The sequence below is a fragment of the Curcuma longa genome, chromosome 14, assembly GCF_044706935.1.
Source record: "Curcuma longa cultivar G26 ecotype Majalengka, Jawa Barat chromosome 14, ITB_CL_G26_1.1, whole genome shotgun sequence".
Classification (NCBI taxonomy): Eukaryota; Viridiplantae; Streptophyta; class Magnoliopsida; order Zingiberales; family Zingiberaceae; genus Curcuma; species Curcuma longa.
Genome location: NC_133874.1, coordinates 2,127,674 through 2,199,762, shown reverse-complemented (window position 1 = coordinate 2,199,762; position 72,089 = coordinate 2,127,674). Strand labels below are relative to the sequence as shown.

Below are 72,089 nucleotides of genomic sequence, written 5' to 3'. Positions count from 1 at the left end.
TTCGCCCGACTCCTCCAACCCGTGCCTCGAGCCTCCATCAAATATTTAATAACACTCCTTAAGGTTCTCATTTGATGAGTAATACCCATCCAATCCCGAACATGATCCCATGCATTCTAGATGATCTCACATCCGAAAAATTAGATGGTCTAAGGTCTTTACCTTATTGTTGTGGAATTCTCTCACCCTTAGCCATAAAATGAATGATTGTTTTAGGAGGATATAGGAATCTAAATCAGCTTCACAAGTTGTTGTTGTTGGCCCATCTATCTATAAAAGTCATAAACTTTAACCATGTTTAATCTGCCTTCCAAACACCAAGTTGACATGAGATGTATTGCTGCATCTACCAGACTTGTTCTTTCCAAAATGGTGTTGCAAAGCTAGATTCTAGCTCCTAGAGTCTCGAAAATTTAGTCCCCCTTCCTCTTTGGGATAGCACATCTCCTTCCATGCCACTAGTGACCTCCTTACCCCCCACAAGAACAATCTACATAGACGAGTAACTCTAGATATGATCACTGCAGGGATCGGGAATATGGAGAACTATATACATTCCACCCCCTGCAACGCTATTCTAATTAACTTTGGTTTGGCTATAGAAGATCAGGTCATATTAGTCCATGCATTGATAAGACTTGTTATCCAAACCTGCAGTGGAGCATAATGCATCACTTTTAATTTTGTTGAATCCAGTGGCATACTCAGATACCTGAATGGTAGAGTGAGCCTCAAAATCTATGTGAGCTCCTGAATTTGCTTTAGGTCTGGTCTAACTATGTATGCTGTATAGATGGCGATTTCATCATATCACATTCATCCGAAAAGTTGCTCCATAATTTGAAAGTCCTTGGAGGAGAATTCTAATTATGGTTTAAAATTTCGTGTTGTACTGGGTGGTATAGATGAAATTTATCATTCTGCTTATTGATCGGCATGATACAACACCCCCGTGTGAGACCTTGCCGTTGCATGAGACCTCGTGGAGGTCTCGCGCGAGGCTTCGTAGTCGTGAGAAGGGTCTCACATGCGAGCCCCGCAATCGCGAGGAGGTCGTGCATGAGCCCTGCTATCGTGTGTGAGGTCCACGGCTGCGTGGAGGCTGTGCGTGAGCCTCATAGCTGCTCGCGAGCATCACGACTGCGAGTGAGCCTCATGATCGTGCGTGAGCCTCGAGGCCACCTGCAAGCCTCGCAGTTGGTGAGGCTCGCACAAGCCTCGTGGCTATGTGGAGGCCTCGCGTGAGACTGCAGGTGAGTTTTTTTTTCGATTTTAAAAAATTTCCTTTATTTTTTTAATTATTAATATTTTTTAATAGTTAATTCTTTCTCCTTCCTCCCAATATTTTATTTTTTAAAATTCTTTTTATCCTTAAACACACTTAAACACATAAGATTTTTTTCTTATTTCTTTCCTCCTTAAATACATAGAATTTTTCTCTCTTTAAACTGATTAAAATAATTAAATTCAATTTAATTTAAACCTACTTGATCCTAATTATTATGTCTAAATTTTAATTAATTCTAAATTGACTTTTACTTAATTTTAATTTTAATTATTAATTTAATCTAATAATAAATATTTGTAGAATCAAATATTATAATAATAGTTTTTAATTAACATATTTTACATAAAAAGTAGCGAAATTGTATTGGCGCGATACAATACGATACTGAAACTATATCGTTCTGGTCATAAACCAAAATTCTGATATGGTGAAATTTTAAATCATGATTCTAATTGAGGTAATATCTCTATGTGCCATGAGAATTAAATCACCTATGAATGCTGGATGCATGATCTTCAAACTATCACATCTTGGGTGGTAGTTAAAATCAAGGTTTAAAATCTTGACTCCTGAGCTAGCTGTGTATTATCAACTAACTTTCTCCCTTTGATGAAAGCTGTTTGTGTTGGAACCCAGAACCTCTGATAACCTCCTAGCCAGCAGTTTAATTATGACTTTTGTTATTTGAGGTAAAAAAGAATATATCACTTTTATTAAAAGATGAGGTATATATATATACAAGACTAAAAACTATATATATATATATATAATATAATATAATATCATATATATAACTAATACTCCCCCTCTCTAAGTCAGTTAGAGCGTAGATATTAATCAAGCTCAACTTGTTACAAAGATAATCAATCCAAATTTCATTTAAAGCTTTTGTAAAGATGCCCCTTACTTGTTCACCAATCCTTACATATCCTGTATAAATCAAGTTTTGTTGAATCTTCTTACGAACAAAATGATAATTAATTTCAATGTGCTTAGTTTGTTCATGAAACACAGGATTCAATGCAATATGAAGAGCAGGTTCTCCACTAATATCGCACCATAATTTTGTTGGTACTGAAGCCTTAAGTCCTACTTCAGTCAAGAGTTGATATATCCTCATTATCTTACACATAAACTATGCCATAGTCCTATATTCTGACTCTGTACTGGATTGTGACATAACATTTTATTTTTTACTTTTCCATGGAGACTAAACTTTCTCCAAGAAATAGGAGATTATGTAGGAGCAGCAGATCTGGAAGATCATTTGGGCCGATTCGAAAATGCAGCCTTATTGCATCAATATACGGGTGATATAAAATGTCGTGTTTTCTATGACGCTGTTTGGGTATTCTCCATGTGTACATGAGGTGTCGCCAAAGTTCTACCACTCCTCAAAGCGATAGCAGTGTAATGTTCAACGGGAGTTGTCTCGGGTTGTTTCATAAATTGGCTCAGAGTTCTCGAGGATGAACTAGCGATCTACACAATATGAGTTTCAATCAATCATTTTAGGATGGTTCCAGGTTTGCAAAATTACTATCCTAGATGGTAGGACACAAATCCTATGATCCAAAACATTAAATTGATCATAGATCATGCAAGATCATTTTTTGTAGTAGAATCGAAGTAGGATCTATGGGATTGATAGGATTGGAGCAGGATTGGTAGAGGCTTTGAGAGAGCATTACTTTTGACTCGGGTTAAACTATGAAACCTATAATACATCAAATCAAAGCATGTTTAGAGATCTACAATTAGTTACTGGATGAAACCCATAACCACCAAATTTCAGACCCAAAAAATATCATTTAAAACTTTTTCAGAGGCTTCAAAGATTTTTAATCTTTTTTATCTTTTGGACTATTTTATAGTTTAGGTTATTTTCATCTTATATAGAGTTAGGGTTAGGATTCTAAGACTATTTAAACATCTGTTAGTTATTTTTGAGTTAGTTTTTTTATCAATAATATTCTACTATTTCTTTTTCCTAAAATGATGAATTTTTGCATGCCTATTGCCTAGTATTATATGGAATCAACAGATCTTTAGAAAATTATTTTTGGCATTCGTGTTTGAATCAAAGGTTTCAATAGCTTGCGCTACATCAACTACTTTGTTGGCCTTTAAACTGAGTCATCTTGTGAACGAAGATAACATTCTTTAGGTTGAATGCAATTATTATTATTATGTTAGTAAATATTTTATATTGTGATATGAAAATATAAATATTATTGACTATTAATATGCTAGAATGGTAGTTAAATTACTAATTAATTTAAATTTATACATATAATAATGTCATCTGTGGTATTGAGTGTCAACGATTACATGTATATGAAATATTATTAATCTATTTATATGTACATTACCCTTTTAGATAATTTTTTTAATCATTAATCATGTACCATAAAATTTTAAGGGGTTTTTGTAGGATCGTACGATTCTATAATCCAATCCCTACTGATCCGATCCTAATCCCAAATCGATCCTGGGTAGGATCATGATTTTACAAACTATGGTATGGTTAACAAGATTATCAACCTTATCGGTTAGTTTCTTGATCACTTCCTTGGTGGCAAGATTTTGTTGTCAAAATTTCTCATTTTGTTGAGTTTACGTCGTGATGAAGCCTTATCAAACTCTCCAATTAGACTTTTGTGGTGCTTGTTGAAACTCCAATGATTGCCCATAATTGTTCTAACCTCCTTGATCTTGGTTATTCCTATATGAGAAGTTTGGTGGTTCCTCCAATCGGTAGTGTATGTGTTTGAGTAGGGATTATTCTTCCTCTAGTTGAAATTATTGACGGCATCTACTTGCTCAACTTGGACTCCTTGTGAGGGAGTAACTCCAATTTGACAATTAGCCACTTCATGTCCTATCACACCATAAATCTCACAAGAAACATTGGTTATGCTCACCATGTTAACATTCAAAGAATCAAAGCTCTTGATTACCACATCCATCTTTGTCGAAAGTAGGTCAAGAGTGTTAACATCATACTTACTTGCGGCTTTTACCAGATTACCTTTTTTGGATGCCCATTGGTGGTGATTCAGAGCCACGCTTTCTATAATCTCATAAGCCTCGTTCAATCTCTTATTCATTAGTACTCCACTAGCTGCGGAGTCTTACGAGACCTTTTGATAAGCCCATAAGAGATATTGTTATAGAAAGTGTGGATAATTAACCACTTTTAGAGTCCGTGATGGGAGCATTGTTGCAAGTGTCCTTTGAAACAATCCCACGTGTTGGTACAATCAATTTCTAGGGTTTCAATATTTGACACTATATCTGTGTTTAGTTAAGTTTGATTAAGGGTTGGTCCAAAGAAGATTAGATGTTTGGAAGTGAGTAAAGTTTAATCAAGTCAAGGTTGACTGGATGACAAGAGAAGTCTAGTTAGGTCAAGATTAATCGGATGACTAGCAAGGGTAAAATCTAATCAGACTGAGGTTGACTAGATGACTAGCACAAGTCCAAGCAGGTCAAAAGTTACTGGATGTTTGGCAAGAGAAAGTCCAAGTAGGTTAAGGATGAATAGATATCTATTAAGTGGCAAGTCTAAGCAAGTCAAAGTGACTAGATGTTTGGCAAGGTAAAGTCTAAGCAGGTCAAGGATGACTAAATGTCTACCAAGTGACAAGTCCAAGTAGGTCAAGATGACTGGATGCTTGGCAAAGAGAAAATCCTAAGGGAATGAACCATAGGTGGTGAGAAGTAAGACTAGTAGGTCAAGTAGACTTACAGGATTAGACTTGTATGCTTGTGGTTTGTATGTGTCTCTTATAGGAACCTAGAGTTGGAAGCAAGACGAAGAGCAGACGAATGCAATCAGGCATAGTCGGACCAAGTCCGGAGTAAACCTGACTTGACCTAGGTCGAACCAGACCTAAATCAATTTGATCGATCGATCCATCGGTCTAATCGATTGGTTGGGTTCGGATTTGAACCTAGGTCAGTGACATGGCCTGGTTTAGTCGATCGAAAAGTTTTGATCGACCAATAAACCTAATAATAATGACATCACATGGCTCGATGCAGATCACGATGAACTCGAGCGTGGAGATCAGGTTTGACCAGATTCGATCAATCGATCATGGTTTATAGGTTAACCAAACGAAGCCTATAAAAGAACCTCAAGATCAGAGATCAAGGAATCAATCCTACTATTCTATTCTCCTGCTCTATGCTCGAAGGAAAGCGACAACACGTTGCTCATGCAACTGAGGAAGCGCTGAGAGGAGTTCATGACACTCAAGGGCTTCCAGACCAATCGTTGACAAATCTATTTGTATTTAATTACAAGCTTTGCTTCATTGCTTTATTCTTTTACTTGTACTATTAAATGTATAAGGAGTTTCTCCACCTCCGAAAAAGTTTCGGAAAGGAGATAAGCTAGTGAGTAGGCACATTCTGTACATAGGCCTTTGAGTATTGACCCTATAGGGTTGGGAATCAAGTAAACTTTGATATCTTGTTTAATTGTTATTTATTTAATTTCATTGCAAGTTCTTATTTGATAGAAATGAACACATGATGAAATAAGATAAAAGCGATGATCGATATTCACCCTCCTCTATCAATCCCCACAATCCTACACCACACCTCGAATAGAGATTCTCCATCTTTTTGCACAAAGCTTGTGATGAGGTGTCTCAAATGTGCTATCTTATTTGGAGGAAAATACTTATCAAGGAATTGTTACTCAAGTTGCTACCATGTCGTGATGCTCCCCATCGGAAGTGAATTGTGTCAAACTCTCACCTTATCCCTCAAAGAGAAAGGAAATAGGTGCAACCTAATTTCATTTGCAGAGGCACTGTTATACTTTTGGATTTCATAAATTTTCCAAAATACCTCTATGTGCATATTATGATCATCCATAATTGCGCCTCCAAACTAGTGCTGATGGATCATGTGAGGCAATGCAAGCTTCAACTCAAAGTTGTTGGCATCTACTGAAGGTCTCATGCTAGATTTCAATCCTCTTGCTAGGGCTGGCGTAGTCCTTCAATGGCTTGTTCTCATCGTCGTTCATGATAGAGGATGCTTATTCTTAATCTACCTCTAGTTGCTTTTGTAGGTTCCTTCATTTATGGAAAGTCCTATCAATTTCAAGGTCTACAGGAAGAAGAACTCTTGATTTGTCAAACCTTCGTATAAAAGGAAATCCTGATCACCAAAAAGGGAAAGGTCAGAAAAGGCAGTACAAGAGATAAAAGGAAAAAAAAGAAAAAAAAATAGCAATAAAAGAAAAGAAATCTAGATTAATCAAATCACGATGGTACTAATATTGATTTAACACAGTCCTCAGCAGCAACGTCAAAACTTTAATGTGTGCAAACCACAAGTGCACAGTTGTCATCAAATAATAAAATATCATCTACTAGGATTGTTAAATTGAGTACTAATTTGAATCACAAAGAAGACTATCTAAATGGTTTGAAATTGAACAAATTGTGTATTAAAAAAACAAACTAAGAAAGCAAAGAGTGTTTGTTGGAAAATTAATTTTAGGAAGCAATTCTAGGACATTAGTTTCGCCACGATAATCATTGACATCTTAAATATAATTTACTCATTTACCTTAGTGTTTATGTGCATGAAGGTGATCTATCCTAAGGTACATGATATCTTCTCTTGAATTATACAGATGTATCTACTCAAACGTTGTGCCTACTTTCAAGGTGATCTTACTAAAGCAAACACTTTCTCAGAGAGGCTCCTGTCACGATGCCCCATGATACTCTAGGTGTTATCCCCTACTTCATGACGTTGAATTGGGATAAACTCATTAAGCTCTGTGATATCTAATGGTGCCCTCAAAAGGTTTTAGAATACTTTCATGAACAACCCCTCAAGTCTTGATTTTTATGAGTCAGAGAATTGGGTTCACCTCTCGGTCATTCACCACATCCCTGTAGTATGAAGACGTACGCTAATATCATAATCATGTATGCATACTAAAGTCAGATCATGAATCAACACATCATGCGATAAAAAGAAATAAATTAATACAAAACAAATGTCAATAATGCATCAGACTACTCTCTCATTCTAGAATTAGGAGAACTACTCCATGAAGATGGAGTTACAACCAAGAGATATAATAGAAAGCATTCTACAACTCAAATCAAGGAGAAAAGTGAGAGAAAGCTTAGTTGTTGTGTGTGTCGATGTCTTCAAAAGAACTCTAAACTCTTAGGAGGACAGAATCCTGACAGTTGATTAGAAATAACTCTCTCCTAGGGTTCCTTATCACGAGGAAACCCTTGATGCCTCAAACATGAGCCCCTTGATGCTTTTTAAAGCTTCCAAAGTCATTCAAATCTATTACAACTTTCCAAAAATATCAAGGCATTGCTACCAGACCACGACCACGTTGGAAAGAACAACCTAGCCTACAAGGTGTTTCTTCAGAAAGCTCTCAGTGTGTACCTTATGATGTCTTGATTCTCCATGGATTATCCGATTGCATGTAGCCCATCGAGAATGTTCTAGAGTAAGGTGTGAAGTTGACTAGCGGACTCTCCTTCCTGCATAGTTATGTTATATAGATTGTTTAAAAGCAAAGTCCTTTTGCTTACCTTGGTGTCAGACATTCCTTCGTGGAGCTTGATTAGCTTGTTTCACAAATCTTGCATGTTGATGAAGGGGCTAACCCTACTGAGTTCCTCTTTGCTCAAGCCACATTAAAGAATCTAAGTAGCTTTAGCTTCAGCTTTGACTTATTTTTTAATGATGGGGTTCCATTCCTCACAGCCCATTGGACTTCCATCTAGTTTGGTAGGTAGCATGAATCCAGTCTGGATGGAGATCTACATTTTCACTTGATTTTTCAAGTGAAAATCCATGCGACTCTTTCAGTAACTGAAGTTATCTCCGATAAAAAGCGGGGGATAAGCTGTTAGATTTGAGAGGTGTCCTAAGGCAATCGCCTTACGGTTATACTATTTGTTATATAAATAGCAATTCACTATTTGAATACATATTTTTTATGTGTTTGATTGGATCTTAAACTTAATTACTGAATATCCGCAATACGATTCATAGCATGAGAAAAATTTATGATTGGATCACAACTAGTGAGCATTTCTACATGTGCAATTATGAATGTATTAAAAGTATCCCTAGTCAAGGAATTGATGAGCACGAACATCATCGATTCTGTCGAGACTAGCATGTTTAGATTCCTTGGTTAACCAAGCAGCCGATCTCACTGTTGGAGACATTGGATGTTGAGAGTTAAACGTAGATGTTGGTTAAAGGTAACTAGTTCATTGGAGTGACCTGCCTTGAGACTTCATATAGTTCTATGCATATGTCAATAAAGATCTTAATGTAACTTAAGTGCGAGTTTCTTTTGACTTGCAATATTCAAGTCACCTTGGTCATAAAGACTTATACTTTAACATCTTAAACAAGCATCTCTGAGGAGGTGTCGACCCGAGATGATTGGGTATAAGTCAAAGTGTTCGAAGGTATTTGAATAGCCCACAGAAGATTCACCATTCCTTGGAAAAGAAGACGTATACCCTGCGGCCGCTTGTCAGGATTGTTACTAAAAATCTTTGGCCAAAGCATTATATGTCAAGAGTATGACACTCTTGGACACATATATAAGTAACTTGAATCTATAGGACAAGAAAGTAGCTTAGGCTAGGTGTAACATAATCAGCCTAGTGGGGACCAACACATAGACCATGTCCTGAACCAAACGGGTATAAGACGGTAAAAGGAACGAGGCGCATTTAATTGGAGTTGTTGATAGGTTTAGAAGATGTTCTGGAATCAATCATTGATTTTTTGATCAATTGAGGATCATGATGTACTACTAGGTGCCACTCATGATCATTCCATAATTAATGGTTAATTACGGATGGCCAACATAACCGGGAACCTATTGGATCACACGCACTACAAGTTCTCCGAAATACTTAAAATGAGTTTGAGAATTGGATTCTCAGAATGAGAGAAATAAAGTCTGGTTAGACTAGACAAAGGACAAAATGATGGAATTCATATTACAAAGATGAAATGAATGAAATCGATTTCGTTCAAATCAGAGGTCGTTTGGTTATTGAATCAAACGATTTGATTTTAAACCAATTTAGTTTAGTTCATGATGGAAGAGGTTTTGACAATAAGGAAGAAATGGTGAGATTCGTCTTGTGAAGACAAAACAAATAAAACTGGTTTGGATCAAATCCGAGTTCGTTTGGTTAATGAACCAAGCAATTTAGTTTTGAACCCAATTTGTTACAGTAAACCCTAAATGAACCCGATCTAGTTCGATTCGCTACAGTGTTGAACCTGGTTTAGGGTTTCTTGGTTTTCCAATTTTCTTCAGCCCGACGCGCCACACTGTAGCGGCTTATTCCCTCCGATAAAAATAGAGCTCTCGCGGTTGGGAAGGGGTGCTCGCGCGAGAGAAACCCTACCGGCGCCGCTTCTCCGCCCAGCACCGTTGCTCCACCCGGCGCTGCTTCTCCGCTCGACGCCACACTGTTGCTCCTCTTCAGTCGCGAAAAACAAAGGAACCAAGTTCCATCTTCTTTTGGTGGATGAGTCGTCGTCACTAGTCATAAGCGAGGAGAGTTGAAACCCTAATCATGAAGTTCGTCGGATTCCCTCCACTCGTGGCAAACTCCACTGGAGAAGAGCAAAAGTCAGAGCCTTAGCTGCTGTCATCTTCTATTTTGCCGCCCGCGTGGAAGAGGATTTGGGAAACCCCTAGAAGTGTGACAGCCTCCTCCCATCGCGCCTTCATCTCCCCGAGCCGCTTTCATTTTCTCCTCCCCTAATTGTGATTTAATCCGGTGTTGCCGATTGCTGGTTTTTCGAGAGAAAGAGTTTTGTGTATTTGGGTTGTTTTCCATTTTGCTATCGGTGTCGGGCACCAGCAAGCTATGTTGTCTTATGGACAACAACCAAAGGAGAAGAAACCTTGAGCAGATCTCTTGTGAAGAACCATCTCGCTATCTAATCGTCGGAGTTCTCATAAAGGGTTGCCGCTAACCACCAATGAAGTGTTCATTGAGGATAGTTGTTGCCGAAGAAGAACGTCATTGATAACTCTTGTGAAGAGTTGTCTAGTCGTGGCTGATCAAACCCCGATCGTCCGACGACCGTTTGTCAATTTCGCAGAAGCTTACCAAGCTTTCCGGAGATTTTTCCATCAACGTAGGAAAGGTTCCGATTATTTGTCCCAAATCGGCGGTCAAAGGTTGACCACCAAAAACTAATACACCGAGAATACGATTCTCGGTGATGGTTTCGAAATAAGGCTTCTCTCGATTCGATCGTCATCGATCATCGACTAGTACTGATGACGATGACGCGACTCGTGGCTTTCGAAGCTGTCCGGACAAGAGCTTGACGTAGATCACTAGTAGAGGCAGGACTTCGACAAGGACCACTCGATTGATACAAACACCGCTCAATGTCATCAATGAGGTACACATTGAATAATTTATTATTATACAAAAATTTTAATTTTCTGTCATGCCTTGTATGTTGTTATTTCTTGTCTATGTATGTGTGTATGATGATAATTAACTTTAATTATTTATTTATTTTCGTTGCACACGTTTGTGAAACGTGTAAACACACGCATTGCACCTGGACGATCCCAACTTAAGCTATGTTGTAACCCTCTTGGTGTTCTATTTAGAAACTTGCCCTCATAAAAAAATATTGTTCCAAGACTTAGTCATTAGTACTGCGGGAAGAATAATTACTCGAAAGAAAAAGTCACTCGAGTGGTGCTGCACCAACTTTGAGCAATTTCAAAAAACCAACAAATTTGTTAAAAGAGGTGATTGCACCAATTCTAGTTAAGAACCAAAAAATTGAAAATGAAAAAAAAATCACAAGTTCGATTGGTGGTTTTATCAATTTGAGTACTCCGCTCTGATACCAATTATTGGATCGAGAAATCAGTGAATAGTGTGATTCATACTCATTTAGAAATTGTTTAAAAAATAAAGTAGTGTAGCTGAAGTAAAACAGAATAAAGATAAGCACCCAAATCCACCTTTATTTTTATTTGGTTCATAGTCTCTGACTACTACTCCAAGACCCGTAGTCACTTTGATCGCTTTCGTTGGGTAATTGCTATTAGCCTTCTTCTCGGAAGAGAAGAAGGTTTCTTTTATAAAGATAAGATTCAGTAGCAATCTCACCGACCCTTAGAATAAATCAGTACAGAAAAAAATGAATATGAATACAACAAACTACATGTTACCAAAAGCTAGGCTTGTTTGAGATCATGGCGATGTCACGTCGTTGTTGTCACGTCATTGTTGTGTCATTCAGGCTTGAGCATAGTAGATTTTTGACGTTAGAGCATTGGCACAAAATGGAAGAAGAGAAGCGTTAAAAGTGTTTCCTAAGGTAGTGGTTCGAAGGTACTTTTATTGACCATTTTGGGTATCTAAATCCCTTCTGAACACCTCCAGTACAACTTATTTGATCTGATTTATTAGTGAGTTATCCACCTTTAGGCATCTAAACTCCTTCCGAGCACCTAGATCGCTGATATGGATGCATCTAGCCAAAGCTCTATCTGCATTGAATTTATCCCTTCCCAAGCACCTGGATACCTTCCGAGCACCTGGAATCTGGAATCTGATGTGTCCGGCCCAATAAGGGTTTGTCAATTCAGTTGGACGCAAGGCTATCAAGGTGCCTGGAACCACTCGGGCTATCCGGATCTCGTTGTTTCTGGCTAACTCCCATTTGTTGCTTCCTACATCACAGTGTTAGCACAAATATACAAATAGTATGAATGACAGTTTTTCAGCTGTCAATCTCAACTTCCGATCTCCTGTGAAACCTCAAGTTGGACCAACGCCTACTACTCTCTTTCCGAAAGTGCATCCTCACTACTCCATTGGACCTGTTTGGACTTTTGCTCAGCTCGATCTTGACCGTCAAGACTTTCTGCTAGACTTTCGCCCCTTAATCCCATCTAGACTTCTGCCTGGTGTCCTCAACCCCTCAGACTTCCTATTCGATGTTCTTGATCAGCCAAGACTTTCATCTAGTCCCTCCGACCAAGACTTTCTTGCCTAGCTTCAACTAGGACTTCCTTGTTGTACTACCTACATGCTTAGATTAGTTCATCAATCACAAACAAGACTTAATTTTAAATCTTTGCTAACATCAAAACATAGATTTAATTATGGGGCTCCTTGCACCAACACGTGTTTAGCCTTGGATGTCTTTATCGATCAGTAGCAGGTAACACGGTCATGTCAGAAGACACGACCTACCCGTGTAAGATACTAGAAGTACATATGCTGCTCCAAATTAAATCTCGTCTTACTCAAATTGTGCATGACCGTGTTGCAGGACACGACTAGACCGTCGTGCACCATGCTAGAAATGCATGCTCCAAGGGTATTTTGACGTCGTTTTAGTTCTAAATTCACGTCCTATCAATAAAAATGTATAGAAAATAGATCTCTGAACTGATGCATATAAAACAATACTGAAAATATATGCATAAAATACACATCAATATACAATAACAATTTTTCGTTGAGTAGCCTAATTCTCTAATAATTTCGATCTTACACAACTATTAAGTTAATGCTCCAATATTTTACAATGAGAGAAATTTTTTTGGCACATACTCGTAATCAACCCTTTGTATACTGTTCATTTGTCATCCTAATCTTGACTCTTCTAACCAGCTCTTCCGAGGCATCCACTTCCATCAAAACACGAGCATAGGCTATTGTTACATTAGTTCGAGTCATCATGTTTGTATATAGAGGCTTGCTCACACCATAATATGTTTGATCATGATCATCGAACTTGAAGTACCAAGGATGATTTTCAATAGTAATGATCATCCAAAAGCAAAATAAGATCCATTGTTTAACACAATATTTTGATCCACCTCTTTTTGAAATTTGATGATTATCCTACCACTACCATGATTCGTGGATGAACATGGCGCCTTCCACGATTCACATAACTGAAGGACAACAACATTTTCTTTTGGAAAAGTACCCAATTATACAAAATCCCAAAACTTGTCCTATATCATCTATCTCATGAGTGCCCTTCTCCACCGCCTCCTCCTAATTTGGTATTGTTTTCAAACCAAACCCAACCGTCTGCTTATGATTAACAAATTTCCCAAGAACCCATTGTTGGTTTCTCCATTTGTTGCTTAAGCATTTCAACCGTAACCTTCGATGTAAGTCCCTATTCTGAATCTTCATCTCCATCATTTAAAACCAAAACAAGGAAATAGAACTTGGATCCTCTTGATTAGACGACGATAAATTGCTAGAAGAGTTTAGTCCATTATCCTCAATAACCTCCTTGTTGGAACCAACCTTGGTTTTGATTTGTTTTAGCTTTAGATGACCTTTGTTCGATTCGAACAATCAGCAAAACAGGGGCCTCCATAGCCACAAGCACTTTGATATTAACCTTAACAACCCAAATAGGAGGTAAAGGAAACCCAACAACTAGCATGTTCGAGAATTACTTCTCTTCCACCTCCAAACACAATAAGGTTCGATATTGCAATATTTTTTCCCCTAACCAATCTGACATTGAGATCTTTTACATCCGAATTCCGATCAACCTTCGATTTTGTGATCTTAAAACTCCACCACACTCCCAAATCCATTGATTAGTAGTGGAATGAGATCAAAGTAGATGTCAGACGGTTAATGGTGAGGAACGAGCCAGAGGTGCCTGGGTATTTTGCCCTAGATGAGAACTTCTCTCTAATGTCTTTCTCCTGTTCTCTTTCTTTCACTTAAATATCTTTAAAAAAACAAAATTAGTGATCTCGTAGTCCAATTAAAGTTGTCATTCAACCAAGCGACTGTGAAATCGTGGTCAGGCGTTTGCTCAGCCAACCAACTACGATTTTGTGGCCAACTTGACCTAAATTTGCCGTAATTTCGTAGCTAGGTTGAGCATTTGATCGTGATGTGCGGCTAGGTGATTGCTCGACTAGGCAATCATGATTTTGTGACCAACTCAAATTAATCGCCTCGCTAAGTTAAGTGACTACTTGGTCGAACGACCACTCGATCGAGTGACTGTCTGATAGAGTTGTTGTCTGACCCTGCAATTGTGACCAGGTTGTTAGAGCTCGCCACAAAATCTATGGTGTTTTTTTTATTCATCCTCAGTTTGATTTAAATAAGTGGATAAATAAAAAAAGAGTACTTTGATAAATTGAAAAATAAAATGTATAATTTAGATATTTTAAAAAGATAGTACGTGGTTGGATAAATAACCGTTTATTATTTCCATGTGCGGTGGCAGGTTAAAGTAGACAAGATGAGGATGTGGATTTGCCCGCCCGCCCCCGATTCGGCACCAGCAACTCGTATTGCTGAAAAACCGTTTGCTGGTGACCGCGGGACGGGATCTATATCAGCTTAATTAATATAAATATGCAAAAGAAAAGAAACACCGGGACTGCGACACACTTTCATCCTCCATCCTCAACAACTCAGAGATCAAATAGAGGCGCTTAATTAAGCCAATGCTGTCTTGTCTGTGAATGCAGAGCTCGTAGTTAGTTATTCATTCCGCCTGAAGAAAATAGCGAGAGAGAGAGAGAGTTGGTGCTGTGTCAAAGGCTAATTACTTGAGGCCATTTGTGGAGCTTAAATCCAAGATGGTGAGTTTTACAGCAGCTGCAGCACAGGAGCAACGACGGACGCCTGATGTTCAGCCCTTGCCGGCCGAGGTGGATTGGGAGATGCTCGACAAGCGGCGGTTCTTCGTGGTCGGCGCAGCCCTGTTCTCCGGCGTGTCCGCAGTGCTCTACCCGGCCGTGGTGCTGAAGACGCGGCTGCAGATCGCTCAGCCACCGCCCCCGTGCCTCCGCGCCGCGGCGACCATCCTCCGCCACGAGGGCCCCCGGGGCTTCTACCGCGGCTTCGCCACCTCCCTGGCCGGCACCGTTCCTGCGCGGGCTGTCTACATGGGCGCGCTCGAGGCCACCAAGAGCGCCGTCGGAAAACTCGTTATCCGCCTCGGCGTCTCCGAGCCCACCGCAACGGCTGCCGCCTCCGCCGCCGCCGGAGTCAGCGCTGCCATCGCCGCGCAGCTCGTCTGGACGCCCATCGACGTGGTCAGCCAGCGCCTCATGGTTCAGGGCACCTCCGCCTCCAAGTACCGCGGAGGAATCGACGCCGTCAAAAAGATCCTCTGCTCCGACGGGCTCCGCGGCCTCTACCGAGGCTTCGGATTGTCGATCCTCACCTACGCCCCATCCAATGCCGTGTGGTGGACGTCCTACATCATCTCCCAGAGACTGATCTGGGCCGGCATCGGCCCCCAATTCTGTGGAGTCGGCAGCCGCGAGATGAGGCCGAGACACGGAGCTGTAGTAGCGGTGCAGGGTGCGAGCGCGGCTGTGGCCGGAGCAGCTACGACAGTGGTAACCATGCCGCTCGACACCATCAAGACGAGGTTGCAGGTCTTGGAAGGTGGCGCCGAGAAGATGACGGTGGGCCGAACAATCAGGAGCCTCCTACACGAAGGGGGGTGGAGGGCGTGCTACAGAGGGCTGGGGCCACGATGGGCTTCTGCATCGCTCTCCGCCACCACCATGATCACTACCTATGAGTTCTTGAAGCAGCTGTCAACCAAAGACGGCGGCTCCCAATCTTGTAAACAGACCTCAAATCAAAACAAATAAGATTTCGTGCCCATTTGAATTTCTCCATGAATCCATGTCAACGTCAACTCAATTTCACTGGGTGTTCTCCGTAGAACGTAGAACGAGGGCGGTAGCTTAGCTGAATACACCGTCACTAGTTAGCTTCTATAGCTCAAGTTTGGATTCAACACAGAAATTGTTTGTATGACTGTATGAGTACACAAGCAGCCATGATAATGCAAAGACCGCTCAATGAATCACAACTGCAGGAAGATTTTAGATGCATTGCGGAGACTTAACGTAGACACACTAATTATATTTGACCGAAAGTATCTCTACTTGTGGTTTGTTCATTGGAGTGTTCTGTTTGTTTGGTTAGTGACTGTTAAGTTTCTCCATGGAAGCAGAGGGCTTAGCCCTTGCCAAACAATCCGACACCTTCTCCCTGAATTATGATTTCAATAGTCCAAAGTAAAGGCTAGTACTTTTCTACAAAGTTTAGTAATTTTCTTGCCAATGCTGACATAATAATGGTTGTAACTGGACCCTTTATCATTTCTTGTTGAAATCTAAAGTTCTGACTTCTTGTAAATTCAAGTTTTCTCCTTTGCTTCTAATTCCATGTATGTAGTCTACTCCCAAAAATCTAATTTCATAAAAGGGTGATAGTTTTCTGGAAACTATTGTTTGAACTTTATTCTTTCTCATGAAAGACTACAAATTATGATAGAGATGTAAATGCAACTTTCCCAATAGAAAGCTGTATTGTTTCTCCAATATTTAGTAACGGAGCCTTCACACTGATTTCTCTTAGAGAAACTAGTCTAAGGCTGTGTTTAGGTTTCAAAAGATGGTTTCTAGGAATGGCATTAGGATGACCGAAAGTTGGATAGAAAGAGTTTTGAGCTTTGAAAGATCAAAATAGGGGTACTATTTGGATTCCATGAACTCCGATGGTGTCCTTTTTGTTTTCTCGGACTCTTCCTGTCCCAAAACCTTTGGTGACGCTGCGATTGTCTCCCAAAAGCCAAGATTTGGTAGTCTGTGAAGTAAGGAACGTCAGGGTTAGCCGGCCCTACTAGCACGGCTACTCTGACGCTCAAGTTAGTTCTAGATTCAAGAATAAAACTCACAGAGACACGAGAGAAAGAAGAAGAAAGAATGAAAGTGTTAGAGAATTAGGGTTTAATGGAGAAGAGTTGCCTCCTCACATGAGAATAAAACTATCATACCCCCTCACTTACTTCCGTCAATCCTTATATAACTAATGGAAGGAAATCTTCATGTAGTACTTAACATTGTCAGGCTGTTGGAAGCCAAGAGCTACAACCGTTAGATCATACACTGACATTGTCTGATTGTTAGCAGATAGATTGTTGGAGGTTATCGCGACCGTTGGGTGTTGTCGAAGGTTGAGATCGAGTTTCTGGATTTCCCAAGTCTGAATGGGAAATCGTTGGATGCATGCTGAGTACTCAAAAGAATAGACTACTTTCTCGAGTACTGTAGCTCCACAGTTACTGTAGCAATCATGGTACTATAACATCCTAAGTATTGTAGCTACGCGAGTACTATAGCACTCCAAGTAATATAGTTGTGCAAGTATTGTAGTATCACGAGTACTATAGTTGCGCAGGTATTGTAACATCCCGAGTACTATAGCAACACGACACTATAGAAGCATGATTACTATAGCATCCTGAGTACTGTAGCATTGCTATTACTGTAGCTTCCAAGTCTGAGTAGGACTTTGCTAGATGAAGGCTAAGTGCTCAGGAAAGGATCGAGCGAGTAGTGAATGTTCGGGAAAGGAATACACCGCTCAGGAAATACATCCTGATACTATCGCATGCCCCCCTGTAGGATCGAAAGAGACGAGAGGGGGGGTGAATTTCATGCTTTAAAAATTTTTCTTATCTTTTACAAAAGACGAATTAAAAAAATGCAGTGGAATGAAAACACATAAATACAAAAGAAAAACTTGAGCATTTTACTTGGTTCATAGTCCTCTGGGGTTTTACTCCAAGGTCCATGATCCCTTAGACTGTTTTCGATTAAGCAATTAAGCAATCCACTAAAATTCTTCTCTTCGAAAACTTTTGTAGAAGAAGGGAGAATCGTATAAGAAGATGATGAAGATAGTAATAGACTATTATATCCTTTAATGTAAATGTAGTTATAAAAGATTATACTGACAACGATTGAGATATGAATTACGATGTTGGTCGTTGGAGTTTTGGCGTGTAGTCACTTGCACGAACAGAATAACAAGCAGAGAATTGAAGATAGAATTCGATGTCGAGTCACGAATCCCGAGACTTCTTTTATAGGTGATGTTTTGTCAAGTGATCAGTTGACATATCTCTTTTATCATAACCCATCCAGGCGACTCAATCTCAAGTTGCCTTGTATGCTTCGATCCGATCCTATCACTCCTGCCATATCTACTTATTTAGTCGACTGATCCTCCTGATTGGTCGACTGATCCACGATATTTCCTTTGCTGCATGATTCGATCTCAACTGATTTGCTCTTTGCAAATGGGTTCAGTCGACTAAATGATATTTTTCTTTTTTTGTTGATCTCAACCGAATCTATATCTATCTGCCTAGATCAATTGACTGAACGTTTGATTGCCTATTGTTCAATCGACTAAACTGATCGGTTGATTGAACCTATCACTTCAATCGACTGATACCTTCAATCAATCTCAGTTTTGTTGACTTACAAAACCAACTTAGTAACAAAAATAATAGTAGTCCTGCAAAATAGAATTAAAACAATTATACATGCATGATTTATTCTGACAATTAGATTGTCAGATCTCGACTTAGAACTCCGAGATGGTTTCTTATTCGAACCATCACCTAAGTATTTTGTCCCAACTGGACACGTCAATCAAGTAGTAATACAATATACTATACTTCGATTGACCAAATATGTTACTCCGGTCGATCGTGAATGGTTGATTGAAAATCTTGTTTCAGTTACATTTGCTTGGAGTTCACTCCTCCAAGACTTCTCATTAGGTTCACTCCCTTAGGATTTTACCTTTACTTGGAGTTCACTCCTCCAAGGCTTCTTATTACCTAAGGTTCATTCTCTTAAGATTTTTTCTCTTGTTTGGAGTTCACTCCTCTAAGATTTCTCAATACCTAAGATTCACTCCCTTAAGGTTTTTACTCTTGCCAAGTATTTAGTCACTCTTGACCTACTTGGATTTTGCTCTTTGTCGGTTATCTGATCAATCTTGACCTGACTGAACTTGTTTTCGGTCACACTTACTTGAAGTTCACTCTACTAATATTTTTCATTATTTAAGGTTCACTTCCTTAGGATTTTATCCTTGCTTGGAGTTCACTCCTCCAAGGTTTTTCATTTCCTAAGATTCACTCCCTTAAACTTTTTATTCTTGTTTGAAGTTTACTCTTTCAAGACTTCTCATACCTAAGGTTCACTCCCTTAGAATCTTTACTCTTGCCAAGCATTCGGTCATCCTTGACCTACTTGGACTTTACCCTTTGTCAGCTATCCCGTCAACCTTGACCTGACTAGACATATTTTCGGTCATACTTGCGTGGAGTTCACTCCTTCAAGACTTCTTATTATCTAAGGTTTACTCTCTTAGGATTTTACCCTTGCTTAGAGTTCACTCCTATAAGACTTCTCATTATCTAAGTTTCACTCCTTTAGGATTTTTTCTCTTGCTTGGAGTTTACTCCTCCAATACTTTTTACTACCTAAGGTTCACTTTTTTAGGATTTTTACTCTTGCCAAGTGATACCAATCTTGTGTTGTACCACAAGTGATATTTATTTTACCAAACTCTTGCTACACTAGTGTAATGTAGTGTACGACTTGGATTGTCTCTAAAAAAATATTATGAGTAATTTGTAATGGCTAGATAATGCGGAATTAATTGGGGGTTTTGTTTTAGAGGAGTAGACAATTGAAATTAACCTAATACCATGTGAACAAAGAGATACAAACCATAGATCTACTAGAAAACCACTAAACTGTACTTACAAAAGAAACACAATACCTAAACCTTAGCTAACATATGGAACTGACAATCAAACTAACCATTAATCTTTTGGATGAATAGTAACTAATCGAAATTGGTCTAAACACAATAATCTTACAAAATTTAATCACAAATTGAATGAGAAGTAAGATTGATAATCAAAAATTCTTACAATACGAGCTAGGGCAACCCCAAGCTCAATTGAATTCGGATCGAAGGAAGAATAGTCGACGGTGTTGTGAGCAGCACAGTATTGAGGCGGGATGAAATTGAAATCAGATTGATAAATGGAGATGTGAACAGATCAGTTGGAAGTGTAGATAATCCCCTTGCAACTACTACAGCTCCGATGAAGTGGATGTGGTTCAGCGCCGATGACACTGGTGGATGAGTGACGAAGATGGGAACAGCTGGAATCGATTTGTGGTGACTTGGGACCGGGTTCTAGAGAAGGAGGGAACCTCCGTCCTTCATTGGTGAACCAATCCCAATGATCGGCAACGAATCTTGGTGAAATGCGATGGCCGACGATCTCCTCTGCGCTCCTTGCTTCCCTTCCTTGCACCCTCCTCCTTTAAAAGAGAACAGAATCGTGATTTTCCTATCACTATAACAATCTCAAATGAACTAGATCTGAATGGACGACTAATATTTCTTCAGATTTGATCTAATGGTGGACATCGCTCTGAATCTGACCCAAAAGCTTAGATCTAGATCAAGGGTCATGATCTATCCCCTCTTAACCCACCCTTGATTTTTGATGAATAGTCCAAACTACTCGATTCGTTCTCTTCCAGTAGCCCTAGATTTGACTCCAAATTCTATTCGATCTATCTTGAGTTCTTGATCCTTGATTACCTATGAAGATCAGATTCAAATAGTTAGGTAGAATACCACAAATATGAGATAATTTACATTAAAGTTTCAAAACAAGTCTACTCATGAAATGTAGCATGAATATGAAATTAGACACAAAAACAGATCAAAAACACGAGTATAAGAGTCAAAATATCATTACAAAATCATAATCATTAAATCCCCCACTTATTCTTGTACGTCTCAAGCATACAAATAAAACTCAAAACCATACGCATCTCCAAAATTATTCCCTAACAATACCTCGAAGACAATAAAACCATCTAAAGATTGAGACAATCACAAATTAAATCCCTACAATAATCAATAAGAATGGTGATTTTAATCCATTTGAAAAATTAAGATGCAATCTCACAAGGTAAGTAATCACTCAAACTCTCAAAAACATGTATGGAGGTGGAGCTCACTCCATGACACTCATAACATATCACTACCATAGGTTTTCTTCTTTTCTAATTCTTCATCACCATAAAACACATAGCATGCATGAGTCAAAAGAATTTATTTGGAATTGCAATGGAGTCAAAAATAATTAAGTAAAGTGAGCAACAATGATTGAAAGAAAAGAAGACAATGAAAGAGTGAGAGTGTTGGAAGAGTAAACCTGATGAGTTGCTCAATTTAAGGTGAAAGGAGATGAACACCATTTGTAAATGGAAAAACAAGAGATTAAACCAGTCTCTCCTTTAATTTAATAGTCAACCAAAATTCTTGTCACGTTATTTCCTCTCTTGTTACTGTCCTTTGTGCCACTATCCCCTTTTTATTTTTTTTCCTTTACTTTCTTCTTTCAACAAAACACAACTTGTAACAATGACTACTGTGGTATTCAAGTTCTGGTTTTCGAGGAAGTCTATAAGCTGGCCTCATTGTTCACTATTTATTAATCCAGAACTTAATTTAGAATTAGATCTATTCTCTAAAATTCTTGGTCTGTAGAATCCAGGTGCAGCATTTCAAAAATCTGGATAAGTCAGTTAGATTTAACTCAAACAATTTGTTCTTGAATCTCATATACAAAGAGGTCGAGGGAATTCCAATTGTTATGTATCAGAACCACAAAAATGCAGCTCCAAAATGTATAGTACAGACTAGCTCCCCTCTTCTTACAGTCATTTCCAGAATTTGATTCATTTCTGGATTTCCAACTTTTCCAGACTAAAGTGTCAGACACTTGATTCAATGATCTCAACTCGTTTCATGCAAAATTCAGCTTAGCAAGAACTTGCATCAAAACTGGCACATTTGAGACTCCACTGATCAGAGAATAGCATTACCGATACACATTTTCAGATTCTGCAGCTAACAGATTCAATCCCTAACAGAAACTCTTTGAGTCTCCATATAATTCCAGAGGACCGTCTGAACTTTTCTACCTTTTAAATGTGAAGCTCTGGCCAAGAACTCAGGTTTAGGGATCTAATTTCAAAATACCAAACTTGCTGCAACATCAGCTATCAGAAATCAATTCTGATTTAAGCTTACTGAATTCTGATTCATCCTCCCTGGAAGCCAGATTTTAACTATCCCACACTTCCATCCCCTTTGTTAATTAAGTTCACTTCATCGATATGTCAATTCAAGAAACTAACAAAGTTTAACAACTCAACTTTTAGAATCACATCTCACCCCAATTACTGATTACCGGATTCTGTGCACAACTGGACAGTCTAATATTTCTGAACTTATTGATTTCAGCTTCCTCTTATACTATTTATTCCATATTCTTCTTCCAACTTCCCTTGTATATCTCTATTATTTCTCAAATTCCTGCCTTCATAGCTCATCAATACGTTTTCATTCAAGCATTTCCTGGATAGAAAATTTCAGGAGTAGATTGACTCATTCAACATTCAAGGCAGTTCTAGACTCTTGCATTGCAGAGTCAGCTTCCTGAATTTTATAGATATTGCATTCCAGAAGTAGAAAAAGAGAAAAAGAGTTTCACTTGAAGTCTCATTGCTCACACAATAGATTCATCAAATTGTTTTCTATTTTCTGGAGTACATACAGTTCCCTGCATTCCTCACTTAGGTTTCAGCAGTTTACACTTGAAAGAGTTCTGGTTTGAATCACGCATGGTTAGGTTTAGAGAAGGGTTTCATTTAACCCAGAATCGTTTGGACTTTGAGTTTGAAATCATTCTGATCAGAAGCAGATGAAGTGCAAGAAAGAGATCAATTTCAAGTTGTTTCTGGTATTTTCAGAAACCTTCTTGCTGAATTCTTCCTTTAATTTTTTTTCAATTGGCTTCCTTAATTCAACATTTCATAACAATCACCCTCCACTAGGTTGTAAACAATCCTCCAAATTTGCACACATGGAAAAAAAAACATTCATTTCTGAAACTAGGAAATATGGAATTCCAGGAATCTGTGCAATTCTGAAACTGGACTTCAGTTTTAGCAATTCAAATCCTATACACTACTGGATCAAATCTTGCACAACTAGCCTCATTAATAGGTGTCATAAATGTTGAATTTATATAAGCTTGAATTCAGGATGTTGTTATTCAGTAACAGCATGGGAAATTGGCACACAAACACAATTCTCATTCTGTTGCAAAAAAGTTTTTTTTTCAGAAATCAGTTCCAAAGTTCCTTTGCTGCTGATATTTTCTGATATGCAATTCAACTCAAGACATTGCTGTGGTTAGCATAGTTTGGCTGAACAATTATCCAAAATGAGATCCCTGCATTTCAATTATTAGAATCCAACTTCTGTTTTTTTTCAGAAGTTCAGCCAGTTTCTGGAATCCAGAATGCAAGTTTCAGAAATTTGTAAACACCAATTGACAGTGAAAAATGAAGAGCTTCACTAACTTCCCAAAATCTTTCTAGCAAGGCTGCATTTGAGCTCAAACAACTCTCCATCTTCCACTCAATCTTTGCAGTTTTTTTTCACAATCCGTTTATTCTTTTTTTTTAAAAAAAAAAATCCTCTCTTTTTCTTGAGATGCTTAGAGACTACATTGAAATCCAGCTGGTAGAGAAATTTCCTGCTTAGGCTAGCTACTGAATCCCAGTTTCTGAGACACCACAGTGCAAGTTCAGAAATTGGAACATGACAGATTTGAGTTTCAAAATTTCCGATTCAAGAGAGTCCTTCATTTAACCATGAAGAGTTAAGCTTAGGGAGATCGTTCATTCAACACTGAAGTGTTTTGGCCACTCAAATCCAAACCAAAGCTCACCATAGCCGCACCAATACTTGGCACAGAAGTTAATTCTTGCCAAATTCTGAAAATCCCTTCCCTTTTACTTCTATAACTTCGAATATCACAATGGTTTCAAATATGATATCTACACCTTAAGATTTCCTAACCCTGATTTGTCTCACAAGCAATTCAACAATTTGATTCTTGCAATCCTACTGATTTTTTCTTCATTTCAGTTCAGCCATAAATTCCAGAATCTTAACCAATTCCAGAACTTATGGTTGTCCCTTCACTTCAGTTTCAGACTATCCTTGTGTCATTGTTTTTTTCCCTTCCTTCTTCGATCACAAAACAGGTTGTTATATTGGTTACCACGAGAAAGATTTGCTTGTCTTTATCAGCCCTTTAGGTGTAGACTGTTGTGAAAAATCCCAGCAGCATTTCTAAGATCAGTAGTACATACAACCAGCCTTTTTTTCTGCCCTGCATCCTCGATCAAGTAAAAACCTTCATGAACCTCAAGCTTATGCACTCCTCCCCCACACTTAAAACTTGTCTGTTTGAGGCAACTCACTCATCAAGAATTCATCACTACTCCCAATGAAAATATGGCAAAGCAAATATGGTGGAAGGTAAAAATGTAGAATGAGTCATTCAATTAGAATTCTAGAGGACAAGAAATCAAAGGATGGGTAAAAGAAATATCCTTCATCATGTTCATGCATGCATATGTTATTGTGATTTAAAAAAGAAACGAAGCAAGTTCTAGAGTTCAACTGTCATGAGTGCATATCACACAAAAAGTGAATAAAGTGTAGGCATGTGGTTATCCTCTCTAGGTAATTTAGAAATCAAACTTAATTGATCAAATTGGAATCCATCATCACACTAATCAATATCATGCAAGTATAGAATTCAATCACGTCCAATGATCTAAAATGTGATGGTCAAATTTAAGAAACTTTTACGTCTTAAGGTATTACTAAGAAAAAAAACACATGGAGATATTTATTTAAAAAAGCACACAAAAGCTAATGAACTAAACACACAAAAGCACACAAAGATATGTACAAGGCAACAGAGAAAAGGAACAAACTCCCCTTAAGTCGGGTAAGTCTGATCATGAAGCTTTGCTCTTTCCCCCTCTATATCTTCAACATCTTCATAAAATTTCTTGAGACGGTGTCCATTCACCTTGAATGTCCTCCCCTCAGGAATCTCCTGTATCTCTACTACACAATAGGAAAAAACATGAGTAACACAACAAGGCCCTTCCCACCTGGACCTCAACTTACCACGAATTAGCTAGAGACAAGAATTATATACCAACAACACCTTGTCACCTACTTGAAACTCCTTTTGCAAGATATGCTTGTCATGAAAAACCCTTGTCTTCTCTTTGTAAATTTTGGAATTCTCATAGGCCTCGAGCCACAGCTCCTTCAATTCTTGCAACTGTAATTTCCTTAGCTTGATCTATGTCCAGGTTACAAGTCTTAACTGCCCAATATGATATATGCTCGATCTCTACTGGTAAGTGACATGCTTTACCAAAAATAATCATGTAGGGTGACATTCTAATAGGTGTTTTGAAAGCAGTTCGGTAAGCCCACAGAGTATCCTCTAACCTCTGACTCCAATCTTTCTTGTCTGGCTTCACTGTTTTCTTCAAGATTTGCTTGATCTCCCTATTCGAAACCTCTGCTTGTCCATTCGTCTGAGGATGGTAGGGAGTAGATATTCTGTGCATAACACCAAACTTGTTAAATAGAATCTTCATATGTCTATTGCAGAAGTGGGACCCTTGATCATTGATGATCGCCCTGAATATGCCAAACCTACAAAAGATGTGACACTTGACAAAATCTACAACAACTGAAGAGTCATCAGTCCTAGTGGAGATGACCTCCAACCATTTTAAACATAATCAACTGCTAAAAAAATATATGTGAAACTAAAAGAAATAGAAAACAGGCCCATAAAGATCTATAGAGATAGATCAACTCATATCCTCCAAATAAAGATCCATAAAGATAGATCGAAGAAGTTGCTTGGTCTTTTGCAGTCTACATAAATAGACAAGGTGCTAAAAGCGGTTTAACATACTTGAATCCAAGAAAGGTTACTTACCCATCAGGCATGGGGTTTACCTTTCGATGTCTGCGTGTCCACGGATAAAAGATGAGAGGATTTACATGAGTAAGATTCCTTATGCTTCAGTAATAGGATCAATTATGTATGCTATGATGTGTATGAGGCCCGATATATCATGTGCTCTGAGTATCATGAGCGGATACCGGTCAGATCCAAGAATGGATCATAGGGCGGTTGCCAAGACGATTCTTAAGTATTTGCGAGAAACTAAAGATTTATTCTTGGTATATGGAGAAGGTAATATAGTTACATGCAGGTATATTGATGTCAACTACCAGACAGACAAGGATGACTTCAAGTCATAGTCTAGGTACATATCCACTTTAAATTATGGTGCAATAAATTAAAAGTATTTCAAATAAGACATCATTGCAGCTTGTAAAGCAGCAAATGAAGCAGTTTGGATCAAGAAGTTCATCACTGAACTTAGAGTGGTTCCAATCATTGTTGAAGCATTACTTGCTTACTATGACAACAATGGAGCAATCGCGCAGACGATGGAACCTAGGTCTCACCATCGATCCAAACACGTGCTTCAGCGATATCAATTGATCAGAAAGATCATCAGTAGAAGAGAAATATAATTCGAGAAGATTCCCACTAAAAAGAACCTTGCAGATCCTTTAACCTCTACCTCAAAGTAATTTTGAGGAACAAATAGAGGCGTGTGGTACCATAGCGATTGGTCTTAGGCCAAATAGGAGTCCATTATATTTGAGAGGTATCCTAAGACAATCATCTTACGGTTATACTATTTATTAGATAAATAGCAATTTACTGTTTGAGTACACATTTTCTATGTATTTGATTAGATTTTAAACTCATTTATTGAATGTCCGCAATACGATTTATAGTATAAGAGAATTTGTGATTAGATCACAACTAGTGAGCACTCTACATATACAATTATGATGTATTAAAATTATCCTTAATCGAAGAATTGATGAGCACGGACATCATCGATTCTATTAAGACTAGCAAGTTTAAACTCTTTGGTTTGCCAAGCAGCTGTTCTCACTGGCCGGAGACATTGGATGTTGAGAGTTAAATGTGGATGTTAATTAAAGATAACTAGTTCATTGGAGTGAGTTGTCTTGAGACTTCATATGGTTCGATACATATGTCAATGAAGATCTCAGTGCAGCTTAAGTGTAAGTTTTCTTGGACTTGTAGTATTCAAGTCACCTTGGTCATGGAGGTTTATACTTTGACATCTTAAGCAAACATCTCCGAGGAGGTGTGGACTTGGGATGATTGGGTATAAGTCAAAGTGCCCGAAGGTGTTTGAATAGCCCATAGAGGATTCACTGCTCCTTAAAAAGGAGATGTATACCCTGCGGCCGCTTGTTAGAATTGTTACTGAAAGTATTTGGCTAAAGCATCACATGTCAAGAGTATGGTACTCTTGGACACATGTACAAGTAACTTGAATTCACAGGACAAGAAAGTTAGCTTGGGCTAGGTGTGACGTAGTCAGCCTAGTGAGGACTGACACATATAGATCATGTCTTGAACCAAACGAGTATAAAATGATGAAAGGAACGAGACACGTCTCATTATAATTGCTGAAGGGTTTAGAAATATTCTGTAATCAATCGTTGATTTTTTGATCAATTGGGGATCATGATGTACTACTAGGTGTCACTCATGATCGTTCCGTAATTAATGGTTAATTACGGATGACCAACATAACCGAGAACCTATTAGTCACACGCACTACAAGTTCTCCGAAGGATTTAAAATAAGTTTGAGAATTGGATTCTCAGATCAAGAGAAATAAAGTCTGGTTGGAACGGACAAAGATAAAATGATGAAATTCGTCTTATGAAAACAAAATGAACAAAACTGATTTCGTTCAAATCAGAGGTCATTTGGTTATTGAACCAAATGATTAAATTTTGAACTAAATTGAACCAACTTGATTTGATTTATGATGGAAGATATTTTAGCAAAATGGAAGCAATGATGGGCTTTGTCTTGTGAAAATGAAATGAATAAAATTAGTTTGGGTTAAATCGGAGGTCGTTTGGTTAGTGAACCAAGTAATTTAATTTTGAACCTGGTTTTCTACAGTAACTAAACTAGTTCCCTACAATAAACCCGGTCTGGTTCAGCTTGTCATCCGGTTCTTCTCCACTCGCAAGCCCAAAACCCTACTTCCGCCGCTCGCGATCCCACAAGAATAGGGAACAGGGGACGGTGATAAAATGATACGATCCCTAGATAGACTTATTCAAATAACCCCTTCAAAATAGTATCTTTTAGAATATGATATTAGATTTGTTATTAATTTAGATAAGGTCATTAGATTTATTAATAATTATCCTTTAAATAGGTTATTAGATTTATTAACATTTTTTATATTGACTTGGTATTGTTATAGAGTTATATATATATAGTCATTATGTAATCTTTTGAAAATAAGCAATGAAGCAAATTCTTTTAATTAATCAATTCTATTTGATTATTGGATATCGATCCCCTCGAAGTGATCATCCTATCTCCTCTTCTTTTTTTTTTTCTAATTTTCTGGGAGATAGGACACGGGTTCCTATCAACTTGGTATCAAAGTAAGGTTAATTTCATATCATGACAAATTGGTGATCCTAGGAAGATGAATTTCCTTATTGGCGAAGTAGAGATCCTACTCGATTTATTTTTAAAACAGAAAGATATTTTATTTTACATGGCACATCAAATGATTCGAAGGTCGAAATAGCTTATTTGCATCTGGATGGAGAGGCTCTCTGATGGTCTTCTAACTCGTTTTACATCTCAAGAGTATAATAATGCAGATGATAAATTATCCAAAAATTCATAATCGCTTTCTTCCACTCTTTAACTAAACTTGTGATTGGTCAGAACGAAAATTATTGAATACTTTTATTAAAGGACTTCATCTTAACATCAAAAAAGAGGTGAAGACGCGTTATCCTCGCACTGTAAAAGCTGCATTATCTTTTGCACGAATTCAAGAAAAGAAAGTCAATGAGAAAGTGTTAAGAAATTATAAGTGATACCGAAATCATCGATGTACACAAAGGAGAGTATTGATGGATGAACCAATAGAGGATTCAAAGGAAAAAGATGATATTAATGAAGAAAAAATACAAGAGAGTGTCAATAAAAAAATAAGATGTCATTATGATAAAATCAATTCGTGTATCAGAAGAATTACAACCTCCATAAATAATAAATGAAAGAGGATTCATTGAACAACAATGAGATAGTTACAGAGACAATATATATGAGGAGCTAAATTTTATGACACCCGTAATTGAAGTCATTGGATCTACACCAATCTATACTTCCATTGTTCTAGTGAATGAAGCGATAATATCTTGTCATCTCCAACAACATCCGATAAATCATGGAGTATTTTTTCATCGTAATTTGATGAGGATCCGACATAAGGCTAAACGAAGAAAAAGAAAGTATTGGCATGCTCATAATTTTTCAACGAAGACCCAAAGAAAATTTTCAAATTTAAGAAAGAATTATAAAAGGTCATTTGTATTCATCAAAAGGATATTTCAATTGGTGCACAACAAGAAGCTATTTTATACAAATCATCGAAAGAAAAAGAAAAAAAAGATCAACCTTGAGGACAAGATTGTCTGTAGGATCGTAAATACGCTAGAGGGGGGGTGAATAGCGTATTTAAACGCTTTTTGAAATTTCGTAAAACTCGAGTACGGAAGCGAAATTAATTGTGCTAATCAGTTAAAGTAAAAGTGCAGTAAGTAAATGACACAATTTGTTTTTACTTGGTTCACAGCGTAACGCTGCTACTCCAAGGCCCACGATCCTTGACCGTTTACTTTGGGCAATCCACTAGGATACTTGCTCCTTGCGGCAGCAAGTATATCGAGAAAATCGTTACAAAACTTCGATTACAATTAAAAGATATTGAAATTTAAGTACAGTTCTTTTGTTACCAAGTTTTGTGCTTCCCGGACTTTGAATTCGACGTCCCGGCGTTTGTTGAAGTGGCTTGAAGTAGTCTCAGTACCGGCGTCGAAGATCGGAGGCTTAACGGTCACGAGGAAGGCGTTTTGGAGCGAGTTGGAGTGAATTCTCGAAGGCTGCTCGCGTCTGCCTTATATAGACGCCCTGAGTCGACTCAGATAGGCATCTGGGTCGACTCCAGCTGACGTGGCGGATAAAAGTCTATCGGCTTCGCTGCTTATCCTTCCTGAGTCGACTCCGATCTGGCTCTGAGTCGACTCCAGTCGCGGTGGCGGCGGAGACGATAAAACCTTGACCTGAGTCGACTCAGATTGCCGTCTGAGTCGACTCCAGCTTCGCTGGCGGTGACTTTTGTCTCGCTGACTTCCGGTTCTGTGCTGATTGAGCTGGAGTCGACTCCAGAACCTATCTGAGTCGACTCCAGACCCGAAAACTTGATTTTTCGGCCGGAATTAGCTTTTTCGCTCCCTTCTTTCCTGCAAAATAAGTTAGCTCGAAAACCATAGTATTTAAAGAACCGGCCAGCTCACCGAACCGGCTTCGAGTCTTAACTTCGGATCTCCGGTGAGATCCTGGGTTAGACCGGCGCCTACTGTTCCTTGTAGGAACGCGTTCTCACCCACTCCCCTCGGGAGAATTTACCTGATGCCAACCAAGTCCTCCTGACCTGTTGGACTTTTGCTCGGCTCTGTCGTTGCCCCCCAGGACTTGAACGCAACTGATCCTCCTGATCAGTCCATTCTTCTCTGCAACTTGGTCCTCCTGACCCAAGTCCATTTCATCCGCAACTACCCAAGTCCGGATCTTGCCTGGTGCACGTTGACTCAGCCAAGTCTTCTTGCCTAGACTTACTAGGACTTAACATGTTTCTCTGCAATCTCATTTCAACTCAGTTAGCCAAACCTCATACTTAACTTGATCCTAGTTCCATAATCAAAACACAGGTTTGACCTGCTAATGCTTCCTGCACTAACATTGTCTTGAAGGACGGTGGAATGATACGAACCCTAGATAGACTTATTCAAATAACCCCTTCAAAATAGTATCTTTTAGAATATGTTATTAGATTTGTTATTAATTTAGATAAGGTAATTAGATTTATTAATAATTATCCTTTGAATATGTTATTAGATTTATTAATATTTTTTATATTGACTTGGTATTGTTATAGGGTTATATATAGAGTCATTATGTAATCTTTTGAGAATAAGCAATGAAGCAAATTCTTTTAATTAATCAATTATATTTGATTATTGAAGGTCGATCCCCTCGAAGTGATCATCATATCACCCATTCTTTCTTTCTTTTTTTGATTTTTCGTGAGTTAGGACGCGGGTTCATATCATAAAAGGAATCGTCGACATCCTTCTCGTGTGTGCAGTGCTAAAGGGGAGCAGTGGAGAAACCCTAGATCGCGTGCGAGAAAACAGGGGAACAAGGCTTCTTCCTTTTCCCACGGGTGAATCGCACCGCTTCCTCAGCCACAGTGAGATAAATCCCCAACGAAGAAACCCTAGTTGTGATCGATCTTGCGATTTTCCTTCTTCCTGCCCGCCGCATCTCCTTCCTTGAGCATCGATCACGATTTCGCAAGAGAGCCGCTCGTCGCCGACGTCTCGACTTTAGGTGCTGAAGCTTCCCGACGTCAGTTTCCCCCAATCAGCCTTCCTTTAAAGCAATCGATCCACATGAGAAGAAGAGGCATTTTCTCGATCGTGATTTCTCCCTGCCCGATGATTTCTCCCTAGCCAATCGCGATTTCTCCCTGTCAGATCGTGTGGGGATCGCATTCCTTCCTTTTATCCTCCTTGGTTCTCTTTGTCGGGCATGATGGAGAAACTCTAGCAAGCCACCGTTTTGCTTCTTGTAAGGGAGAAGAAATTGGGATTTCTTTCTCCCTACTCATTCATGATTTCTTACTCCTGGATGATGGTGATCAACTGAGCATCGACTAGTGTCGATCGCGCGCGAGAAAATAAACATCACGATTTTCATGTTTTTCTGAGAGTTGTTGCTAGAGATGCTACCAGATTGCAATTGGGTTTGCCACTGGGAGCTTGTGAAGCTTTCGAAGATTGTTTTATCAACGTCGAAAAGGTTCCAATCCTAAATCGACGGTGAAAGGTTGACCATAAAAAAATTACATTGAAAATATGATTATCGGTGATAGTTAGAAAATCTTGAAAAATGATCGTGATAAATATTATTGCATATTTTCAGAATTAGGATTTTACTCTCAAATCGATCGTTATCGATCATCAACTAGTACTAAAGACGATGATGCGACTCATGACTTTGTAAATCGTCCAAACGAGAGCTTGGAATGGATCACCAGTAGAGACGAAACTTCGATAAAGACCACTCGATTGATGTCAACTTCGCTCAACGTTATCAATAAGGTACGTGCAGAATATTTACTATTCTATAAAATTTTAATTTTCAGTCTTGCCTTGTACTTATTATTTTTCTTGTATTTACATGTGTGTGTTGTAATAATTCTTGTTAATTATTATTCTATTTCCGCTATGCACGTTTGTGAAATATGTAAACACGCACAATGCAATGGAACGATCCTAACATTAGCATCCAGGCACCCAAAAGGGATACAGGTGCCCAAAAGATGTTGAGTCAGCGTCTAAAGCAGATCGATGGGATGATATGAAGATGCCCAGAAGGACTTCTAGGTGCCTGGATCGACCTTTATATGTAGCTGCGAGGGGAAACCCTAGAAGATAATTCATATGCTACTACGATAACTTCCTGCGTGTAAACAACACATCGGATATGCCATCGTAACGATGAGGTGTTGCATCGACTTCTGTGCTACACTTCTAATTTACTAGTCGGTAATCTTTTCATTTCACTTTTGTACTTAAACTATTAGGATGATAAAATTTACCATTCCTAAGCATTCTTTTATAAAAATGAAAACTCATCGTAAGAGGGGAGTTTAATAATAGATTGCTTGTCGGAAATGATCAAGGATCGTGGGCCTTAGAGTAGCAGCCTGTGGTTGTGAATCAAGTAAATAAAAGTGTTATATTTTCTTATTTTCGTTACACTTCTTATTTTGATTTATCGTAAGATTTCCGAACAAGTAAAAATGTGACGAACACGCTATTCACTCCCTATAACGCTTAAACTTGATCCTACAGAATGGATATCGGGCAAAGGAAGTCTTGGTAGGTTAAAATCAATCGGACACCAAGTAAGACGAGAATTCAACTTTAGTAAAGCTAAAATAAAAGTACGGTCGATTGACAGGGTGTATCAATTAACCAATGGACTCTAAACCTTAAAATTGAAATTTGAGGGGCGTTTAAGGGTTGCTATAGTATCTTTGGGATTTTTATAGTAATAAAGTATAGGGTTTCTGCTACAGTTATCGGGTTTAGATTTTTTGCTACAGTAATAGGATTTAAGGTTTTTGCTACATTAATAAGATTTAGGGTTTCTGCTATGGTAATAAAGTTTAGGGTTTCTGCTATAGTAATGGGGTTTAGGTTGTCTACTATAGTAATGAGGTTTAGGGTTTCTGCTATAGTAGCAATCGACTAATGAGTTTGATCAATCGACTATTCAACACTGTTGCAACGGGCAGAAAGTTAGAACTCAATTATGAACAATGTTTTACTAGAAAATAGTTAATTGATAGGTTTGATAATCGACTGATGGTGTTATTATAGGAAACAGAAAGTTAGGAAATTGATTGTTCAAATCGATTGGTCATAAACAATCGACTATTAGAGATTAGTAGTAGACTGATATCACCATTAAAGTGAATAGAAAATTTAGAACTCGACTATGAGACTTGACTGATTAGCACCAATCGACTGATGGTAATAAGATATTAATTGATGTTGAGGTAGATGGAGCAGTTGAACTGACATATTAGAGCAACGGTCGAAAATATAAAGGATAAATCGACTTATGGGAGAAGGCAATGGACTAATAAGCAAAAATCAACCCGATAACAATCGTATAAAAAAGGATTTCAAAGGAGATTGAAGATGTCGATTCTTGGGGATTTGGGAATAAAATATTATTGCATTTCTAGATCATTAAGAGGTAATCCAAAATAACAAGAAAGCGTCCAAAATAAGATTCTTATAAAGTAGTCTATTTTTATTATATTTTCTCTTGTATATTTGTATTCTTGTCATCTTGTTTATAAAACAAGGATTGTAAGAGGTTTCTCCATCTTCGAAAGATATTCGAGAAGGAGAAGAGATTAGTGATGATAGAACGCTAGGACTACACCTTGGATGTAGTAGTCTTGGGAGGTTGTGAACCAAGTAAATATTAATAGTGTTTGTGATGTCGATTGTCTTGCAAGTGTTCTTTGTTCCTCTACACAATCTAATCGATGCGAAAGGAGCTATTCACTCCCCTAGCTTGCATCGATCCCAATAATAACCAATTCTAAGGTTGAGTCCTTATGTGAGTTAAGATCTACTCAAAACAAAAAATATAGGTCACTTGTAAAATCTTATCTCACATAGACTTTCTTGCTAAGATGGCATGCCTTGGACCTCCCTTGACAAGAGGCTTTACCTCATGAACTTCCTTATCTATTTGATATTTAGTTACCTTAATTTATCAAGACTTTCACTTGTCAAAAAACTTTATTTTTGAAAGTTTCTGTCTTGCCAAGATGTTTTGCTTTCTGGAGTTCCTTTGCTAAATAAGAAGCCTTACCTTTTAAGAGACTTTACTTTTAAGATTTCTTTTATTAAGCATCTAGTCAGTCATGACTTCCGTTTATTAAATATCTAGTCAACTTTGATTTATTAGAATTTCATCCTAAACATTTAATCAACTTTGATTTGCAAAAATTTCATCCACTATCAAAAACTATTGGAGTTATTTCATTGTCAACTCATTTTGAACTTCTCAAATATCAATATTTATTAGACTTCTCCAATTATAAATATCCAATCAATCTTCATCTATTTAACACACATAATAACTGCTGATGCCCACATCATATTGACCTAACTTAAATACTTAAATACTTAAGCACAATATAACTCTTTGACTAAATATAAATACTAACAAGACTAAGTCTAAGCAGAATTGCAATAACATCAACCTCAACCAGTAGTGGTCAAAAGTATTTGATAGCCATTATTTTAGATTGTGAGTGCTTTAGAGTTATCAAATATTTTTATTATTTGCTTGTTATAAAGAACTAAAAATCTAAAACAAAAGTATGAACAAACTCAAAGTAACATTAAGAGTTACTTGTTTGGGTGAACCATCAAATAATTTTAGCCAAACCATCAAAGAATAAGCAGACTAATTTCTTTTACCTGATTGAGTTGTTACCGGTGTTTTTGAGTGGCTCTTCCTTCAAAAATAAATAAATAAATAAAATGAAGTTTTGGTCAGCGATTTAATCTCATCAAATTTATAGCGGTTTGAAATTTAAAAATTATTTTTAAGATATAATTGAGTTGATTAATATGAAATAAATTTATTGAAATGAATAAAGATTAAATTTTGATAAAATTAAAATAATATATTTTTTTATGGTAATGAACTATATGATCGTGAAATTGATAGTAAAAATCGATTCTACTCGCAAAAAGATAAAGATTCGTTATTCGACGAGTAAATCGGGAGGGTAACGAGTTCGGGCGGGTTATTTTTGGAAACGTATACATTTTCTTTTATGATAAATCCATGCGCCGGTAGTTTTGCCGTGAAAATTCCAGATTTCCCCCAATTTGTTGTACCCATTTGAGCAGGAGTGGGAACTAAAAGCGATGGCCACCTCCGCCGCCGCCCGGCGCCGCTCCTTGAACTCTCTCGGGCCGACTGAAACCCTGGAAATCGGCGGCGGCCTAGCCCTCTCTCCGCGCGTCAAGCTTCTGCTTACCTTCTTCCGTTCCGATCCTGCCGTCAAGCCCATTGACGAGTGGAAGCTCAAGGTCGCTCTTCTCGACTTCCTACGCTCTAGCCCCCTCTCTCTCTCCATTCCCGATGAAGACCTCCTCCTCCACCGTCGCCCTGATCTTCATAAACGCAAGCGTGACGAACCTGTGGCCACAGGTACCCTCTATGTCCGTGATTTAGGGTTCCTCAAAGTAAAAAACGAACAAGGGCGGGAAGAGGACGAGCGAGCGAGCAGGAAGATTTTCTTGGATTGGCGGAGCTCCTTCGTCGACCGGCTTGCTGGGATCGATTTGAACTTGGAGGGCGTCAAGTTCAAAATGAGCGTTGAGATCCCTCCTGCGGATGATTTTGAGCAACTTAAGAAGTTGTGGGAGGACTGTTATGCTTCTAAGTTTCTCGATTCCCGTAATTATGTTCTATCTCTAATCTTAGAACAAGAAATTTTTTACTACTAGTTACCTTTTGACATTGCTTGGGGATAATGATAAGCATGTTTTCCATGTTTCATTTGCAGGAAGGGGAATTACTAGGAGACCAGACACGATTATAGTACGGGGTGTTCCTTCCAGATGGTTGGCTGAGCCAAGAGTATCATCGAAGGCCTCAATGCTGGTCACACATACCATTTTTTCCTCCTTGGGAAAGATAAGGTACATTTTTCAATCATCGTATTGAAGTTGGCTGATTATATTTGGACAATGGTTATTGATTAATATATTCTGTCGACAGTTAAAACATTTAAAATACTAACTCAACAGATAAATGCTTCAAATGCTGCTCTTTTTCTCATTAGTATTTGTTTTATGTTGTATATACAAGTAAGTGTAATTGTTTGATGAAAGTTAGTCTGATGATTTTTTGTTTTTTATTCATCAATGATAACATTGAATTCGTATTACTCATGAGTGAATATGTTGCACTTTTGACTCTTCTAATGGTTTTTCAAGTAGAAGAATAGGCCATGCATTCTATGTTGCAGGCCCTAATAAGTTCATCTTAAACTATGAGTAATATGAAAGGTCTTTTTTAGTTTTTCTAAAGCTGTAACCTACAATTGGAGTCATGCAACTGAGTAGTAGATATGATTTTTAAAGTTCTGATCCTCAGTTAAGGGAGAGATACTTTATGATCCATTGAAGTCAAGGTTTATAGACTTATTGTAACTTTGATATTGTAAGTAATTTTTCTTCACATTTCAAGCAGATCCTTCCAATGGACGAGATCAAATCCTTTTAGCAACATGACAACTCCACCAGCAAGCACTATGACAATAAGATCTACCACTAGTTTAGAACATAATCAAATATACCGTGAAAGGATAATTTATTAAGGTTGACATGAAAGATATTTTCAAGTATATACTACATCTCAGATAGGGGAACAAACGAACTGGATTGAGCCGAATAGTATGAAAATATTGATATTCGAGTTCAAACTCAAAAAATATATGTGATATTTGAATTCAATTCGAAGTTTGAAAATACAATTAATTTTAGCTTGAGCTCGATTCGAAATTAAATTTAAGCTTGAGTTCGGTTTGAGTTGTTCAAACCTTGATTAGAGGAAAATTGAACTATAGCTCGAAATAGATAAAATTTGAGTTTGGTTTGAATTATTCGGAACTTAATTTGAGCATATTCAAACCAAAATTGTGTAAAAATAAACAAAATTTGATTTGAGTTTGGCTTGTGAACAATCGAATAAAATATTATGGATTTGAATTTGGCTTGAAAAAATTATCAAACATGCTCGAGTTCAGCTTAAATTTGATAATTTTGAGTACAAATCAAATATTTTTCGAGCTAGCTCGAAAAGTTCGCGAGCAGGCTCGATTCATTTGCATCCCTAATCTCAAAGCATCTAGCGATGCATTCGCACTCACTTTGAGAGAATCTAGAAGCAAAGACAAAGATATTATCAACTTAGGGAAGCTAGGTGGGAATGCAAGAATATGAAAGTATAAGTAGCAAGATAGAACAACCATAGTTATATTTCTATGTTAATGTCGCTTATATGTTTTAATTATATTAGGTTGAGCTTAGGATCTATGACTTTTCCCTTTGTACTTAAACAGTACACAAAGTTGGTATATTGTATATGCATGCTCAAAAATGTGTGTGGGTACCAAGTCACTATTGCTGCCTGAAAAATATACATTTATCAACATCCATCTAATATGTCACCAACATAATTCTCAAGTATCTTCCAACAAGTGAACCTAAGGTTCAAAATCATCATTTATTTTATTTTACATAATTATTAGCATCTCTACGTTACATTCATAGACAACACAACTCAATTTACTATTAGCATATGTTATTCCACTGAATTTATGGTTCATTATTTCATTCCTCATGTTTCAATTAATTCTACATCAAAGATCATTTGTAAAAGCATATATAGAGCAGGAATCAACTACAATAAAAGTGTATATATGCTCATAGTATAAAACACTAATATTATTTAACATCTAAAATTACAACTTAGCAAACAATACAAATCCACTATCTTTGTATGCATGAATAAAGAAGGCTGTTTAGGAAGCCAATGTATTTTCTAGTCAACTTAAGTAAATAGGGACAAGAAAGTGAATCAAGGCTTCTTCCTTGACGGTTTATACTATGATGACTATATGAAAAGCCATCACTGAGGGAATCACACCTCAAAAATGTAAGGGTCCCACCTTGAGGTGAAGGTTGCTGCCAAAACAATTCTCAGAACTTCTTCTCATTCCTGAAAATTCCTACTTTCTGCCAGAATGAGAGAGGACAGAAAGTAGGGCTGAGCAAGCGGGCGGGTCGGACGGGTTCGTACGATTTTCCCACCCGACCCACCATTGGCGGGTTAATAAAATTGAAACCCAACTCGATTTTTTTTTCGCATCAAATTCGGTGGGTGGCGGGTGCCGGCGGGCGGGCAGATTGGCGGGCGGATTGGCGGGTTATCGAATGTAAAAAAATGAATTTTACGGATGATAATTAATATAATAAGCGTCTACAAAAGAGTCTAAAATACAATCCACAGTTTTATAACTAATCAACAATGTTCATACCAAAATAACAAGTAGATAAATCAAAGTTTGTTATATAATAGATTAATAGGAGACAAGATTTAATTTGAATGACACCACTTACAAGTAGGAAAGTATGAGACTTTTAATCATCAAGACAATGCTTGCCATTTTCTTTCAATGTGCCTGAAGAATGAAAACAGAAAAGAAGATAATAATGTTTAAGTTTCAGCCTCACAAATGGTTATGAGAATAAATAAAACTAACCAAAGAAACCAAATTAAAGTTTACCATCTACAATTTCTTCATATTGCTTAACATCCTCCATGGAGATTCCCATCATAACCTCTTTTTTGTCCTTATCTATTATTAAACAAATCATTTTTAATATATGTATACATATATTTTATTATTTGTATATAAATAGGCGGGCGGGTCGGGTTTAGTCGGATTTTAAAATTAAAACCCGAAACCCGCCCGTGTACAAGCGGGTTTGTCAATTTTCTATCCATTTTTATTTTTAATTTTTTTTAAACCTGCGGGTTGGCGGGTTCCGGATGCAGGTGGCGGGCGGGTTTAGCGGGCCGGGCGGGTACTGCTCACCCCTAACAGAAAGGGTTAGTGAAATAGGAGCAAAAGGGTAAGAAAAGACATGGTTTGAGAAGTATCCCACTATAATTACATCATTGTAGTCACAAACTTGTGGCGCTGTAGTTTAACTTGCCTACTTGGATCTACAAAAGAGCTGATCATTGCAATCATCATCAAGCATGAGAAAGGGTCAGATATCTTGTCGGATTCAAAAAGGTAGATTGCATGCTGACTAAAGGCAGCAAGAGGTGTAATTTCAAATTTCAATTGGTAATGAAACCTCATTGGAGAAGAAAAATAAAGGACCTTGTGCTAGATCTATGGAGATGATAATGTACTTCACACTATCTTGCAGACATGAGGGAATTGGGGATGCTGATGGGGAGGCTCATATATGGAAGGATGGAAATTTAGGGTTTAGAAAAAAAAAATTTAATACTAAGTCATGTGAATGTGCTGTGGGTTTGCATTTTTTTTTCAAAAAAAAATTGAGCACTCTAGTTATGCTGTGTTGGTGACCATTGTTTAAAGGTAACAAAACTCCAAGCCCGCGGTGCACTAAAATTCCAGCCTCTATTGGAATTTCGATAGAAGTGTCTAGATATGCCTTACTAAGACAATTCATTACCATCATCATTAAGCCATGTTAGTCCTAGCTATTTAGGTCAATAACATGAATTATTCCTTTATTGAGCTTTATATAAAATTATATCCTTAACAATATTTATATAAATTACATTATTTTTTCTCTAATATTAATTGATGTTTCTTTGGTCTTTCTCTACTAAATAGGGCTTCCACTCCAATTGATTTATATTTAACTATAAAATCTATGGCTCTCCTTTGAGCTTATTCATACCATCCTAACCATTTTTTTTTCTCTTTTTTTATCAATTAGAGTTACAGCTAATTGTTTCTTGGTAAGTATTTGTTTGTTTTATTTATTTTTGGTAACTTTACATAACAATCTCATCTTTTCTACATTTTTTTTTCTGTAAATGTTGTTTCCTAACAACCTAACACTGTAACTCATAATGTTTGTAAATGTTGTTTCCTAACAACCTAACACTGTAACTCATAATGTTTAAATTGGTATACCATAGACTTATAAAGGTTAACTTTTACTCTAAAGCACACATGACGGATATGTGAGACTACAAAAGCTTCTCTCCATTTCCAATACTCATTTTTGTCTTATTAATGATGTCTTTATCAATTTCACCTTCTTATTGAATTATAAATTTAAGATTTTTGAATGCTCACTATGATCAACCATCTTAACTATTTCCTTGGTACTTTCATAGGTCTAAAACTATATTTTGTATAATTCTTTATTCTCTTTAACGTGGAACCTTTGATTTCTAATTTTTTGTTCGTAGTCCAACTGTTTAGTTTAGGTACATTCTCTTAATAAGCATATATTGTCTACAAATAACACACCAAAAGGATTTTTCTTTAATATATTAATGAATTCATTTTGTACAATAGGTTAAAGGATGGGAACTTCAAAAAAAAAAAAAAAAAACACACACACACATTTGAATTTGCCAGGATCCTAGGAGATACTGTGACAATTACCCACATAATGCATCTCCTTTCATTGCGTCAATGCCATTAGTTGATCATTTTTCTTATCTAAAACACTGCACAAAATTGTCTAGGTCTCTACCATAAATTTTTTTATAGGTAAATAAAAATGATATGTGAATCCTTCATCTGTCTCTAACATAATTAGAAAGTTTATAAAAATGTACTTATGAAAAATTGTACTAAATGATATGTATCTCATTTACTTTGGTTTTGTGAGTTTAAAAATAGAAGCATACACTGAAAAAGTTCACTTATTTTAGGTAGATCAGTCATTATTTCTTCATATTTTCCCTCTGAATTGCTATCTACACTAAAGTTGACTGTAAGCTTGTATTTTAAAAGAAACTACAGATAGGAACTTTAGATTCTGTTTGATAGTGAACATGTATAAACTTCATCAATAACCTTTGGAAATATTTTGTCTTCCATTAAAACCCATTTTTTTAATTTCAAAATCTTAGGGTTCACTCCATTATGTGATTTTCAACATTACAGTTATCAGTTACTTCTGTCTCTACTATTCTTTGACACTGTTTGCTTTCATCAATTAGGAATCTTAATGTTGCTGGGGACAATAATCTGGGTAACAAAATGGAAGAAACCAATGAAATTATTTCAGGACTTAACTGCAAAGTCTGGGTTCAGTTTGAAAATTACGATGACTTCTATAATGCAATGAAGGTGTTATGTGGGCGATCAATGCAGAAGGTAAGAATTTACACTGCTTTATTCCATAAATGGCATTTCTGCAGTATTTATCTGTTAGTAGTGGTTGATATTTTTATTTGTATGTTAGTGTGCTTGACAGCACCTGTTATATGGCCTATTTGTGGATTTGTTTTCCCTAATCTTAAAAAAGAAATGCCGCTTCCACATTTTAATTCCCTTGGCAATCATTCTGGAAAACATGGAGCTTCTCCAGGACAGTGTTTCCACCCAAGAAATGCTTGGAAGAACACATGGCTGGTGAAATAATTCTTTACTAAATTTCCTCTCTTTCTTTCTTTCAAATGAAACACAAACTAGGAACTGATTTAACACCAAGCACAATTCAACTTGTCAAAAAGGGAACATATTTAATTGAAGGACTACTCAATCCAAGGATCCTAACCCATTTTATAAGCCAACAATGAAATCAGTTCTTTGCAAAAATACAATTTGGTTACCAAAAACTTAAGCAAACTCCTAAATAAACTAACAATCTTTTATAATCTTCTAAGTAAATTTAAACAAGTTTTTAACCCTAATTATATCATTCCCCCCACCAAGAACTCAAGTTTGTCATGTAGAGGAGTGGTCAACTAGGGGAGCACGGGAGCAGAATGTTCTGTTAAGGCTTATGATGCTTTGCATAGGTGCAGAGTGTACGATTATGCTACATTTGTAGAAGATGATTCCGGTGTTGGATTTTTCAATCTCAACAAATAAGCCAAGTTGCATGCATTGTAGTTCTTGTTTTGTGATTCATGCATCTTCTATATCTAGTTCTATATCTATGTGACTTTTCCAATGTACTAGTTATCTTCTAGCATTTTCATTTGGAGCTAGCATTGCTTGTGTATCGATGACACTCTCAATCATATTAGTTAACTAAGTCAAAGGAGGTAGAGTTGGAGCCGAAGTGCTAGGACAACCTATGGACAAATCAACAAACAAAAGAGGCTTAAATGTGTCTTGATAAAATATTAGATTCTTTAATCCAACTAGCAAATTAAAACTATAAGTATTATTGTCTATTTTTCTCACAATGCAAAAATGACTAGTAGAGTGGATATAAAATTTTGTATTGTGGTTTTAAGTAGCTACTTAAGGCGGACGTGGATAAGGGTATAGATTTCTTAAGTCTACAATGTTGTTCCATATAAATTTTATAAAGTTGATTACTTAGTGGAAGTTTTCTTCTCATTGATATATCAAATACACTTATAAAAGGTCTTAATTCATGCAAAAAGGTGATAGGTAAGCGAACAACTAATAATGAAACCAAATTGACTAGGTGGCGAGATGTAACCTACAGACAATCTTGAATAGACTTTTACCTATAGTAGAATGGTTTATAGGAGTATTATAAGCAAAATCAATAATGGGTAAAAAAAAAATCCAAAAATCCTTAGATTTTACCTACTAGACACTAAAGTAGATATTCTAAACTACCATTAACTAACTCAATTTGTCTTGAGTCTATGGATGAAATGCGGATGAAAATACAAGTACTCCAAGATAGTTTTCATAAGCACTTCTAAAAACAATTAAGAAACTTGACATCCCTATTTGACACAATCAATATGGGTATTCCATGCAATCTAACAAGCTCCTTATAAAACAACTTAGCTATCTAAGATGCATCGTTGGCCATATTGCAGGGATTGATAGGGGTGTATAGAGATCTATGTTTTGCTTGGTTGATTTTGTTATTTAACATGTGCAGCACTATGATACGACCTTAACTATATCTCATCTTAAAGATGACTAACATAATCTATCTAAAATAAAGGCTATTGTTTTGTCCTTCTCAAAGTATTCTACAAGAGCTCTTGTGAGTAACTTCTATATTAAGAAGATTCTTAAGTGATGTATGGGAATACATTGATTTGTGCTTTTATATAGGTAACCATCTTTAATTATAAAGTTAACCAAATTATGATGATTTTCGTCTTAAATGTTTTGAGAAATTATTCTAAAGTTAGGGCAGGTAGGTTACTCACCCTTTAAGCATTCAAATCCTATTTTCATGGTTCCTATCCTATATTGGGTGACTATAACTCATCTTAATGTGTCGATAGGTTTGTTATCCTTACCTAATTATTGTTTTAGGATAAAAGCATATACATAGAGGAACTCAACTTATCTAGCATGTTTGATGCTTAATTTTGTTTGTGATTGAATGTAGCTAAGTGCCATATGATTAGAGTGCAATATGAATTCTTTTAGTAATGAATCATGTTGTCAATACTTTAGATCTTGGATAATAGCGTAAAACTCCTTATCATACGTGGAGTAATGTTGTCGTGTGACCTTCGTAGCTTATAATACCTCAAATTCCTTCTCCAAACACATCATAAGCTGCCTCAACTGGTTACTAAATGTTTTGGTGTTTGACGATAGAGGTGTTAGTCTTTTTTGTTTATTTAGTTATTTTTTGTTTTTGAAAAGCTAGAAAGGCAAACTTAGTCCAATGAAACTCCCATTTTTAAAGCAATTTATGGCGGGAGCTACAATGGTACTAAAATTTCTAATGAAACATTTGTATAACACAATGGTATTAAAGTTTCTAACAAAATATTTATACAATGTTATAAACTCATGGAAGCTTCAAGACCTCCTAATCTATAGCAAAGTGCATGACACCCACCTGACACACATTTGTCTAGTCCTTGTAACCCGTAAGATTTAGAAGCTATTTATCAACTTGGAGAAGTTTAGGACTTGATTCATTACCATATTTATTATCCTCATGGATGTGCTTGGAGCATATGAAAGCCCAAAGGGCATGACCATCATTCATATAGTCCATGTTGTCTTTTAAAGGTGATTTTCACTAGTCCCATATCAGAATATAATGGTATCTAACCTCTAGGTCAACCTTTGACCATAGTCGAGTATAGGGGTGTGCAATTGGTTCAAAACCGAACTAAACAACCCAAATTGATTAAACCTTTTTTTTCTTTGAATTAACCAAACTGATCAAACTTTCCAACAAAAATCGAACAAATTGAATCGATAAAACATCGGTTAATTTGGTATTAACCGGTCGAAAATTGAAATAATTGATTTTTCCATCATCAAGGATAGTCGAGGCCAACGATTGATTACGGAATATTCTGTTTGATTTTTAAGCTTAGTAGTTGATTGCTATATAGTTAGCAGTCGAGTGCTATAGCAATTGCTTGCTAATAATATTTGTTCGGTTTAATTGGTTTAATCGAATTCGGATTTTTAAAACTGAAACTGATTCGATTTAATCGAATTAATCAATATTTTTTTAAATAAAAATTTGAATTTCTGAGTTAACCGAACCGAACTTGTAAATTCGGTTGGTTAAATTGGTTTAACTGATCTTTTGCTCACCCCTAATCAGGTATGTTGTCGTTTATAGGAAACCTATACTTGATAATGATTTTGTTGGTAACACGATTGGCAATATAATTCTTCAAGATCCAGCCTTTTTCGATGTCAGAAATGCAGAGACAACATAATGTTTGATGCTTTCTCCAATAAAATCTCTTTAGAAGTTCTTCAATTTGTCTGTATAATCTAGTGTGCCCCTAGTGCTTCGTATGTTAGTATGGGAGGATTGATAGTTATGATTTGGAAAGAGGTCTATTGCATGCTAATTATATACAAAGGTGACTCCTTAAATAACTATCCAGGAGTTGGAGTTAAGTCCTGATAGTCATCTATGCTCTTCCTAACCTTATGGGATGGTCTTACAATGGTTAGGTTGTAACAATTTGATATTTTTCCCATTATATTTAAAGACATAATGGGAAAAATATGTCTAAAGACATAAGAATGGGAGCTTTGGCGCAATGATAAAGTTGTTACCGTGTGACCTAGAGGTCATGGGTTCGAGTCTCGAAAATTGTCTCTTGCAAAACAGGGTAAAACTGCGTATAATAAACCCTTTTTTGGGATTCCGCATCGACGGGAGCTTTGTGCACTGGGCTAGCCTTTTCTTATATTTAAAGACATAAGTGGATTATCTCTTGTAGTGAGTTACGAAGAGGTTGTAAAGGTAGGGCTTATTGAGGATGATATGAGCAACATTCATGGGGTTGATGTTGCACTAAATTTTATCAGTGTACGGGGTTATCTCGATAAGGACTAGATATCTTTGCATGATTGAGAATGAAATTTGGGTTCAAGTGAGGTTTCAGTGTGAATTGAATTCTATAAAAAGTTTGCTTGCGAATTACATTATGTAACTCCCACAATCTATAAGAATGAAATTTGGGTTCAAGTGAGGTATCAGTGTGAGTTGAATTTGATAAAAAGCTTGCTTGTGAATTACATTCATGCAACTCCCACAATCTATAATAATTATTTTGCATTTCTATTTCCACACTTGCATAAGTATGAAAATACTAGTGTATTTTGCATTGTGGGCATGAATAAGATAAGGCAATATATGAAGTCTTATAGCTTCTCTTTCACCCCTTCCTATAGCTTTTCCCTCACCCCATTTAGCTTTTAGGTTTTCATTTTTGAGGTCAATGCCATCATCCCTAACCCCTTCATGATCAAGGTAGTGCTCGGATTTTATTGATATGACTTTATGTGGGTATTTCAATGCTATGTGATGCCTCTGTGACATTTGTAATATTATACATTTTGGTGCAATTTTGGTTAGATCTCTTTAACCTTCTATTGTTTTGTGGGTTGGTTGTACCTGTCGGATAATAGTTTCTTGATGGGTTGACTTAATAGTTTTCCTAATGGAGATGTTCTATAGGATGATATGATTCTTGTGAAAGGAATACGTTTGAATGTGGAGGCTTTAATGATCTTCTTAAGTTCTATGGATTTATGGTAGGCTTCTTTTAATGAATTAGAAAAACATAACCTAAGAATTCTCTCTATATTTCTAGCCTTATTCCATCAATGAAGTGAATAAGGACAACTCTTGGGTCTTCTCTAGCCTCACTATGCATATGGAGTTCTTCAAACTTAAGTATTTCATTACACTTAGGGATAACTATTTTAAATGATTTCACTTACTATAAAATTGGTCCCTTAGCACATATTTTCAATTAATCTTCCTTTCATTTAATTCTTTATTGTAATTAGTTTAATCCATGCGATCTTGATTAGCCTACATGTTTTATAAAAATTTCTTAGCAACTCTAGTGAGTTTTTTTTTTTGGATAAATTGAGGTTATTAAGTAGCAATCTTATGCAACAATAATAACAACAACTAAGTCTTATCCCACTAAGTGGAGTCGGCTATATGGATCCTCCTATGCCATTGGATTTTATCTCTTACTATATCATTTATATTTAAATAAAATTTATCTTGTTTTATCGTTGCTAATTAAGTCTTTTTTGTCTTCCTCTTCCTTGTTTAATGTGCGTATTTGTCATAATTTCATGTCTTTTAACTGGATCATTTATTGGTTATCTTGGAAACAGCCTCTTGCCAAAGGCAAGGTAAGGCTGCGTACAATGGATTCTTTCCCCGGACCCCGCAAGGCGGGAGCTTCGTGCACCGGGCTGCCCTTTTTCTAAGTACATGCTCATATTATTTTAAATGCATCTCTCAGAGTTTTTTTCTTAATAGGCGTAATCCTAACTTTCTCCCTAATATTTCTATTTTTTATCTTATCCATCCTTATATGTTCGTACATGTACTTTAAAATCCTCATCTCTGTGACTCATCTTCTGCTCGTATGCTCGAGTCATAACCGAACATTTAGCTCTATATAACATAAAAGGTCAAACTGCTTGTAGAACTTTCTTTTACGTTTTAGAAGTACCTTATGATCACAACGAACACTTAATGTTCTCCTCCATTTTAATTATCGTATTCTATGTAAGATATCTTTCTTAATCTCTTCAGCCTTTTGTAAAAATATAGCAATCTTATATCAATTAAAAAATAATCCTTGATCTTAGCCAACTAATTGAGGAATACATTTGGTTCTATCTTATTGTTAAAGCTAGGAGCATCTACCTTAATGTGGATACTGGTGTCTCTTTTATCTTGCTTATCCTTGTCTGTAGTCATATTCTAGAAAATAGTTGTTCTCACCTCTAGGTATGGATTAAGGCAAGGATTAAAATCTCGTGTCGTATCGCCCGATACGCACGAAAAAATTCGTTCCGCCGCGGCACCGGCACAGCGCCGGCACACGAATTCCGGTCGGGGAACGCCTCCGGAGGTGTCGCCCGGGCTCGACGACGCCCGGGCCGGCGACGCCGCCAGGGGCCGACGACGCCGCCGGGGCCCGGTGACGCTCCGCGCGGGCGCACCGATCGCGCGGCGCGGCGCGATTTTTCCGTTTTTTTGGTTTTTAAAATTTTAAGTTTTAATTAAATTTTAATAATCAACTCCTAGCTATAGTTCAAAGTTATAATTCGAGATAATTTAAATAGGCTTTATTAAAACCTATAAATTATCAAAAAAAATTATTTTTTATTTTTAAATATTTAGATTAAATTTTTTATTTTAATTAATATATTTTATATTTTAAAAATACCGAAACTATACCGGCACGGTACGATACGGTACCGAAACTATATCGTTCCGGTCCGGGATCGAAACTCCGGCACGGCTCGATATTTTAAACCTTGGATTAAGGGTTAATGACAATTAATTGAAATGCGTGGATGCATGCTCTTTGAATAATCTAGTAATTAAAAAAAAAATTGTATCCATATGACCATGTTCTTTAATCTTCCAGGTCCACTTGAGTTCTTAGGGGTTTTAACTCATTTTCTAAGCCTTTACATGTGGTTTCAAGAATCTCACATTTAGTATATCTCTAATAGTAGACTTTGAAATGTCATACTAAACAAGGTTTAAAATATCGAGTCATGGCGAGGTTTCGGTCCCGGACCGGAATGATACCGTTTCGGTACTATATCGTGCTGTACCAGTATATTTTCATTATTTTTTAAAATATAAAATTTATTAATTACAAATAAAAAATTTAATTCAAATATTTAAAAATAAGAAAACAAAAAATAAAATATATATATTTTAAAAATAATAGGATAATTTTATGAGATTTTAATTAAGTTTATTTAAATTATCCTAACTATGACTAAGAGTTGATTAAAATTATTAACCTAAGATATTATTAAAATTTAAATAAAAAAACTATTTCCGCATGACCAGGGCACGCACGGCCTGCGTGATGCCTCCCTAGGCGTCGTTGGATCCGGGTAATGCCTTGAGTCATGTTGAGGTTTTGGTCCCGGACCAGAACGATACGGTTTTGGTACCGCATCGTGCCGTGCCGGTATATTTTCAATATTTTTAAAATATAAAATATATTAATTACAAATAAAAAATTTAATCCAAATATTTAAAAATAAAAAACAAAATATTTTTTTAAAAATAATAGGATAATTTTATGAGATTTTAATTAAGTTTATTTAAATTATCTCAACTATGATAAGGAGTTGATTAAAATTATTAATCTAAGTTATTATTAAAATCTAAGTTTAAAAAAATTATTTTTGCCTGACCGGGGCACACACGGCCTGCGCGACGTCTCCGGCCGCGTCGTCGGAGTCGGGCAACGCCTCCAGTGGAGTCGCTGGACCTGGGCGATGTCTCCGGACATCATCTCGGTCAGAACCATTGGTGCCGGTGCCGATTCATTGGTGGAATGAGAAATTTTGCCAGTATCGAACAAAATAGTTCGAGATTTAGATGTTAAGAGTTGAAAAAGAATGATTTATAAAATTTGTAGCACTAATAAATTATATATATATATATATATATATATGACAGAAATGATTTTCAAATGAGGAATGTTGTTACCAGGCCTTGTGAGCTTTGTGAGCCTATTATGTTGCTAAGAATTGTTACACAGGTGTCTCAATGATGGGGATGATGGTTTCCTCAAAGCAGATAAATCTCAGTGCTATAAATCTGGAAAATAAGGACTAATTTGAAAAATGTAGGTTTGTTTGATCAATTTGAAAAATGGCCACCATGGAACTTAAGTAGGGATTGAATGATTAGATAGAGCAGAGGGTCGCAACGCAGGCCTCGGTAAGATGTGAATCACCAGTGTTTGTTGTAAGGTTTTGTAGCATCAGGTGGTCAGTGCGAGATGAGGCTATGGGCAGGCTTGTCTTCTCCTTGTTGTTGCACATTAAAGGTAGACGATGTGAACGAGGAGGTTGTGGCAAATGAGAGGGAGATGACAATATTAATGCAAGCATTATGTGATGACAGTTATGCGAGCATTATGACAATGTGGGATTGCGACAGAGTTTCTGAGGTAGCTGATGGCTAAGGTGGGAGGTTAGCTGAATTTAATCTAATTTGACTCTGATATCTATTGATATAGCACCAAGAACTACTCACTCACCAGAAGAGGGAAAATATAATTTAATTGAAAGATCATTGAATTCAAGGGAAATTTTCAAATAAATCTAAACAATCTTTTAAAACAACCCTAATTACATCCTCCAAGGAAACAAAAAATCCAGGAAAATGTTTCCCTATCCTTTTCCAATAATCTTTCTTTTCCTACCTCACTTCTTCCTACCTATTCTCCATGTAGGAAACACAATGATGAAATATTTGCATAATGAATTGTAAATGCATATCCAAAATAGAAGAATTGTGTTTAAGAAGAATATAGTTGATTCAAATAAAGAGGCAATGTTAAAAAATAAATTGATTTCATGTCAGGTCCACTACTATTTTATTTCTATTTGTTTTTTCTTTTCTTTAATTAGGCTTATGAATTTGATCTTTCCTTTTGTTTATTTGGGTGGATAAATATGAAAAGATGGATAGATGAAAGGATCAAAATAACCTCTCATCGTACCATTTTGGTTTGCTTTAATTAGGTGGATCGAGCAATGGATAGATGACAGCTTTTTTGAAACATAAATACCTTCGACTTCCTACTCGCTTCTTGTTCCTTATCTGCAGAATCCCATTCGCTAATCAATCATCACAGTGATGATAATTTCGATTGGTGGAGCATGAGATTGTAACAAATGTTGGCAAGAAAAAGATGTGTGATTCCTGTTAAAGTGGTATCAGATAACCGTCGTTGATGAGATGTGTGAACTGCACTATGGTGATTCACCAACTCTCTTTATATCATGTTTGATATAAGGGTGTGCAAGAGAGAGCCAACTGTTTTTGGACAAGAACCACAAGGACTTTCTTCTTTCTCCCACCTCATCTTTGCATTGGGCACTCCGCCTCATGTTGCGCGCCACAGAATTTTACCTTCGTTCCCAGTGCAGATTGGGCACTCCGCCTCATGTTGTGTGCCACAGATTTTTACCTTGGTTCCCATGTATGCAGAAGGTGGTGCTGAGCAGTCGCAGATGAGAATGAGCTTATCAACAATGCCTAGCCTATTCTGTGCGAGATGAGTGTGCATGCGCTGCAGATCTTTTACTTGCTGTCCATCATTCATGCAGTTTCTGGGGAAAAAAATCTTTCAACCGAATACTTTTAAGAACCTATCTTCATAATCAGCAGCTTGTTTCCATGAATTTTTATTAAAACAAACTGAACTTATAAACCACTAGAGGCACATAAATACAGCCAATCTCAAAGTTTAGCACGAGATCCACATGAAGCTGGAAAAAGGACAAACAAGATTGCATTCCTCCACTAATCAAAGTAATCTTAAAGATAGCTGAATATTGCCAATCTAAATGGTGTCACCCCCAACACCATCATTGTACTCATCACCTTCTTTTCTTCGGCAGCATGTCTATTTTGAAGTGGCCAAATCCTCCATCTTTGATTCTCTTCCACCGTTTGGATGCTGCAGGCATTGGGAAATATTGAGATGGCCTCAAGGAGTGCATGGATTCACTGTGGGAAAGAAGGGGAAAATAGGGAAAATAAGTGGATGGAGATCAGGGGAGTAGGGTGCAGTTTTCATTTTGACTTTTATTTCTCAGAATTACCTCAACATTGTTTTCATAATATGGCTTTTACACATTTCATTCAATTCTCTTGATTTTGAATATTTAACATATTTTGTAGGATGGGTCACGACTTAAGGTAGACTATGAGGTTTCCTGGGACAAAGCTGGGTTTTTCCAGAACGTACAGCAGACTTCCAGAAATCATAGGCAGGATGTGCAAACCAGTATACAGGCTACAACAGATATTGGTTCACGTCGTAAAAGATTCAGGGTATATTGCCTTTTCCTAGTTTGCCATATCTTTTAGCATTCGTAATAGTTGCAGAGAAACATAACAATGAAATGCTACTATATTTTGTTATCAAGTGTATCAATCTGGCATTTAGTGTATTAGTTGTCATTTTATGTTGCAAGACAATGATATATGATACTTTCGGGGCGAAAGAGCTCTCCGATGCATACCTTAGGTTTGAAATGATTGCCCCATTCATTCATCATAAATTACACCCTGATATCATTCTAGTTTTGCCTGTTCTTCATCTTTAAGTTGGTTTTTTTATGGATTTCCCTCATGAATCTTTTCTCTGAATGTGCAGGAATAAGCCAAACACTTGGAACTAGAAGCCAGACTGAACTCAAGATTTAATAGTGGGCAGTGGTATCTTCTTTAGATTCACTAGTAGATTGATTTTGATCTTAAACCTTAATCATCCTTAATTTTCGTCAAGATAATTATTATTATGATCATTTGAATGGCTTCTACATATCTATTGAGCAATCACTTGCTCTAGATATAGTGAATAGTGAAAGAAAGATGGTATCACGATGAAAACTGAGGTACGTAGGAATGAGAAAGTATCATCTTGATCCTAAAGAAGGCTGGCATTCTGTTCATTCGAAGGTTGCCCACCCTTGGGTCACCCACTCCTTGTCTACTGAGGCTCGCTGCTGTCCCTACGGTACTGCATTTATTCCAAGGAGGTCTCTCTATATTTGCATCTAATTATCCAGTTCTTTGTAAATGGCATGTTGGATTCCACTCGCGTGGGTTGTGCTTTCATATCTGCCTCGACCTCTTGATGAGGGAACCAATACACTCACCAAAAGTCAAGGGTTTATCCGTTTTTGGCCTTCTAAGGTTTTAGTTGGTCGACCAAGACCTTGATACTGTGATAATTTTGCTTATTCAAAGAAAGCTTGTTTGTGTAATCCGACCAAGAGTCAGGAGAAAAACATGCAAAATTTTAGGACTCACCGACCAAAATTGAAGCATCAAAGGTTATAATGACATTTTTTTTCCAACTGTGTAGGCACTATTTTTCACTAGTTGATAATTATGTTTCTTATGTTGTATACTTTGAGTTTAGTTCTACTTCAATATTTTAGAATAAAAGGGCACACGTGGATCCGTCACTATGCATTGGTAGATGCAATTTGAATGGTCGAAAAGTGATTGTATGTGATATTAAACAGCATTCAAGGGTTGTGGTTCCCAACTAAGTAACAAATAATTTGGGCTATGCATTTTGTTTCATCGAATTAATTTACACAGCGTTTACTTTTGTAGATTACAACATTTTTTGTAATCAAATTTATCCTTGTATTCCTTTGCGCCTTACTATGTCGGTTACCAATTCATTATAGAATTAGACTTGGCATTCAAATTAGTCTAAATATACGCTTATATAAATTGATAGCAATTTTCATTAAAATTATTATATGAATTATAAATTAAAAGCTGTTAAATATAAAATTCTAAAAAGAATAAATTTAAAAGTATTGAAAAATAGCGTTTTGCTAATAGCTATATCACCATGCTTATTCAAAATTTGAATTTAAATGGTCAAAATTGCTATGCTAATATTTTAGGGTTGTTTGATCACTCTAAAAGAATTGATTGGATTTCAATTGCATCTGTATATTTAGATACAAATTTTGAGTAAAATTTTGCCATATGGTCAATTTTAAAGTAATTTGATCATTTGAAAGTATAGATGGACTATAATGGTCTCAAAAAGTGTATTTATTTATGTCCAAATTTTAACCATATAGTAGTTTTGGGTAAAATTCTTAAATGAATATTTAAAAATTTAAAAATTTCTTTTTTTTTTGAAATTTTATAATTTTCATTTATAATTCATGTAGCAAATTTTAAAATTTTATAACAGAATTTATATGACTTTATATTATTTTTTTAAAACATTTTTTTGATGAATTTTTTGAAAAAAATTATAATGGCTAAAATTGTGACAAGATCATTTTCAAGTTATTTGGTAAAGTTCAAAAGAATGATTAGATTCTTATGATCGTTTTGAAGTTATTTGGTAATTTATATATTCATATTTAAATTTTTAGCAAAAAATGTCATGAAATACCTTGATCAAATGACTATTTTGAAATTGTTTGCCTTTAAAAGCATTGTTGAATTTCAATAATATTTTAAAATGCATCTAGTAGGTTTGATCAAAACTATTACATAATTAGTTTTGACAAGTTTTTAAAACTTATCTTCACTAAAAAAAACTATTTAATATTTTTTAATTTATAGTTCATATAAAAGTTTTGGTAAAAAATCGAAAGGCACCTCTCATTTTCATTATCATTAGAGGGTCCCATTTTGAAGTAAATATTAAAAGGATCATGAAACTTCCTTTGTTTCAACGTTTTTTCTAACAGCTTTACCAAAGCTAAATTTGTTCTAATATATCCAAAATTACTAAGTAATTATATTAAACTTATTTTAATATTAGTTGAAATTGATCAAATATTAGTAAAACTATTTTAATTTGATCAAAATTAGTCTAACTTAATTAAAATTGGTCAAATATTATTAGAGCAGTTTTTATCAAAACTACTACAATGTAGAATAGTTGATTAAATTCTTGAAGTGGCCTTCTCCAAAGCTGTTCTAATTGCTCCGTGTCGAAGCATCTTTGCTCAAAGCTGCTATAGCAACACTGGACAAGCTAATTTTCAAAATATGAGATGCTCTTTGGATTTTTTTTTTAAATGGGTCACTCTTTTGATTTTCGTCAATTTTTAAAATATTTTTATAGTAAAATTTATATCACTTTATATTATTTTAATTTTTTTTGAATTTTTAACATAATAATTTTGATCAGAATTATTACATGATCATTTTGTTTAGATGTGTGTTAGATTAGTTAGATGACTGACATTTTTTTTTTTAAATAGGTATGACAAATTTGATAGAAAATATAAGATAAAATGTATTTTTGATGATAAGTTAAAAAGGGATCTTGGGGGGTGTCTTTTTAATTTTTTTAAATTCCGTTGAGTACTTCGTTTCAACGTGTCATTTCAATGACCCATAATCGTAGCTCAATTGGAATTTATAGGAGGCTTTGCAATACTTACATTTGTACGTAATTTTCCAGATAAAAGATTGATTTTCTCAAAATCTTTAGTAAAAATAGACGAGTTTAAAGGTAGTATAGTATCCCGAACCTTAAAAGTTTCGGTACTTCCTTGTGTCTTGTGTCAGCTGTCGGAAGTTGCTTTGGTTCATCATCAATAAATTGAATGTCGTCAAGATCGACATTTGGAGTGACTATTTTTTTATCCTTTCGAGACTGAGATGAATCTTCTTCCATTATAATTGGAGAATTGAAGTTGAAAGTGATCGTGATTTTGGAATTTAGAAATAAGAGTAGAGAAGATAATATGAAAACAATGAAATGAGCAGCTTATTTATAGATTTTGGACAATAATCGTCACTAAATCGTAGTCATTGATAAAAGAATGATCAAATAATCTTAACCATTAAAAAAAGACGACAACAATAATAATCAAATCTTATTGCACTAGGTGTCGTCGATAAAAATAATAATAATAAAAAACCCCAAGATCGCCGTTTTAGTTTTTTTTTTTAAAGTTTTGACTGTTGGATTAATCGACATTTAAAGTTTTATTTTATTTTATTTTTTGTTTTTTAAAAAGATATTTTTTAAAAATAGTCAGAATCGCCAGTTAACTTCGCCCATGATGAATTCAAGACACATTCGAGACACAGTACTGTGGTGTATGTTGTTTGTAGATATTGTTTTGGTAGATGAGATACGTGAATGAGTCAATGCTAAACTAGAATCTTGACGAGAAACACTAGAAGTGAAAGGTTTGAAGCTTAATAGAGTAAAAACAGAATATATAAAATTTAAGTTTAACAATATTAGACGTAATGAGACAATTGTTAAGATAAGAGATAACGAGTTGTTTAAAACTGAGAGTTTTAAGTATTTATGGTCATTTTTGCAAGACGATGGAGAGATTGAGAGAGATGCTTTACATAGAATACAAGCAAGATGATTGAAATGGAGGAGAGAGGAGAGCGTCGGGTGTTTTATGTGATTGTAAAGTTTCTCTACAACTTAAAAGGAAGTTTTACAAAATGGTGGTTAGACCTGCTATGCTATACGACGATGAATGTTAGGTTATGACTCGAGCACATGAGTAGAAGATGAGAGTTGCAGAGATGAGGATGTTAAGATGAATGTATGGACATACGAGGATGGGCAGAATAAGAAATGAGAGCATTAGAGAGAAAGTCGGAGTTGCATCTATTAAGGGAAAACTTCGAAAGACACGTTTAAGATGGTACATATATGTATTTAGACGACTAATAAATGTTTCAGTTAGGCGATGTGAAACTATGACAAATACACACATCAAACGGGGAAGAGGTAGATTAAAAAAGACTTGGTTAGCAACAATAAAACAAAATAAAATTTATTTAAGTATAGATAATGATATAGTAGGGGATAGAGTCCAATGGCATAAAAAGATCCATATAGTCAATCCCACTTAGTGGGATAATGCTTGGTTGTTGTTGTAGTAGTAGTCGGAACCGCTGGTTAATCCAACTGTCAAAAATAATAAAAAAACTGAATTGGGGTCGGTTCTGGTTTAGATCTGGTCTGTGGTCGGGTCTACATTGATGTAGTGTTGTCAAGATGTGCTCCAACGATGCCATCGTTCGAAGTTGGTCTCCCATGAGGTTCAACGAAAATTTGACTTAAAGACAACTGTCATGGGCATGTGGCAACTGCCCATGACAGTTTCTGCCGGCCCTTACCAAGCCCTCTTTTGTTCGGATAAGAAAGATAGGATGGGCGGGGGTGGGATTCAATAAAAGGGAAAAGTTTAATGTGTGAATTACATATTAGAGAGAAAATACATCATTGAAAGCAGAGAATACTCGGAATAGGAATAGCAAAACACACATGTGGTTGTCCCTTAACAATTCCGTTGTTTGATTAGTATCACATTTGACACTCTGCACCTAAAGGTAGAATGTGAAATTGTGCAAATGCTGAGTGACTCCCATATTTGAGATAAACACCAGAACCGTACATATATGGATCACATTCTGAACATCCAGGCAACATATCAAATCATTTTACATGTTGAATCCGACTCAGATGATCATTAATCTATCAATTTTCTCAGCATGCTATGTGAACTATGGTCAGTTTGAATCATATAGCATGATGCATTGCAATAGCAAAATGATAATCATGTTAACTAATGACAAATATGTATGATCAATAGTAGTGATGCATATGATCGTACAATAGACGTGGATAACTTGTAAATCACTATGACATGATAACAAGTGTAAGTATAATATATATGACTCAAGGAAGTAATTGAGCCAATATAAAGAATTTCCTTGTCTGGTTTGGTTTCTCAAGAACTCAACCATCTGGATTTAATTCAACTCTACACATAACCAGCTCTGCTTAGTTTTGACTCCAAACCAAACCCTATATCAAAACTTACAATTACCAATGATCTCTTAAACTTGGTTCAAATCCTCCCTCTCATGAGTTATTGACATCCAATGGTGCAACTTACATTCATATGCACCTTAACCTCACAGCAATATAACATAGAATTACAGCAACCACCCTGGGCCAAACCTAGTCCTTATTGTCTATTAGTTCCTTATCTGATCCACTTACTACCCCCTTCCCCAATTGTGATGAAGATTGCCAACTCTTCTACAATATGTAATAAATGACAAACCCCAATAGAAGTCACAAACTTAATTGTTATTGGTTTGATGATGTGCTATGGATCACAACCCCTAAATCATTATGGATCAATTATACAGAATGATCCCTTGCAAATAGTGCTCACAGTAACCCTCATGGTAACAAAAAACCATTGAGTTTTTGAGCTTATACTTGATTACTCCAACCTTGACCAACTAACTCAACACCCCAATATCTTCGAGGTATCAGAATGGGTAATCGGAAAAACCTATCCATCGGAGACATCAACCAAAAGAACACTTATTTGCAATGTTGGGTCAAGGACGAATCCAAAACCCTGTGATGGACATCCTATCTCAACAAGATAGGAGAAGGTCCTACCTCTTGACGCCAACCCCTCTTTGGTCTTACATGTTTGTTGATAGCCACCGCTTTATATAGATTTGTTGTTATGTCACAAATCTTGCTACTGACATCAACAATGCATGTCATTGCAGGGTAGAGCATTGCCTTACTATAAACCACCTTTCCTTGGGTTAGGAAGTGTTGTGTGCATCCTAAAGTCATAGGAGATGGAGACATAAAGAAGTGAGTGGGTGGGGGATGATGCAAGTTGGTAGTAACACCCCACACAACACCTTGAATAAACCAAAACTTGATTCAGCTCATTAGCCTTGGTTCAACTGAAGTTGATTGCATCCAATTTGAGCCTCCTCCAGACCCTACTTCTCAATAAGAGTTTTATTTAGTTCTAATTGAATCAGTTATGTCTAATTTATATCCCTATTTAATCAATTTAGGTCCAGATAAATTTAATTAATTATATATAGGTTAATTAAACCTTAGTGGATAAAGGCTTGGTTGTTGTTGTAGGTTAACTAAAATTTTGGTATAACAAAAATTGATGCAGAAACAACCTAAGTATGTCTCTTGGTAAAATAGCTGCTTCGTGAATAAGGAAGCACAGAAAAGACTATTGTACTGACATTTAAGGAGACAGTACTTTTTTCTGGTCATATTCATTTGATTTAAGTGATGATTTATTGTAATGGCATTGATTTTTATGAACATGAATCATTTCATGATAGCTTTTATGTTTTGTGTTTTCATGTGTATGTGGTTCTGTAGAAAGATAAACATTGTCTTGGGATTTCGAAACAGGAAGAAATCCGATTCATGATAAATCCAGAGCTAATTGTTGGGATGCTTTTCTTGCCTTCAATGAATGCTAATGAGGCTATTGAAATTGTTGGAGCAGAGAGATTTTCCTCTTACAGTGGGTAAGTGCCTTGGTGAAAAAACAGGATCATAATGGTCTGGAATATTTTGTTTGCTTGTCATGCACTTAATTGTACTTTTCAGTGCTGAATACACAAAGAAAAATAAATTCATTAATCTTATTGTGATATGAAATATTTTTGAGAGGTCCTTACAATATCAATACTGGTGAAATGATGCAAGATAGACATGTTAACTTGGTTCCTCTTCACAAATTGGTTTGCTTAAGAAAAAGAAAAATATTCTTGTCAATCAGTGCAATACTGGTTAGATCATGCAACATAGGTCTTATTATCTTAGTTTTATAAATTGATCTGATATGTAATTTTTTTCTAATCAATTAAAGTAACTGTGGCTACCTGATATACAAGGGCTGTGTTGTCAACGTAGACAAGTCAGACTGAGTTGACTTCCCATACATATGTATATTCTATGTTGTATGATGTTATGTATCGAAACATTAATTGTTGAACTTGTAATAATTGTAAAATTCATTCATGTAAATACTTGTGTTGTTTGAGCATGTATGTATTGTAAATAAACAAAGGTAATTGAATTTAGCTGTGAATCATTGTAATTTAGTTGTAGTATGATCTATGGGATGTTATTTTGTAATTGGGTATTAGTGTGATTTATTTAATTGTATTATTATTATTCTTTTGTTTATTTGTTTATTCAATTGTAGAAATTCTTTCTTGTACAGGGTTAGTGTATAGATTGTCTTATATTGTGTAGTTGATTCATATTGTTAAATTGATTTGTGTTAATAAATGTAACTCTTGTACTAAGCTTTTGGATTTGTATTGCTGAGTTGTTGTCACGTGATAATTCATTCTTAGATTTTCACACGTCTGTCAATATGATTGAGGGTTGTTGTTTGTGTTGTATGCGATGGGGTGGAAGTGAAATAATTGAATGTTGTGAATAATTGAGGGAATAAGGCAAAATAAACTCTTGTCCCAGCTGTCTAGGACTACTTACATCATTGAGTCCCAAAGAGACGATCCGGACCTCTCTATACCTTAGTGAAAATAAGGGGTTTGGATTTAAATAATTAATTTTGATGCGTGCAAGTGACAAATAAATAAAGGGATAAAAGTAAATAATAATAAAATTTCCATGCAAAAAAACAAACCGCATCACTTTCCTCTCATATTATCATAGATTTAGATTCTCCTTTGTATGTTTATGCTATTCTACTAAGGGAAATGAGAATTTCACCATGTGCTCCTGTGGTGGAGATTAAATCTTTCTTTTTCTCTCCTTCTATATTTGCTTTGCTATCCATTTTAATCATCTTTCTTCATAATCAAATGTCACACCAAACATAATATACATAAACAATTTATAAAATTTACTAATTAAAAAAAACATTTCCTATAATGTTTAAAAGGAAAATGATAATATTGTTAATTATGATCCTTCTAGGGGTGAGTATTCGGTTAAAACCGAACCGAACCGAACCGAATTAACCGAAAACCGAATAAACCGATTTTTTTCGAACCAACCGAACCGACCGAATTTCCCAATAAAAATCGAACAAACCGAACCGAAATTTTATCGGTTAATTCGGTTTTCGACCGAATTAACCGAATTAACCGATTTTTTTTAAATATTATAAAAATTTTACTAATAAATTAGAAATTTATATATTTATTTACTTAAAATTTATAAATTATTTTTTTAATTTAATTAATTTGATTTATTCGGTTTAACCGAATAAGAAAATTTAAAACCGAAATCGAACCGAATTAACCGATTTTTTTTAAAAAAAATAATCGAACTTCCGAAATAACCGAACCGAATTAAAAATTCGGTTCGGTTTGATCGGTTAATTCGGTTTAACCGAATTTTTGCTCACCCCTATGTATATTCTATGTTGTATGATGTTATGTATCGAAACATTAATTGTTGAACTTGTAATAATTGTAAAATTCATTCATGTAAATACTTGTGTTGTTTGAGCATGTATGTATTGTAAATAAACAAAGGTAATTGAATTTAGCTGTGAATCATTGTAATTTAGTTGTAGTATGATCTATGGGATGTTATTTTGTAATTGGGTATTAGTGTGATTTATTTAATTGTATTATTATTATTCTTTTGTTTATTTGTTTATTCAATTGTAGAAATTCTTTCTTGTACAGGGTTAGTGTATAGATTGTCTTATATTGTGTAGTTGATTCATATTGTTAAATTGATTTGTGTTAATAAATGTAACTCTTGTACTAAGCTTTTGGATTTGTATTGCTGAGTTGTTGTCACGTGATAATTCATTCTTAGATTTTCACACGCCTGTCAATATGATTGAGGGTTGTTGTTTGTGTTGTATGCGATGGGGTGGAAGTGAAATAATTGAATGTTGTGAATAATTGAGGGAATAAGGCAAAATAAACTCCTGTCCCAGCTGTCTAGGACTACTTACATCATTGAGTCCCAGAGAGACGACCCGGACCTCTCTATGCTACCTTAGTGAAAATAAGGGGTTTGGATTTAAATAATTAATTTTGATGCGTTCAAGTGACAAATAAATAAAGGGATAAAAGTAAATAATAATAAAATTTCCATGCAAAAAACAAACCGCATCACTTTCCTCTCATATTATCATAGACTTAGATTCTCCTTTGTATGTTTATGCTATTCTACTAAGGGAAATGAGAATTTCACCATGTGCTCCTGTGGTGGAGATTAAATCTTTCTTTTTCTCTCCTTCTATATTTGCTTTGCTATCCATTTTAATCATCTTTCTTCATAATCAAATGTCACTCCAAACATAATATACATAAACAATTTATAAAATTTACTAATTAAAAAAAACATTTCCTATAATGTTTAAAAGGAAAATGATAATTTGTTAATTATGATCCTTAAATTTTATTTTAAGAAAGATAAATAGTTAAATCAAGGTTTAAAATATCGAACCGTATCGAGGTTTTGGTCCCGAATCGGAACGATACAGTTTCGGTACCGTATCGTACCGTGTCGATACAGTTTCAGTATTTTTAAAATATAAAATATATTAACTAAAATAAAAAATTTAATCTAAATATTTAAAAATAAAAAATGAAATATTTTTTAAAAATAATAAGTTAATTTTATAGATTTTATTAAAGCCTATTTAAATTATCCCGAACTATAGCTAGTAGTTAATTATTAAAACTTAATTAAACCCTAAGTAAAAAATAAAAAAAACTCAAAAATCGTGCGTCGCGCGCGGCCCGCACACCACCTCCGGTGGCGTCGCCGGGCCCCGACGGCGCCTCCGGTGGCGTCGTCGGGCCCGAGCGACGCCTCCAGAGGCGTCGTCGAGGCCGCGTGACGTCTCCGGAGGCGTCGCCGTGCCCGAGCGATGTCTTCGGCAACATTTTCTGGCCGAAACCGCGGTGCCAGTGCTGCACCGGTGCCGATACCGCGGTGGAACGAAAAATTTCGTCAGTATCACGCGATACGATTCGAAATTTTAATCCAGTTAAATACCTTAATGGCATATAGCAAGATGTTAAGTTTTAAAATAATACATTTATACGATAATATTTTAGATAGGAAAATATACAAAATAGTATATTTAATATAAGTGATATTTTGTCTTTATTTAAAGTTATTTTTAAATGAATTTTGTATCTATGTTATCTCGAAATTTTATAATATACAAAAATGGCATTAAACATATGATCTTTGTTTATACTGATTCAAGTAGGCTGAAAATGTTAGGGGGTTTGGTTTGATCATTTTTCATTTTTATTTTCTTATTTTTTAAGAAGTTACTGTTTGATTTGTGTTTTCCAATTTCATTTTCTAGAAAATGAGAAGTCATTTCCTAAGAAAACAGAAAATAATATTTTATCATTTGCTATAGAGAATGAAAACTGTGATTGAAAAATAGAAAATGGAAAAAGGCGGTTATAATTAGAGGTGAGCAAAAATTCGGTTAAAATGAATTAACCGATCAAACCGAACCGAATTTTTTTTAATTCGGTTCGGTTATTTCAGAAGTTCGGTTATTTTTTTTAAAAAATCGGTTAATTCGGTTCGGTTTCGGTTTTAAATTTTCTTATTCGGTTAAACCGAATAAACCGAATTAATTAAATTAAAAAAATAATTTATAAATTTTAAGTAAATAAATATATAAATTTCTAATTTATTAGTAAAATTTTTATAATATTTAAAAAAAATCGGTTAATTCGGTTAATTCGGTCGAAAACCGAATTAACCGATAAAATTTCGGTTCGGTTTGTTCGATTTTTATTGGAAAATTCGGTCGGTTCGGTTGGTTGGAAAAAAATCGGTTTATTCGGTTTTCGATTAATTCGGTTCAGTTCGGTTCGGTTTTAACCGAATACTCACCCCTACTTTGGATGATTTGAAAAATGTTTTTTTTGTCCTTTATAAAACCTTTTAAAAATTTTGACAATATATTCGGATTTTATAAAGTTATTGGTCGAAATACAAAAATTAGCAATTTTGGGCAGTATCTGACGTCCGATTACTTTTCCATCGGACGGACACAAACAGAGATCCGTGTGTTCAGGATTTCAACCAATAGTCATCCATCATAATCTGCTATATATAAGAAACGCACCCGAAGGCTTTCGCATTCTTTAATCGAAGGCTTTGGCGCAGCTTCTTCTCCGCTACCAAATCCCTAGCTTTCTTCCCTGCTTCAACTGTTCTGTAAACCTAGGTTCGTCGCTCCGACATGGCCGGAAGAGGGAAGGCGATCGGATCCGCCACAGCGAAGAAGGCCACGTCGAGGAGCAGCAAGGCCGGGCTCCAGTTCCCCGTCGGAAGGATCGCCCGGTTCCTCAAGGCCGGGAAGTACGCCGAGCGCGTAGGCGCCGGTGCTCCTGTCTACCTCGCCGCCGTTCTCGAGTACCTCGCCGCGGAGGTATGGATCTGATCCCTATTTCGCCTGTTTGACTTGGGGCAAAAATCTTCGATTTCTTCTTGTTTTAGCAACCTAACTTGCATGATTCGGGGAGATTTTTTTGTGTTTTGGATGAATTCTCTATTTTTTTTTCGAATTATTTCTGGTCTGTTTTGGGGCGAAGATGTTCGATCTCTTCTTATTGTTCCATTTTATCGTTGTCTTGTAGTCGAATTTGGGGGTTTTTTTTTTATGTTGATCATCCATCCTGTTTAGGTTTCTCGAATCCATTCGTTTCGTTGGTTCTGTATTCTGTATTTTGCCTCAATCTGTCTGGACTCGTCGGAACAGGTTCTGGAGCTCGCGGGGAACGCAGCAAGGGACAACAAGAAGACCAGGATCGTTCCGAGGCACATCCAGCTCGCCGTGAGGAACGACGAGGAGCTCTCGAAGCTTTTGGGCGAAGTCACGATCGCAAGCGGCGGCGTGATGCCCAACATTCACAATCTTCTACTTCCCAAGAAGGCCGGTGGCTCCTCGAAGGCCGCTCCCGTCGACGATGACTAAGTGAAAACTCGAACCTTCGGCATAGTTAATGCGTGTGTTATTAACTTCATTGCGATCTTTATGTGAAATTTTTTTACTCTAGTTTTCTGTTTGTTTTTTAGATCGGATGAGAAGCGATGCGAGCTCCTATTGTAGTAAAAATTGTTAAACATTTCTACTTCTTCGGATGAAGAATATTTGTGATTTTGTGATGCTCTTAACTTTTAATGGTGCCTAAATTGTAATTTGTTAAAGAGTTCACACATTTTCTGCCAATGAAATAAAATAAATTCAGACGTCAAAAAAAAAAGACAGTTACAGAAACAGGAATACTCGAGGAATTCAAATGCAGAGACATTGAAGCCTATAAAGCTTGTTCGTTAATCAGTGGGATCAAGAGGAAGCTTTAAACTTGTTGGTGATGGTGGCGAAGTACTTGCCTTGGTGGAAAGCCTGTTCTAGCTCTAACTGGGATGGGTTTCTCGAGCCGTCGCCGGCGTATGTGCCGGCGCCGTAAGGGCTCCCGCCCTTGATGTTCTCCATCTCAAACATTCCTCCACCAAAAGTGTAGCCGATTGGGACGAAGATCATGCCATGGTGAGCCAACTGAGTTATGGCTGTCAAACTGCGACGATGAAACAGGTTAGAATGATGCAATCGATTACATGATGAAACTGATGAAGGTAGATGGAGCTTACGGAGTAGTCTCTTGGCCACCGCCTTGCGATCCCGTGCTGTAGAAAATTCCGGCGGGCTTGCCGGCTAGAGCCTGAGATCGCCACAGTCCTCCGGTTGCATCGATGAAAGCTTTGAATTGGGCGGCCATCATTCCGAACCTGGTAGGGAAGCCAAACAGAATTCCGTCTGCTTCAGCGAGAGCATTTGGTTCGATAATCGGTACATCACTCTTTGGAGGTGCCCCCATCTTCCCCAGAACTTCTTCAGGAAGAGTCTCAGGAACCTTTTCATTAGATAAATATGAAGTCACAACAACAACAAGAAGGAGAACGATGTTAATAATGCTTTAACAAGTTGGCCTTCAGGAAACTATTTGCAGATATCAGGAAAATTTGTAAAAAAATAGAATTTGCATATTCATATGATAGATTGGAAAAGCAAATCAATTGCAAGTATTTTGATCCGATTACAACATTCCAAGAGAGCTTGGCTGAAAAAGAAATAAAATGTATAGTAAGTGCGTTCTAATTAACAATCCAAAGAATGACAAACAAATCACCTGCCAGAGCTTTACTTCGACTCCTTCAACAGAAGCAGCGCCTTTTTGGATTTCTTCTGCTAGCTTTGCTACATGCCCGTACATGGAATAGTATCTGAATAGAAGTGATGATGATTTTCTTTAAGATTTCAAAATATAAACAGTAAAAGCTGATTTTTTTTTTCAAAGAGGAAAGCACTTTAAATCAGTCGAAGTGTATTTCAAAAAGTATTCATGTATCAATTAATGAATTTCCTACACCAAGAAGTGATTAAATAATGTAATAAAAATTTTCAATATGACAAAACAAAGGAACAATTTTGTAAGGCTTATCTAAGAAAAAAGAGAAGTATTCATGATTATCTAACTTTGGTATATCACTCTGCTATTTTTACTGAGGCAAATGAAGTATTTTAAGAGAAACAAAGGAAAGAAGAACTGTAGTATCTTTTTATATCCAGTACATGCCATTTTTCTTGATTACTTGGATAGAACCAAAGGAAAGATATTATATAATATAATTACTTGTTTGTGTTCATCACATACTAAATATAAATTCCTCCCCTCTCTCTTTTTCACTTCATCTCTTTTCGTTCTAGCACAATCCGAGTAGAGCCACATTCTAGATACAAACACAAAAAGAAATGACTTGATGTTAAAGAATGAACACAAAAATAGGCCGATTATTGTATGTGGATGAACAATTAGTTAAATATTTAAGATAATCTCAAGATAGTATTAGTCTTAATACCTAAGATTAACAAAATTATATGCCTCTGCATTAATCCAACCCTGAGCCAGTATTAAGCACAATAATCACTATAATCTCCAAATTCCTAGATGAGAACCATAAAGTTCAGACAATAGTCGACAAACTTTTCTACTTTAGAAAAGCAGTGATCAAAGTCTGCACTGCGTATTCTTTTCCACTACAGATTCTTTAGACTCAAAAGAAAAGGAATTCAAATTCAATAGAGAGATATTAGTTTCCAAAAATTCAAATACAATTCTATTTGAGGAAAAGAAACGGGAACTTAATTTCTCGCATTTCTTACTCTCTCCCGAGTATATTTCTCCGAATTTGTACCTTTATTTCCTCATTTTCTACCAATCGAAACAAAGGAATCCTCTTATGGAAGCAGAACTCCAGTTGAGTAATTTTTTTCCACAAAGGCTGTTAGTGTGTTTAAAAATTATTTTTTAGAGTAAAAATGAGGTGCCTCCAGGTTGTTCTCCAAAGGTTTTCCGAGGGTAAAAAGAAATCCTAAAGGAAAGAAATCCTGAGAATCATTCAATCGATTCAGTTCATACGTCACATCGTAGTCTAGATAGTCAAAACCCACAACCAGATCAATTCACAACGAACGGTCCTATGTCAGAGTTCCAAACGATCTCGATCCTTCACAAAAATTCAAAACACAGATCCGATCAACAAAATGGCAGAATACCGCATAAACAATCTAAAAAGGGGTACAAAACCGAATTATCAAAAGGACAGGGACGAGAGACGATCCGCAAAAGGAGCGAACACTTACACGACATAGATCTTTGTCGCCATTGATTTAGGGATCGGATCGGAGGCAGGGGAGAGATGGAAGAACAACCGCTGCGAAAGGAAGACGATGAAGCAGGGGGGATCGGGGCGTGCTATTTATAGTCGAGAGGCAACCGAGCCAGCTCAGATCTTTCCCAATTTAATCGTTATAAATCCCTTGGTCAAGCAATGAATTAATTTGCCTCGTGATCTGTGCAAGTAGTGATCGCTCATCACCAGCCGTCGGATCCCCGACGCAGGGCCTCATCTTTATTTCTATCTTTATAATTATCAATACTTCCTTTTTCATATACAGCTTACGTAAGCATGACAAAGCAATGAAGCAATAGTTAAAATAGAAAATCAATTCTTACACATTTATTATAATTATTTAAAAATTATTTTTAGGGGAAAACGGAAAAGGTGATGGAGTTGTTTTGCACTTGTGATATGTGATTGTGATGTAGGCAAGTAGAAGGTATACCTTATTCATGTAGATGTTGATGTACTTAAATGATTCAAGATTAATGCCTACATAAGGCAACAAAAATGGTTAGTAGAAAGACATGTTCCTTTCCTACCTTATTCATCAACTACCTCCATGTTCAATCGATTCAAATATGAAAAACAAGTAGTAGATAGTTTGATCGATCGAATTAGCTTCAATGCCTCTTGATCATGGCATGAGCATTGTAGAAAGGCGAGATCTTTTGGACAAGCACCTCTCTACTTCAACCTAGCCATCGATTCGATTCAGTTCCATCAACTTTGACGAAAAGCACATCAATCTTATACCTTCCCTCAACCTAATTCACCTTGGACGAAAGTTGTTTAGACTAAATTTTAGGAACATGGGCTTCCTTTCTCAAGAACATCATCCTGGTCATTACATAGAGCATCATTTACAACTCCTAAGGCATTCTCTTTACAAAGATCTAAGTTATCCCTTTCCTATGTATGGCCGAGCTGACCTGAGCGTGTGGCTGAGCTTTCCTATATATGCCCGAGCTAACCTGAGCGTGTGGTTAAGCTTATCTATACGTGTAGCCGAGTTGAACTAAGCGTGTGGCCGAGCTCTCCTATGTATGGCCGAGCTGACCTGAGCATGTGGCTGAGCTTTCCTATGTGTATGCCCAGTGGCGGATCCAGACTAATTTTTCAACCGGGGCTCAATTTTTTCAACCAGGTCGGCTGTAGAATTTTTCGAGCTTCCGATCCTTGCGGATGCTCGAAAAATTTGAACAACCTTGAACAGTCTCCCAATTCCAGATATTCAGATTCCGTAAGCATATTGTCGAAAGGAAATCAAACCGAATTATAATTCGATGTTGGCTATTTCGTGAATCTTCCTTGCAAATGTTGCAGCAACAAGTAGGGGGAAGGCAATAGTTGCATTACAGTGAAACTGCTTGATTTCAGTAGAAAGAAGATTAGGATTTGATTCAGAAACTTTTACATTCAGTTAATATTAAAGAAGAAACAAAGTGGTTCATTCAAAGAGCCAAACCACAAACTAAAATGCAAATGAAATGTTAGCTTATTAATGATTCATTCAATGCCTTAAAACATAAACCGAAATGCATACATCTTAGTTCATAGCAGTATCGTAAACTTGAGTGACATTAACTCATTAGGACTCTGCTATACATTCAACAACAGTAGGCAGTACTCCCTCAATCATCTCATTGGTTGGAACATGTTGGCATTGCAGATATGATGCTTTGGGAGGCCGCCACCAAGAATAATGATTCCAGTCTTTCTCAGACCCACATGTACGGCTTCTCCGTTCATAGCTCGGATGTCTGCAGTCTGAAATGTCAACAATCAAGATGGTGAGGATCAGTGGTTTTCTGAAGGATCGCTTTGAGAGGGGAAAGACTTCGTTGGTCGCGCGAGATGGCGATCTCCTGTCAGTCCTCGGACAAAGCTACCAGCAGCTGCCCGAGCACCTGAAACAATGCTACATTTCATGTGCTCTGTTTCCCAAGAACTATTGCTTCGAGAAAAACCAGTTGCTGAGATTTTGGATGGCACTGGGTCTTATAACTCCTAGCAACGGAGCCTCCTACGCCCACAACTTCGTCGACGATCTCTCAAGCAGATCGTTTTTCGTGGACGCATGGAGAAAGAAGAACAAGTTTGTGATCCATGCCATGATGCATGAACTTGCAGATCATATCTGTGATGGTGAGTTTTTCCGGCTTGAGGATGGAATCGAAGAAATAGAAATCCCAATGAAGGCTCACCATCTGTATGTCACTGCAGACAACTTCGTCAGGTTTTCAAAGGTTTTACGAAAGCGAAAGTTTCTTCGCAGCCTTGTAATCGATGGTAGACTGTCCTCGCCCATCTCGCACTCTGAATTCATGGATTCTCTCGCAGAGGTTTTGAAAGATTCACGTCGTTTGCGGCTGTTGATGCTTTCTGAACTCCCAGGGGATTTGCCTGACGCAATTGTTCATCTGAGGCATCTTCGATATCTGGAGTTTCCTGACAGCGGCGTCGATAAGCTACCAAAATCTTTTTGCAGATTCTATCATCGATGGAGGCTGAATCTGAAGACGGGCTCTAAGCATTTGTTGTTGCGCAATCACATGGACCAAGTCATCAATCTCTGTGCCCTGGACCCAAATCTCGAAGCTATCGACCATAATGATGATATTTAGAACATCTAGAATAATAATGTAAGTGTTCGAAATATCAGATACTATTATAAGTTATAACCTGTGTTCTAAGTCAGACACTAGGTTTGAATGCCAACATCATGCTTTCTATAACCTTGATATCAATTGTCTCCGTATCTGAACTTTGTATGTGGTGTTCTTTGCTGTGCACCCCCTATAATGTCGTACACCTCTTCATCACACGATTATTTTAATAAAATAATTTATTAAATTAATAAATATAATTTTTTAATTTTATCTTTTAAATTTTAAAATAAATTTAAATATAATTTATTAAAATAATTCATTAAATTAATAAATATAATTCCATAATTTTATTTTTTTTAAATTTAAAACAAATTTATATTTATTTTAATAAAATAATTTATTAAAATAATAAGTTAAATTAATAAATATAATTTGATAATTTTATTTTAATATAATAATTTATTAAAAATAATTATTTTAATAAAATAATTCATTAATAATTATAATTTGTTAATTTTTTTAAAATTTAAAATAAATTTATATATATTAATAAAATAATTATTTTATTCATTAAATTAATAAATATAATTCTTTAATTTTATTTTTAAATTTAAAATAAATTTAGGTAAATTATTTGGAGCTTACAAAAACTATAAAAAATCTCCCTTCCCCCTCCCCCTCCCCCTCCCCCTCTTCTCCTCCATGCCTCGCAGACCGCGTCGACGGACCCTCCGCCGCCCCAATGCCACCGCTTGGGACGCCGCCCAGGCGGTTGCCTTAATTCGGTTCGGTTATTTCGGAACTTCGGTTATTTTTTAAAAAAAATCGATTAATTCGGTTCGGTTTCGGTTTTAAATTTTCTTATTCGGTTAAACCGAATTAATTAAATTAAAAAAATAATTTATAAATTTTAAGTAAATAAATATATAAATTTCTAATTTATTAGTAAAATTTTTATAATATTTAAAAAAATCGGTTAATTCGGTCGAAAACCGAATTAACCGATAAAATTTCGGTTCGGTTTGTTCGATTTTTATTGGGAAATTCGGTCGGTTCGGTTGGTTCGAAAAAAATCGGTTTATTCGGTTTTCGGTTAATTCGGTTCGGTTCGGTTCGGTTCGGTTTTAACCGAATACTCACCCCTAACCCCAATAATCTGGACCCATCCGGTCAACCATATCAATTTTTGATCAACCAAACTGACCTTTTGGTAAACTGGATCAGTTGTTCGATCGACCGAGCCGATTTAGACTGGATAAGTCCAGTTCACTTCGAACTTGATCCGATTGCATCCAACTGCTCCCCAATCTTGCTTTCAACATTAATTTCCTACAAGATAATTATATAAACACATAAAAACAAGCAACCTTAGTCTACCTGACCTATTGACTTACTTACCTCATAGTTCACTCCTCTGAGTTTTGTCACTACTTAGGGTTTACTCCCTTAGGATTTTTTCTTTATCAAGCATCTGGTCACCGTTGACCTACCCAGGCTTGATCTTGTCAACTATTCGATCAACCCTTGATTTGCCTGATCTTTTCCCTTACCTAACATCCAATTCTCTTAACTTGCTAGGACTTTTCCTTGGTAGACATACGGTCAACCTTAACTCGTCTAGACTTTACCCTTGCCAATTATTCAATCAACCTTGATTTGATTGGACTTTACCTTTACTAGTTATTCGATCAACCTTGACTTGATTAGACTTCTCACTTGACTTACTTTCAAACATCAAACCTTTAACTTGCTTAGATTCTTTATCAACTTGGTCAACCTTGACCAACTCACATTGCTTGTCAAACATTAAAACACTGAAGGCTGATTGCACCAACAAATACTTGTCTAATAGTGGATCCAATCTATTGATTGATGATAGTACAACATAACAGAAAGTGAAAACTAAAGATGTTGGAGGCATAAAAGAGGGACAACAGGAGTAGTCAAGACAAATGGCTCATTGATTATATAATCTTATGAGTCTTTTTTTCTTATTACTCATAGTCTAATCGTCTAAGCATTCAATTGTTGGAGTTGTAAGAGGTTCTTTCACCTACATAATATATTTGAAGAAGAAAGATAATGATTTTTAAGGAGTGACTCACTAACGAACCATTGGTTGTGAAGTAAGAATGAACATTCTAAATCACATTACATTATTGTGTTAGAAATTAGTATGTATCAATTTTGTTTAT

General features: G+C 36.3%; 4 protein-coding genes across 8 annotated transcripts; 3 read left to right on the top strand and 1 right to left on the bottom strand.

The window, feature by feature from the left end:
- Positions 1-14,776: 14,776 nt before the first annotated feature.
- LOC141845464 (uncharacterized) lies at positions 14,777-16,187 on the top strand. The gene has a single exon (XM_074733515.1). The coding sequence runs from the start codon at positions 14,955-14,957 to the stop codon at positions 15,981-15,983; it is 1,029 nt and encodes a 342-aa protein (XP_074589616.1). The 5' UTR covers positions 14,777-14,954; the 3' UTR covers positions 15,984-16,187.
- Positions 16,188-35,852: 19,665 nt separating this feature from the next.
- Positions 35,853-53,338, top strand: LOC141845164 (uncharacterized). Of its 3 annotated transcripts, XM_074733215.1 has the most exons (5): positions 35,853-36,427; positions 36,537-36,672; positions 41,765-41,921; positions 51,910-52,062; positions 52,388-53,338. In XM_074733215.1, the coding sequence occupies exons 1-5, from the start codon at positions 35,893-35,895 to the stop codon at positions 52,391-52,393; spliced, it is 987 nt and encodes a 328-aa protein (XP_074589316.1). In that variant the 5' UTR covers positions 35,853-35,892; the 3' UTR covers positions 52,394-53,338. The 3 variants fall into 3 exon arrangements, with proteins under 3 accessions (XP_074589316.1, XP_074589314.1, XP_074589315.1); XM_074733213.1 differs by lacking the exons at positions 51,910-52,062; positions 52,388-53,338 and adding an exon at positions 51,692-51,896; XM_074733214.1 differs by lacking the exons at positions 51,910-52,062; positions 52,388-53,338 and adding an exon at positions 51,627-51,866.
- Positions 53,339-63,694: 10,356 nt separating this feature from the next.
- On the top strand, positions 63,695-64,714 carry LOC141844909 (putative histone H2A.3). Of its 3 annotated transcripts, none has more exons than XM_074732885.1 (3): positions 63,695-63,968; positions 64,299-64,514; positions 64,616-64,714. In XM_074732885.1, the coding sequence occupies exons 1-2, from the start codon at positions 63,780-63,782 to the stop codon at positions 64,512-64,514; spliced, it is 405 nt and encodes a 134-aa protein (XP_074588986.1). In that variant the 5' UTR covers positions 63,695-63,779; the 3' UTR covers positions 64,616-64,714. The 3 variants fall into 3 exon arrangements, with proteins under 3 accessions (XP_074588986.1, XP_074588985.1, XP_074588984.1); XM_074732884.1 differs by having other exon boundaries at positions 64,299-64,538; XM_074732883.1 differs by having other exon boundaries at positions 64,299-64,714.
- Positions 64,715-64,769: 55 nt separating this feature from the next.
- LOC141844908 (NAD(P)H dehydrogenase (quinone) FQR1-like) lies at positions 64,770-67,312 on the bottom strand. The gene is made up of 4 exons (XM_074732882.1): positions 67,245-67,312; positions 65,731-65,824; positions 65,192-65,454; positions 64,770-65,118 (listed from the first exon to the last, which is right to left on the bottom strand). The coding sequence occupies exons 1-4, from the start codon at positions 67,265-67,267 to the stop codon at positions 64,887-64,889; spliced, it is 612 nt and encodes a 203-aa protein (XP_074588983.1). The 5' UTR covers positions 67,268-67,312; the 3' UTR covers positions 64,770-64,886.
- Between the last annotated feature and the right edge of the window lie 4,777 nt (positions 67,313-72,089).

Excerpts from the sequence above, each read along its gene's own strand:
- LOC141845464 (XM_074733515.1), top strand. The coding sequence starts at position 14,955 with ATGGTGAGTTTTACAGCAGCTGCAGCACAGGAGCAACGACGGACGCCT.
- LOC141845164 (XM_074733213.1), top strand. The coding sequence starts at position 35,893 with ATGGCCACCTCCGCCGCCGCCCGGCGCCGCTCCTTGAACTCTCTCGGG. Across the intron at positions 36,428-36,536 it reads TTCTAAGTTTCTCGATTCCC|GAAGGGGAATTACTAGGAGA; the intron begins GTAATTATGTTC and ends TTTCATTTGCAG. Across the intron at positions 36,673-41,764 it reads TCCTCCTTGGGAAAGATAAG|GAATCTTAATGTTGCTGGGG; the intron begins GTACATTTTTCA and ends TTCATCAATTAG.
- LOC141844909 (XM_074732885.1), top strand. The coding sequence starts at position 63,780 with ATGGCCGGAAGAGGGAAGGCGATCGGATCCGCCACAGCGAAGAAGGCC. Across the intron at positions 63,969-64,298 it reads TCGAGTACCTCGCCGCGGAG|GTTCTGGAGCTCGCGGGGAA; the intron begins GTATGGATCTGA and ends TCGTCGGAACAG.
- LOC141844908 (XM_074732882.1), bottom strand. The coding sequence starts at position 67,267 with ATGGCGACAAAGATCTATGTCGT. Across the intron at positions 65,825-67,244 it reads GCGACAAAGATCTATGTCGT|ATACTATTCCATGTACGGGC; the intron begins GTAAGTGTTCGC and ends ACTTCTATTCAG. Across the intron at positions 65,455-65,730 it reads TCGAAGTAAAGCTCTGGCAG|GTTCCTGAGACTCTTCCTGA; the intron begins GTGATTTGTTTG and ends TCTAATGAAAAG.